Here is a 64,938-nt window from a genome sequence, read left to right as displayed (position 1 = left end):
TGTTTGTTACCATAAAGCATTCTTACAGGGTACCTTGAATCTGCCTACACAGGCCGTTTAGTTTTCTTGTTGATTCAGGTCTCACTTACATGAACCCAGGTCTGCTTCTGAGACTTTTGCTGAGCACAGTGCTCTGCCAGATAGCTTCTGCTTCCTGTTTTGAGTTTTTATTTCCTCAGGAGTGATCTGCCTCTTAAACAAATGCTTGCTCTAGAAGAAAGAAGAAAAAAGAGGAACCCGGCACTCCCGTTAACTATTTTTATTTTTGAGCTAACGCTATCATGTGTGTGTTTGACTGAACACCACAAGCCAGTCTTACTGTTGTGCATTTCAGAAGCAGTTGGGGAAGTCGGGGTTCCAGTATAACAATGGAAAGCAATAGGGGATTTCACCAGCCCTCTTCCAGTTCATTAAAGGGCTGCAAACGAATGTACAGCAGCATCATATTGGCAGTAGTTCTTTGGTTTACTAAAAATCTAAATTTGAAAAAGAAGTTCAATTTTGGAGAAGGAAGCAACAGAAAAGGGAGCCTACTGATAACGAACTCTTTCACAAGTCAGGGTGTGGCAGCTCAGATTCAGCCCAGCCTCTCAGCCTCTCTTTCTCCTACCCTGAGATGTCTTGGCTGTGAACCAGCTGCTCACTGGGCCTTTGCTGCTTGAGCCCAGGTAGCCTTCAAGGCCTCAATTCATGGGTTGGAAAAAAAAAATCAAGGTCCTGGCTATTGACAGGGTTTCTCTGTGTAGCCCTGGCTATCCTGGAACTCACTCTGTAGACCAAGCTGGCCTCAAACTCAGAAACCCACCTGCCTCTGCCTCTCAAGTGCTGGGATTAAAGGCGTGCGCCACCACACCCGGCTGATCCTGGGCTATTCATAGACAAAGGTATTCCAGCTGTAAAATTATACATCGAAAAGCCAGAAACAGAGTTTTGGACTGGGAATATGGCTGTGTTGGTAGAGATTTTCTCGCCTGCACACTTAACTAAGTGTGGAGGAGCAGCAGGGTCTGGGAGATAGAGCAGGGGGATAGGAAAGCGCAAGTTCATTTCTTTTAGGCTATTTAGCAAATACGAGGCCACTTTAGGCTACATCAGAACAGTCCAAGGCCAGAGGGTGAGTTATTCTAGAAAAGTCGCCAGCCGTTGAATCGAGAGGGCTCCTTAGGTCAGCTCCTCATTTGACATTCAGCCAGCATGCGGCAAGCATTCCTGGTGTTCTGCAGAACAGAATGAAAGCACAGCCCAGGAACGTCACTGCGGACTAAGCAGTGCTTCTGAGCCAGACGTAGTTTCGGGAAGCAGAAAAATCTGTTTAGAACAGCAGAGCAATCCTGCCTTCCTCATCTGGAGCTGGGAGAAAGTGCTCTTAAAGAGGATCCTCTCTCAATCTTCTTGGGCGGGAAGGAGACTGTCTTCAAACTCAGGTTTCACCTCAGGCTCCAGGGGATATGGGTGGAAGCATCTGCCCGTTTGAAAGTGCTGATGGGAGGGAGGTGACTTGTAAAAGCTGAGACGGATTGATAGGACTACATGAGATAGGATTAGAACAAATGCTGGCATGTCCCCATGCTCCACACTGTTCTAGGCTTCATCCAATAGGCATGAGAACATTTAATCCTCGAAACAGAGGGAGAGGTGGGTATTATCATTAGCCCCATTTCTCAGCCAGGGAAGCTGAAGCACAGGAAGATAATCAACACTTTCATGATGGCCAACAATAAGCAGTAGACCTGGCCTTAACCTCCTATTCCTGAAAGACTGTGTAGCCTCTGAACCTGTAGAATCCCAATCTCTCTTCTGTGCTGAAATTCCAGTTGGTCCATCAGTCTCTGCACACACAGGCTCCTTCCCACAATTCCAACAGGTCCATCAGTCTCTGCACACACAGGCTCCTTCCCACAATTCCAACAGGTCCATCAGTCTCTGTACACACAGGCTCCTCACAGGAGTTTTTTGTTCATAGCCAGACACAATTTTCATTCCCATAACAACCATGCGATATACTTTCTTCTGTGTTCTTTTTATATTCTACAGCACATACTAACACACAAACAGACCTTGGGAATTTGGAGTCAAGAGCCTCTCAAAAAGGGGAAACCATTCAAGGATGAGTCCCAGGCAGGATGAACTCGGTACATTGGATTTCAGTTAAGAAGCCAATTTGGCTGGAATAGGTGGAAGCCAGGGGACAGGAAGTGGTAAGAGGAAGCCAGGAAGGTAGGTCACAGGGGCCACAGGAAGCTGTGGCCTGGGCAGAGAAATGATTTGTAAAGTTTGGATATTGAAAAATGTGATTCTAGGGCTGGAGAGGTGGCTTCTCAGATAAAGATGCCTGCAGTCAAGACTGGTGACCTGATTTAGACCCGGAGGACCCACAAGGTAGAAGGAGAGAGCCAATTCCTTCGAGTTGTCCCCTGATGGTCACATACCTGGCGTAGCACCTATACACAGAGAAATAAGTAAGTGTAATTAAGACTTTTTAAAAGTGTGACTCTGAGGTAGAATGTCTACCTAGCACACACAAGGCCTTAGTGATGCAACTGTTAACAAATAAACTCTCTGACCACTGCATTGGATTTGAAGATGGCGGTGAGGTTTGCTTACGAGGGGCTATCAGGGATGAATGAAGAAGAAACCAGGACAATTACTAAGCAGCTCAGATGAGTCTGCATCTCCCAGTAATGTTAAAAAGTTAATTTCTGTTTCCAGCTGGTAAGCAAGCATGTCTAATAGGCAAACATTGGGACCAGGGATGATGATAAGGATTCTTCTTTCTTCTTTATCTTCTTCTTTATCTTCTTCTTTATCTTCTTCTTTATCTTCTTCTTTATCTTCTTCTTCTTCTTCTTCTTCTTCTTCTTCTTCTTCTTCTTCTTCTTCTTCTTCTTCTTCTTCTTCTTCTTCTTCTTCTTCTTCTTCTTCTCCTCCTTCTCCTCCTTCTCCTCCTCCTCCTCCCCCCCCCCCCTTCTTCTAATTTTTGAGACAAGGTCTCTCTGTAGCCCTGCCCTGGGACTCACAATGTAGACCAGACTAGCCTAAGAGAGATTTGCTTGCCTCTGCCTCCAGAACGCTGCAATTAAAGGCGTGTGTACTACTACACTGGGCTTTGACCTTAACATTTAAAGTAAGTTGTTTCTCTTACCTGCAAAATGGAGTTAGAATCCACAATAGCTACTGTTTCTCTTTGGTCACAGTTTGGGACCTTCCTCGGAAGCTTCGGGAAAGAGCCACCTCTAAATTTCCTTCGGGTTGTTGACTGATGTCCCCATTTCCATGCTAGTGGTGTTAGGGAACTCCCCTAGCTCCTCAAGCCTGTCTGCATATCCTTGGCAGCCCCTTGACCGGCAAGGCGGCAGCAGACCTCTCTGCCACCGGCCACTAAAATCTCTCCACCTTTCAGGTGTTCAGTGTCCTGCTGATTCTCCTTGGCCACTGAACACAATCGCAGGAGCCTGGCTCATTATGATCAGAGATTCTCACCTAAGTAAGAGCTTTTGGAGGGCCCCAGATCACAGCCTGTCACTGGGGTAAGGAAATGCTTCATCACTGACAGAAGAGACCCACCTTTCCAACAGAAGTTACCACTGGGCTGAATCCCCAGCCTTATGACACAGAATTTTCACTTTTCACTCAGATTTTTTGAAACAAAGTCTCATAGGCAAGGCTGGCCTTTATTACTGATCCTCCTGCCTCCATCTCCTAAGCACCTGGATTATAGGCATAGAAAGCTATGCTTGTCTGTCTAATTCAATTAATAATATTTTTACTAAGCATCTTAGAAAATAAATCGTTGGGGCCCTAGCTATCAAGCAATTTAAAGTTTGGCTATCAGCCAGAAAACCAACAAATTTATTCTCCCTGTCTATCTTCCTTCCCCACTTTCTTTTCTTCCTTCTGCCCCTCCCTTCCTCCCTCCCTCCTTCCCTCCCCCTTCCCTCCTCTTTCCCTCCATCCTTCCTTCCCTCCCTCCCTCCCTCTCCCTCCCTCTTCCTCCTTCCTTCCTTCCTTCCTTCCTTCCTTCCTTCCTTCCTTCCTGTGCTGGGGATCAAACTCAGGGCTTCATTCAAGGCAAGTATGTTTCCAGCTTTCTATATCTCCAGTCCCTCCCTCCCTTCTTTTTACATTTTTTTAATTTAAATTATTTTTTAAAGACAGGACCTTGTTCTGGGTTGTTCTGGAACTCAACCCAGGTTGTTCCTCAAACGTGTGGTAATTTGCCTCATTCCTAGAGTTGGCATTACAGATACTCTCCACCAATTTAGATGCTCAGGTGGTAAAATTAGGTAGGAGTCTAGATCAAGAAGAAGGGCTTCTAGGTTGTTTTAAGTCAACTGGCTTAAAACAGACGCTCTGAGGAAGAGTTACCCTCATGACCATAGAAACCAGCTGCATGACTGGAAGGGGAAGGACATTTTGGGAACTAACTGCTGCAGACACAAAAGCTGGTGCTGGGCTGGTTGTGAAATGCAGGAAATGAGGTCACAAGGAAAGTCTGGGGTGAGAGGATCGTAGGGTGTTTTTCGGGGAGAGATGTGAATGGTTTTGTGATGGGGATTATGACATTAAGTTTTGATGGTAGCAGAAGCATGCAGTGTTACCAATGCCAGTAGCACACATTTAAAATTGGTATAATGGGGGAGGGGAGAGAGTCTGGAGAGACGGCATAGCAGTTAAAAGAGCTTGCTGTTCTTCCAAGAGGGGCTGAGTTCAGTTCCAGCACTCACATAGGGCAGCTCACAACTCCCTTTTTATGAGGCTCAATGCCCTCCTCTGGCTTCCTTGGACACCTTCACACACCTACATACACATATTTTTAAAATCTAAATGGAAAAAGGGGGGGCGGTTAAATGAAAAATGTTTTATGTTATATAATCAGCACAATTTTAAAAAATAAAAAGAAAAGGTAAGTGGTATGTGATCAGAATAGTGATAACAGGAATTGGGATCAAGAGGAGAAAATACAGGGGCTGGAGAGATAGCTCAGTGGTCAGGAGCACTGGCTTCTCTTCCAAAGGACCCAGGTTCAATTCCCAGTACCCATAAGACAGCTCACAACTGTCTCTGACTCTAGTTCCAGGGGATCCAACACCGTTATACCAACACGCAGGCAGACAAAACACCAGTGCACATTAAACAAAAATAAACAAAATTAGACTCATGCCTGCCTGATCTATATAGTGAGTTCCCAGGACAGCCAGAGCTGCATGGTGAGGCCCTGTCTCAAAATATAGAAATAGGGCTGGTGAGATGGCTCAACGGGTAAGAGCACTAAATGTTCTTCCGAAGGTCCTGAGTTCAAATCCCAGCAACCACATGGTGGCTCACAACAATCTGCAATGAAATCTAATGCCTTCTTCTGGTGTGTCAGAAGACAGCTACAGTGTACTTATGTATAATAATAATGAATAAATCTTTGGGCTGGAGCGAGCAGAGTTGACCAAAGCGAGGGAGGCTAACCGGAGCAAGAAGAGGTCCTAAAAAAATTCAATAAAATAAAATAAAAAATAAATAAATAAAACCAGGAGAAAACACTATTGAGTTTCCAGAGTGCCCTTGGGTGTTGGTCAGGCTCAGTTTCATTTCTGACCTCTGGTTCAGAATAGGCTCACTCTGTGAGTGTTCACTGAGTTTCACATTACAATTCTCTGTGTTTTCTCGTTTCTTTTTTGAGACAGGGTTTCTCTGTATAGTCCTGGCTGTCCTGGAACTCACTTTGTAGACCAGGTTGGCCTCGAACTGAGAAATCCACCTGCTTCTGTCTCCCGAGTGCTGGGATTAAAGGCGTGTGCCACCATGCCCGGCTTACACACACACATTTTTAATAATAATAGTAATAATAATTTAAAAAAAACCAAAGCATGCTGGCTATGGTACCTTTAAACCCTGTCTCAAAAAAAAAAGTGTGTGTGTGTGTGTGTGTGTGTGTGTGTGAGAGAGAGAGAGAGAGAGAGAGAGAGAGAGAGAGAGAGTAGATGCCAGCTGAGTCTAGTTAGTGCCTGTATGCACATGGGTATGGGGTTGCTTGGGCAACCTATCAGGGGCTCTAACCCTGAGGGAAACTGCCTTAGAGACTAGCAGACTAGTCAAGAAAACAGGTTTATCTTGGCCTGTGGTTTGACTTCTGGCGAAAGCCTTGTGCTATCTTGGGGCACAGGGGAAGGGAAGAAGAGCTCATGTGGTAGAGATGAAGCAAGAGAGAGCCGAGGAAGTCAAATCCTTGTGATGGATATGTTCTCAGGATTACTAACCTCCTCCAAGAACCAACTCACTCCCACAGGAAGAGCACACACTCCCGTACTGCAGGTCCTATAGCCTACACATCTCTCAAAGGCCCCATGGCTTTCGCATTACTGCTTTGGGAATTGTGGTGCAGCATAGGGCCTTTGACGGTCATATTCCAACAACAGCAGTCACTTTATGTGTGGTGGGGAGAATTGACTTCTGGGGTCTTGCGGCTCGAGCTAGTGCTTGACTCTATCATACTTGGTAATTAGTTCACACAGCGTGAGAATCTGCCCTAAGGGTTTTTCCGTTACACGTTGTCTTCTCCATTTGTGCTTCTAAAGCAGAAAAAGCCACAGTTCTTTATAAACTACAGAATTTTTTTTTGTAAAATTCAAATTTATATTTATTTAGTGTATGCATGTGTGCACTAGAGCACAATTGTCAGTTGTGGAGGTCAGGGGACATCTTGTGGGAGTTAGTACTCTCTTTCTTACTTTGTGGGTCCTGGGTTTTTACTCACCTCATCGTGCTTGGCAGGAGGTATCTTTACAGCAGAGCCATCTTACTGGCCTTAAAAAGTATTTTTTTGTGTTATTATAATAAGAAAAAAGAAAAGAAAAAAGCCGGGCATGGTGGCGCATGCCTTTAATTCCAGCACTCGGGAGGCAGAGGCAGGTGGATTTCTGAGTTCGAGGCCAGCCTGGTCTACAAAGTGAGTTCCAGGACAGCCAGAGCTACACAGAGAAACCCTGTCTCGAAAAACCAAAAAAAAAAAAAAAAAAAAAAAAAAAAAAAAAAAAAAAAGAAAAAAGAAAAAAGAAAAAAAAATTGAAGCTTATCTGGTTGACAGTGGTGGAGACCACAATGGGACCAAAAATGTCACAGGGCAGGGGTGGGGGTGGGATGGGAGTGGGGGTGGGGGGCTGAGTGTAAAGTCATGTTTTCTTCAGAAGTTGACTCCCCTCCTAACCCACCCACTGCTGTACTGACAAGAGTCCCGAACTCTTCTTAAAGACCCCATATCTCAACCCGGTCCCAAGGAGGTTAAAGCAAAGTACTGTGGCTGACATGGCTATGCCACAAATGCAGAACCTGGAGTTCAGTGATTTGTCTGAGGTTGCACAACAGGAAGTACTAAAGCTGGGATTGACACCCGTGCAGTCTGGACCCTGAGTCCACAGCTTCTAGCTCCAGGTCAGACAGAATGGATGGTTAAATGCACACACAAAAGGATGTAGTCAGTTCTCGCTCTGAATTGGTGGGTCTAAACAGGGTGGTGGTGGTGGCGGCGGCGGCGGCGGTGGCAGTGTGTGTGTTCCTCTCCTAGATAGTTTTTGGTAGCATCTGTAGACATGTTTTTGTTTGTCATAACTTGCAGGAGGGGTGCTACCTGCACCAGGTGGCTAGAGCCCAGCAAAGCCTCCTGTAGAGCACAGGACGGCTTTCCCTAAAACAAAGAGTCGCGCACCCCAAATGTCTACGGTGCTGAGGCAGAGAAACTGACCTTCACCTATTCCACAGCTTTCACCCTTGCCCAGCCCCTGCTGCTGCTGTATCTTTTTGTTGTCTGTTTTTTGTGACAGGGTCTTTTTATGTGCTCCGGGACTGTTGTGGAATTTGCTATGTAGTAGTGCGCTGGCCTTGAACTTTTAGAGATCTGCTTGCTTCTGGTTCTGTATAATCTCAGTCTCTCACTCACTAGCCTACTGTTTGTCTTCCCAAAAATACTTATTCTGAAATGGCCCTCTGTGCTAGTACTTCTGGTGAGCCGGGAGGCTGCCACACTCTGATATCACCTTTCCACCTTTGACGTCACTAACCTCTAACCCTGAGATGGTAGCTGAAGCCATAACCAGGATTTTTTTTGGCAGGAATTTTGCTGGGACAGTTTCTATGTGTCTGCAGGAAGCCTGGTGCCAGCCTGCTTCTGGGGACTGTGTTGGTATTTGCTTGGGCCAGGGGTGTTTTCCATTGGCTCAATACATATCATGGCTGCCATGCCATGAGCAGGCACTAGAGTGAAGACAGTTGCCAAGGTCATAGATTCCGTTTCCCTCTCTCTCTCCCTCCCTTCCTTCTTTCCTCCCTCCCTTCTTTTCTTTTCTTTTCTTTTCTTTTCTTTTCTTTTCTTTTCTTTTCTTTTCTCTTTCCCCTCTTCTTTCCTTCTTTTCTTTCTTTCTTTCTTTCTTTCTTTCTTTCTTTCTTTCTTTCTTTCTTTCTTTTCTTTTTCTCTTTCTTTCTTTCTTTCTTTTCTTTCTCTCTTTCTTTCTTTCTTTCTTTCTTTCTTTCTTTCTTTCTTTCTTCCTTCCTTCCTTCCTTCCTTCCTTCCTTCCTTCCTTCCTTCCTTTCTTTCTTTTCTTTCTTTCTTTCTTTCTTTCTTTCTTTCTTTCTTTCTTTCTTTCTTTCTTTCTTTTTGAGACAGGGTTTCATTATATAGCCCAGGCTGGCAATGCCCCTGCCTCAGTCTCCCAGACATCAGGATTTATTGGTGTATTCAACCATACCAAGCTACCTTGTTTTTCTCATTAGAATTTTCAAGTGGGCAGAGGTGGCACACTGCTTTATTCCCACCCAGCACTCTGGAGGTTGAGGCAGTCGGATCTCTGAGTTCAAGGCCAGCCTAGTCCACAGAGAAAGTTCTAGAACATCTAACCCTACGCAGAGAAACCCTGTCCCAGAAAAGAAAAGAATTCTCAAGTTACACCCACTGCCCAAGGGATCATTGAACCTTATATTTATGGGGCACTTAGCTGCTGCTAGGTATGAGGAAACCGAGAAGATGAGCTAGTTCTGGGCAAGACACTTGTAGTGGGTGTGGGGTTGAAATCTGAATCCAGATAACTTGAAAGCAGAGCTCACCTGTGCTCCCAGACCTGGGCTCAGACCTCTCTGACATCTACTTGCAGGTTTCCTGGGCTCCCCGGCCATCACCTTGGCAACCCCCAGCAGCTTCTCCTATTGGGTATCCACTTATAGTGCCTTCTCTTCTGGTCCACTCAACTCAACTATTGCTGAGGGAGGGAAAAGGCTGTCCCAGGCCCTTTGTCTGAACACATCAGGCCACAGGCCAGGATGTCCCTTTCATTATTAAGGCCTAACAGTCAAAGTTTACCATTTATTCTGGGTGAGATAGGAAGTGGCTAAGGACACACTTCTAATGCCCAAGGGGAGGAAATAAAATCCTATTTATCTCAAAACTTGGCTATGTGTGGCACTTAAAGGGGCCTGGTAAATATGTTCAGTGAGCCCATGAATGTGCTTCAGATATTCATGGTGGAAGACCTGAAGGCGTGTTTTATCATAGGGTTTTGACTTGAAGCCCAAGGTTACCTCCGTGTTGTGATCCTAGGCCATGTGGCCATATGCTAAGGTCAGTGATCGCAAATGTTTCCTTCCAAGTGTCCGTTGTTATCTTCATTTTGCTGTCCTTAGAGTCTCTCACAATGATTCAACTCTCCTTGTCTGCAAACATGGCCAGAGATAATACTAAGCTGGCAGATGCGGCTGTGATCTTATTAACCGAGATAGGGAGCAGACCTGCTGTGGGTTGTCAGGCCTAAGACTTGGGAGGAGGAGGGGGAAAGATTCAGGGACGGGGGAAATGGCTCAAAGTGTAACACACTAGTGTGACCATTAGGGAGAAAGACACAGCCGATCTCCTGGATTCACTGGCCAGCAGTCTAGCTTGACCAGTAAGCCCCAGGCCAAATGAGATATCCTGTTTTACAAAACACGGTGGATCTGGGCTCAATGAAGCTTATCTTTAATCCCAGTATTACAGAGGGAGGGGCATGAGGGTGGATCTCTCTGAGTTCAAGGCCTGGCTGGTCTATATATTGTGTTTCAGGGCAGCCAGGGATGCATAGAGACTCTATCTCAAAAAATCAAACCAAAGCACAGAGACAAAACCAAGGGGGATGGCCCTGAGGTTGACGTCTGGCCTCTACACTCATATGCATACATATGTACATGCGTTCGCAGGTGTGTGAGTGTACACACACACACACACAGAGAAATACCAACATAAAAGCCCTGGAAGTTGGCCCTGTTTCGGGTCCTGGTATAGTTGGGCAAGACTACATGAACTCTGTCACAACTCCATCCAACTCATTCACTGAGCACCAGCTTCTGGCACTTGCATATAGAGTATTTTACTTCCTCTCCAGCTCACTGTGACACCCAACATTTGGGACATGATAGGAGGTGGGGGGGATTTTAGCATTCAGGAACCCGACTGCTAAGGTTAGCTTCCGCCACTGAAAGTGTTTTGGGAGCCTGAAAAAAAAATTAAGCTCCTTGATTTTGTCAGATATCCTGTCTGTAAAGCTGGGGTGGCCATACATCTCTGGAGGTTGGGGGTGGGGTGGGTGTTGTGATCATAGGCCAAGGCAGACCAAAAAAAAAAAAAAAAACCCAAAAACAAACGGTCCTTTGTTGTGGGTGGACTACGGGGTAGCATTCGTAGGTCCAGTGCGCTGACAAGCCTGGAGACCAGTTAGTTCGCGCGACTTCTCACTCACTGTCCCTAGAGTCCCCAGACAACTAGGTGCTCAAGCCTAGTTCATTGAAAAGACGCAGCCCCAACCTCTGATCATAGGGCCCTAAAGCTCCGCCCACAGGGCCCTGAAGCCCCGCCCACGCACACTGGAATTCGTAGTCTTTCTGGCTTGCCGGCCTCAGTCTCAGCTTCTATTGGTTTGCTTATACGCCACACTCCGAGGCTGCACAAATCAGGCTGCGCAGGTAGCCCGGGCTCAGCGATCGGTGTTGCAGCAGCTCAATCACAGCGGGGCGGACTCTAGAGGTGGCTGCTCTGAGTCTGCGCGACGCCCGGAATTCCCACGGTTCTGCAGTCACCGCGGCGATCACCCGCCCAGGTAATTCGGGACCCCCGGGAGGACCCGCGCCCCATGAGAGGTGACTTACTGGTTTTTGGCTAGGTTTTTCCATCCCTCGACCCTTTCTGAGTAATATTTCCCTTCTGAAAGCTCCCAGCCGGAGACTTGTTTGTGTCGCGAGTGTGCTTTGCTGGAACGGCCGGTTGCCCTGGAGTGCGAAACTGAGGCAGGAGGAGGAGTCGGTTTACTAAGGTTTCACAGCCAGGCGGCTCTTGGCAGAGTCCAGGGTTTGTTGTTGATGTTTTTAACTTGGAGCAGTACACCAGTGGACAGGGGCGATTCCCGATCTGAACAAAAACACCCCGACAGGAATACCCCAAATATTCCTGGCAAGAGCTAGTGGGTTTCAGGGAGGCTCACATCCTCCTTGATAGTGAAAGCTAGCCTTTGTGGTCCCTGGCCCCTTAGGGTTAGGATTATTTTGTGTTAAGTACAGTAGATCCTAAGGGCTGGAGGATGGAATGTCTGTCACGTGCTCCATTTTATAGATGAAAATGAGTGGTCAGAATTTGAGACTCGCCCTGTGGTCTGCAGCTGTATGCCCTATGGAATATTCTTTACTCTGGGTCTGCAAACCAGATATTTATTGGGCTGGAATAAGGTAAGCTTTTCTTTGCTTTGAGACAGCCTCCTCAAACTCAACATGTAGCCATGGGGTTGGTTTTTGAATTCAGCGACCCTCCTGCCTCAGCTTTCTGAAGGCCGGAATTACAGGGTTGGGGCACCATGCTGTGTTCTTTGCAAAGATTTTTGAGACGAATTTGTTTTGTTGTGGGTAGAGATAGTCCTTTGTGTACAGAGACAACACCCAAACCTCATTTTGGAGGAACTAGGACTTGGTGTGGAGGGGAGAGGGGTGAAGTTGGAGTCATGGAGATAGGAAGTGGCTAGTGGGTCAGAGGAGGGGTGTGCATTACCTGGAGAACAGCAAGGTGAAGTTGTGAACAGCGTTTTTGGATCTGGGATTGTGGAGCCTGTTTGGATTAAGGGATTACATGTGTGGAGTGAATTGATGCAGGCGGATGTCACGTGTATCTCAAATGCCCTTTAGTGGGATGGGGAATTTAGGTGTTGTCCTGAATACCCAGTGAGCTGCTTTTAGTGTAGATTTCTCTTTACCTTACAGGGTTTGTAGGGTAGAAAGTGTTAGAGGAGGCCACACTGAAGACCAGAAGGGCACCACAGTCACCCCCAGGGGAGTTACAGCAGTGGTGGGAAGAGAGAGACTACACCATGCCCAGGACACTGTTTATTGATGGGGACACATTCTTGGACATATGTGTCAGTAGGCGATGTTGCTGTGTGTATGCTGTGTGTGTGTGGCTTTCACAGGAACCTGGATGGTGTAGGGCACTCACTGTGGGGCTGCTAGGTGGGATCAGAGATGGTACAGTGTGCAGGAGAGAAGAGTGAGGCTGCGGCCTGCAGAGCGTTTTCTATTTATAGTAACTGGGAGGACTCTCTGGAGCCACTCACAAACCAGTGGAGGGTCATGTCCTGCACATAATTATGAGGCTGGCAGCACAGTGGCTTGTTGTCCCCAGCATTGCTAGGGACACATGAGTAAAGCATTGGGTGACAGCATTGTGACAGCTCCAGGGATAGTAGTGATGGGACATTCTGGCTTTTGCTCTTCTGGGCCCACCATTGTGTATGTGACGTGAATGCTGTTAACCCAGAAAACCCAAACAAAACAAAACAAAACATGTCCCACTTCACAGTGTTGAAGTGAAAACTCTGCTTCTGGAATTTTCCTGTGACTCTTGGAGAAATGCTCATTGTTGTTCCTGTTATTATTACTGTTGCTGTTGTTGTTGTTGTTATTATACTTATTTTTTTGAGACATGGTCTCTACGTAATCCTGGTTGTCCTGCAACTCACTATATAGACCAGGCTTGACTCAGCTCACAGAAATAGGCTTGCCTCTGCCTCCTGAGTGTTGGGATTAAGGTGTGTACCATATCAGGCTCCATTTTTTTGTTGTTGTTCTTTGTTTGTTTGTGTTTTTATGAGATAGGCTTTTACTCTAGCCCATACTGACCTTGAATTTGCTGTAACTCTCCTCCCTCGGCCTCCTGAATGCTGGGAGTTTAGATTGTGCCAAAAACATTTGGCTCCAGCATTATGATTTTTTTCTGAATTGTTTTACTATTTGTGTGTGTGTGTGTGTGTGTGTGTGTGTGTGCCTGTGTTCCAGCACGTGTATACACCCTATTGCACAAGCCCCTTTGCCCAAGTGTGGAGATGAGAGGAAAGCTCTAGCCCTAGGCTAGCTGGTTCTCAGGTATCGGAATGACACTGAATGATTCTCCTGTCTCCTGTCTTCCGGTCCGATGTGCTGAGACTGCAGATGCTGATTCAGTTTTTTTCACTTGGCTTCTGGGAATCAGCTCATCAGACTTCCTAGGCCAGTTCCTTTAACCACTGGATCATCTCCATGGCCTTCCGGTGTTATTTTTTAAACCGCAGAAAGTTGCTTAGTGGATCAAATTCTGAATCTCAGTTTATGATGAAGTTGTCACGAGCATTGAGGATGTTGGAAATTGGAGGATTAAATGAACATGTGATGAGGCTCACTGATTTTTTTAACCCCCCCCCCCAATAACCCCTCATAGTTAGATACTCAAATTCGGGAATGAAAGTTTGATGCTATCAGATGAAAAGCGAGAAGAAGTTTGTATTGCTACTTGCTGTAGACCAATGGTTCTCAACCTGTGGGTCTCAGTCCCTTTGGGGGTTGCATATCGGATATCCTGCATATCAGAAATTTACATTACAATTCATAACAATAGCAAGATTACAGTGATGAAGTAGCAAAGAAATAATTTTACGGTCTGGGATCATCACAACATGGGGGACTGTATTAGGAAGGCTGAGAGCCTCTGCCTTAGAACAAAGTAGCCACTTGCAAAAGAGTGAATTAAAAAAACCCAGTGTCCTAGCACTGGAGAGACAGAGAGTCTGTGAGTTCAAGGCCAGCCTGGTCTACATAGATTTCATAGGACATTCAGGGATAGGTAGAGAGAGCCTGTCTCAAAAAACCCAAACACCTTCTCCCACCGTGCAGTTCTTGGGAATACCATAGATATTTGTGTATAAAGAGAGGTTTGTTGCAGTGTTTGTGGATTGCTTGTAGTGGAGTTCCAGGACAGCCAGAGCTATACAGAGAAACCCTGCTTCAAAAAAACAAAAAGAAAAACCACAAAAAACCAAAACAAAACCTAGAAACAGCCTAGCACTCTGAGAGGAAGAAAGTGTTGATTGGATGTCTGTAGATCGATTTAAGAGTATAATACACTAATTGGAAAGAAATGCTAATTTAGAATAATGTATTGTGGGTGGCGAAGAATGGGACTGCCAGGCAGAGATTCCATCTGCAATGTTTTGTGGGTGTTGTGGAGGATGAAGCTCTAATATTGTAACAAGATATTAACAGCTGGTAGTTTAGTAATCCTGAAGGTGACTGGGACAGAGCGGTTATGTTTACATCACATCTTTTTTTGCTTTTTAAGACAGGGTTTCCCTGTGTAACCTTGCCTGTCCTGGAATTCACTCTGTAGATCAGGCTGGCCTCAAACTCACAGAGATCCCCCTGCCTCTGCCTTCTAAGTGCTGGGATTAAAGGTGTGAACCACTACCACCTGGCCCTTTTTTCTTTTTTTCTTTTTTCTTCAAGACAAGAGTCTCACTATGTAGCTCTGACTGTCCTGGAACTTACTGTGTAGACCAGGCTGGTTTTGAACTCATATATTGGCCTGCCTGCTTCCAGAGTGCTAGGACTAAAGGTGTCCACCACTACATGGGCCTTAAATTTCTTGAAGTAAAAAAAAAAAAAAAAAAGGTACAGTAATTTCAGTACCAGCCTGGTGATACCTGCCTTTAATCCCAGTACTCTAGAGGCAGGCAGGCCATTCTCTGATTTTGAGGCCAGCCTGGACTACATTGTGAGTTCTAGGATAGCTACAGCTATGACTATGTTGACAGGCCTAAAATCAAACAAAATCAAAATCCAACAAGAGCTTAACTTCAAGGCTAGGTGTGATAGCACACACCTTTAGTTTTAGTGCTCAGAAAGAGGCTGGTGGATATTTTTGAGTTCAGGCCAGTCAGGGTTTTCTTTTTTAAAAAAGTCTTAACTTCAGAATTAACATAGATAGTCATTTTTGGAAAAAGACCACAGACTTAATGGAACCAAGTTTCAAAAAATAATAACCTTGGTTTAAAATAATTCAAATTTGAAATAGGCATCAAAAATACAAGTATTGAGACGCTGTCAGCCTTCTGCTAGACATTGTGCTATTAGATGCCTGAGGCCTCCTACCAACAGTTTTGATTCTGTTTGCTTATGTTAGATGCTTGTAGTTTCTGTGATGGTAAAAGATACATTTTTTTGGTTTTGTTTTGTTTTTTTGTTTTGGTTTGTTTTTTGTTTTTTGTTTTTTTTTTTCAAGACAGGGTTTCTCTGTGTAGCTCTGGCTGTCCTGGAACTCACTTTGTAGACCAGGCTGGCCTAGAACTCAGAAATCTGCCTGCCTCTCCCTCCCCACCCCACCCCCACCCCCCGAGTGCTGGGATTAAAGACGTGCGCTACCACGCCCGGCTGTTTTTGTTTTTTTTAAAGGTGATGTTATCACTGTATACATCTTAAAAAATGAGCATGTGTTAAGAGTTTTGCTTAACTTATTGATAAAATTTATTGGTGTTATAACTAGTTCAACGAGTACTCCAAAGTACAGCCATGACTGTAGACTGGAAATATTGGGGTGTGATATGTGGGTGGGGGTGGATTGGGGGCAAAAGAAAGTCTGTGTAGCCACCTTTGATGGTTTGTATATGCTTGGCCCAGTGAGTGGCATTAGGAGGTGTGGCCCTGTTGGAGTAGGTTTGTCACTCTGGGTGTGGGCTTTAATACCCTTGGAACTGCCTGGAAGCCAGTGTTCTCCTAGCAGCCTTCAGATGAAGATGTAGAACTCTCATCTCTTCTTGCACCATGCCAGCCTGGACGATACCATGCTCCTGCCTTGATGATAAACCTGTAAGCCAGCCACAAGTAAAGGTTGTTCTAATAAGCGTTGCCTTGGTCCTGGTGTCTGTTCACAGCAGAAAAACCCTAATTAAGACACCACCCTTTGTTAGAATCATTTGCATGTCTACACGTGTTATTTGCATAACTCTTATCCACAGGAAATAGGTAGACAGAGATTTTGATGGAACGATAACTTTGTGGCCCTAGAAAGGTTATGCACTCTATAGTCTAGAACTGGCTCATTGCCCATCTCATCATCTCTTGTTGATAAGCTCATCTGGTGAGACATTTTCATTTGAGATAGGATCTAGTTACCTTCGTCTTCAGCAGGAAAGCCAAAAGACATGAGACTGAGAACTTCATACTGTAGTCCTGCTAGAATGGGAGCGGTGGCCCCTGTGTCGCAGAGGAGCCTATTTACCAGAGAGATTAAGGCCGAGGATGAAGCTCAGACATAGAGCATTGCCTAGCACTTAGGAGACCCTCAGTTTAATCCCAACACCTCAAATCATGTGGCAAACATTGGCTAGCACTTGGGGAGGTGGAGGCAGGAGGTTCTGGGATTTCTTTTGCATGCACTTGAGGAGGGGGGCAGTAGGGAGGGTGATTCAAGATAGGGCTTCTCTCTCTGTGTAGCTCTGACTGTCCTGGAACTCACTCTGTAGACCAAGCTGGCCTCGAAATCTGCCTTGCCTCCGGAGTACTGGCTAAGGATCTGGAATTCTAAGTCATTCTTAGCTAGGTAGTCACTTTGAGGCCAGCCTGGGCTACCTGAGACTGTCTCAAAATAGAGCAGAATACAATACATTAATATAAAACAGAAAGCTAACGCAGCAAGAGAAAATTCGATTAAGGAAAGAGCCTTAGCTGGCCAGAAGTAGCTATGCACACTGAGAATCCTAGTAGTTTGGAGTTGGAGCAGGTGGACTGTGAGTTCCAGGTCAGTCTGCTATATAATGAGACCCTGTGTCAACAAAGCAATAAGACAAGAGGACAGTCCATACCACGTCTTTGTTCCTCTGACATGTTGTTAGCTGGTTACAGGATGCCTTTACTTTAACCCCCAAAGAACAGAGTATGATGAAGACTTGCCTATTTGGAAAGTTCTTCAGAGATGTTGTCATCTAACTAACTAGCTTCTTGGTGTGGCTTTGGCTTGCTGCACCTGACCCAGTGGTAGCTGGAAATGAGAGGTCGGTCACACCTGTGGTGATGGAGGTGTCATACCTGGCTTTGAACTTGACCGGGTGACTTAGTTGGCCCCATGACCTTGCCTGTTACCTATATGCTTTGTGGTGACAGTTTGGAATGTTCCCTTTGTCCCACTGTCCCTGGTTGAATTAAGCCCATTTGATGATCTTTTTCTCTGATGTCAAGTGAAGTCCTTACGTTGATCTTCTGGCCTAGCTTGTAGATGAACAGTGTCAAGGTGGCAATGGCAAGCGATAGGACGAACCTTTGGCAGTTGGGGAAGTTCATGAGGTTTGTCATGTGACTTAGGGAGTGTGGTTAAAGGTCTCTATGGTAGGGGCACAGAAGAGCTCCCGCTAGTACCTTGAACTAGCATGTGAGAGGGGTCATGGGTGTCCTGGGAGAAGGGCTGAAGATCCACTCTGGGTTTGGGCCCCAAACTGGAATTGTCAGCTTCTGGTCATGGGACCCACCAGGATTTCCCAAGAGTGGTCTAGGTGATGTAGTGTGACAGGCACAGCTTGCTCAGCCAGATTAATGTCACTGGTCTGCAAGTTTCACCCCTTCTCCCAGTCTTGGTTTCCTCCCTGTCTGAAGGGAGCGATGTTGTGTTCCCAGGGGTCGTCTGTGAACTCATGGAGCTATGTTGTGTTCCCAGGGGTCGTCTGTGAACTCATCAGCTGTGAGGATGAGTGAGTAAAGGGATCAGGGCAGATCTGTCTGCTACTCCTGCCTAGCAGTACTGTGACAACGTGTATGAGAGGAACGAAAGGTAAATCAGATACAGTGAGCCCGGCCGAGGGCTGTATGGCTGCTGCAGGGCTGGCCAATCGAGGCAGCAGCTAAGCGAGGCCGCTAGACTGGCTGTGTCTGTTTTGCTGCTCACAGTCAGGTTGGAACATTGTTTCCAGAATAGTCATCTGGGCATCCTTGGTACTGCTTCCAATTGCTCAAATCCCCTAAGGGAAGCCGCATCATTTGCATAGAGCCTAGGCTTATCCTCCTGTAACTTGTAAGCCCTCGTTGGATGACTTGAATACCTAGAATTTTTACAGGTGCTAAGTTAGTTGTCATCCTGCTGTGCTCTGGAGGTAGTGCCAAGAACAAAAAATTCAGCATAGATGCAACCCCCACGCGCATGCGTGTGTGTACCCATATTCATGTGAATGCAGGTGCCTGTGGAGGCCATGAGGCAACTTCTGGTGTTTATCCTTCCCATTTGATTAAGACAGAGTCTCTGTAGTTCACTGCTGAATAGGCCAGGGTCTCGATCTACCCATGAGCTTCTGCAGATTCTCCTCTTTCTCCCCTCTCACTGTAGGAGTGCAGGGATTGCAGGTGAGCTCGACCACACCCATGGGTTTGACAGTGCGTTCTGCTGATTCAAACTCAGGTCCTCCTGTATGTGTGGCAGGAGACTGACCCCGAGCTGCCTCCCCAACCCAAGCTTGGTAAAATCTGTGCATCTGGAAACGTTGGACCTTGAAAGCCACGTGTTATTAATTTATTTCTCTTCCTCCTAAATATGAGGAGAAAGATCACATACCAATGCCACCTATAGGATGAGTCACTCAAATGTCACTCAAGCCAAACTCAGCAGAGACTGATGTATAAACCAGGAACCAGTTTGTTGATTTTAATGGGAGATCATTACAGCTATTCAGGATGCCCTTGGGACCTGGAGCTCATTCTGTTTCCTAAGAGCAAAGTCTATAATCTGGCCCACAGGTCAAACTTGTTACGTATTGTTGTTTGTTTGTTTGTTTTTAATAGATAAAGTTTATTCTAACAGCCATATTCATTTGTTTCCATATTGTCTGTGGCTGCTTTCATGATAAATTGGCAGGGTCAAATGACTATGTTGGAGATGGCCTGGGCTGCAAAGTCAAAAATATTTACTGTTTGGCCTTTATAGAAAAACATTGCTGGGGGCTGGTGAGATGGCTCAGCGGGTAAGAACACTGACTGCTCTTCTGCAGGTCCTGAGTTCAAATCCCAGCAACCACATGGTGGCTCACAACCACCCGTAATAAGATCTGACACTTCTGGCATGTCAGAAGACCGATACAGTGTACTTATGTATAATAATAAATCTTTGGGCTGGAGCCAGCAGAGGTCCTAAAAATTCAATTCCCAATAACCCCATGAAGGCTCCCAACCATCCTGTACAGCTACAGTGTATTCACGTACATAAAATGAATAAATAAATAAATCTTTAAAAAAAAGAAAAAAGAAAAACATTGCTGACTGGATTTTGGGGAATTCTTTCAGGCAGGTGAATGTGTTCAGGGTGAGGAAGCCCACTGGGGGTTATGTGCACCTTCTGGTAGGGCTCATGGAGAGCTCTGGGGACATTTGTTTCTGTTCTTGCTTGCCCTGTGTCTGAATATGCCTCATGGGGGCCCTAATCAGGCCTTTGGGACTGTGGAGGAGTCTCCTGGGTGCATATTAACAGATCAGCAGGTCCTTGCATTGAAACTACCTCAGCCGCTCACTAACCTCAGCCGTTATATATCATACTTCCCCACACCCTGGTGACTGACCACAGATCTGTGAGCATTTACTATAGTTATTCCTGTAGGACTGTTGCAGTAAAACAAAAGAAATGGGAATTCAAGCTGGGTATGGTGGCAAGTGATGCAATCTCAACACTCAGGATACTAAAGTATGAGGCGGGGTGGGGGTGAGGGAGAGGAGGAGGAGGAGGAAGGGGAAGAAGAAGAGGAGGAAGAGGAGGAGGAGGGAGAGAGGAGGAAGAAGAGGAGTTGGAGAGAGGAGGAAGGGGAAGAAGAGGAGGAAGAGGAAGAGGAGGAGGACGAGGAAAAAAGGAACCTTAATTTGCACTGACTGAGGATTTGATTCTTGAGTTTGAGACATTTGCAATGGCCAAGCAGCTCAATCCCAAGTGCCAGGATGCTGGGCTTAGGGCCAAGGAGGATGGGAGCCCATAGGACTTATGCTGACATCTCTGCATCCAAGTGTAGTCTGAGCAGCATCTTTGTACCCAGGAGTGCTTTAGAGATGCAGTCTGTACCTAAGGAGAGCCTCATGTGACCAGATGCATGATGCAGCCTCATTGGAGACATCAGCTTAGGTGCCCTGGCTTCTTTCCCGTCTCCCTCTCACTGGAGGGTTAGGCCAGAGGATGGGGTTCCTCATCTTAGAGATAGACCATGCCTTAGCTGCTGTTTGTTTTCATGGGAGCAGAAACCAGGCAGAGCCAGCCCTACAGCCTCCTTCCTGCTGAGTCCTCAGTACCTCTTATCACAGGGTCACAGGCCTGGGTGAGTCATTTCAGAATACCAGAGTCAGGATACAGAGAGAGGCTAATGACACAATGTATGGTGGCCAGCATATGGCCTTATTACTACCTTGTGTGGTAGAAAGGGTTTTCAAGGTTTGGCATTAGCAGGTTTGCGAGCACATGCCTGCAGCCCCGGGTACTTTGGAAGCTGAGGCGGGAAGATTGCTTCCAGGTGTTGGAGGCAAGCCTGGGAAACACATTTCAAGACATTTGTCTCAAAACAAACAAAACAAGTTTTGACATTAAACTATAATATGGGCTGGGTACTTTCTTAAGCATAAAGTTGTCTGGCAGTGGTGGCACGCACCTTTAATCCCAGCACTTGGGAGGCAGAGGCAGGCGGATTTCTGAGTTCAAGGCCAGCCTGGTCTACAGAGTGAGTTCCAGGACATCCAGGGCTACACAGACAAACCCCGTCTCGAGGGGAAAAAAAAAGCATAAAGACTTGAGATGTGGAACTATGGGGGCAGAAACTAATAGGCTAGGAATCCAGAATACACAGGGCCCGGTCTTTGGCCAAGAATAAGTCACTAGAAACAATGGATTTGTCACTTCATACCTTCGTCTGCCCTTCCTCCCTTTTTTTATTCTTTTTTAGATTTATTTATTTATTTATTTAATGTATGTGAGTACACGGCTCTCCTCAGACACACCAGAAGAGGGCATCAGATCCTATTACAGATGGTTGTGAGCCACCATGTGGTTGCTGGGAATTGAACTCAGGACCTCTGGAAGAACAGTCAGTGCTCTTAACCTCTGAGCCATCTCTCCAGCCCCTCTTTTTTTTTTTTTTTTTAAAGATGAAATATTATTTGTTTGTTTTGGGTTTTTGAGACAGGGTTTCTCTGTGTAGCCTTGGCTGTCCTGGAACTCTGCTCCTTAGACCCGGCTGGCCTTTACTCATAGAGATCCGCCCGCTTCTGCTTCCCAGGTGCTGGGATTAAGGGTGCGCACCACCAATGCTTGGTGAAATATTTATTTTCATTATTAGGTATTTATGTGTGTATGTGTGTGTGTGTGTGGGGGGGGTGTATGTGCACATGAGTGCAGTGCCTGTGGAGCTTTGACCCCACTCCCTTCCAGCTGTATGGCGTTAAGGGCGATTGAGAGCCACCCAACATGGATGCTGGGAACTGGGCTCAGGCCCTCTGTAAAAGCAGTACCCACTCTTAACTTTCCTCCTTTTTAAAACACATGAAAGTGTTTGCTCCACCTGGTACACAGACACATGCACTTGGTAAGTGCCAGACAAAGACAGGAAGTAAAGTTTGACTGTAGCTTATCCAGGTGGCTCACACTAAGGCTTAAATTGCCATCTCCATTGGTGACACAGAAACACGGCTCTCACTGTGTGGGGAATATGATTTTATTCTGGAGCCAAATATGAATGACATGGCCTAGGGAACACATACAAAAGTGGTTGCATGTGGTTTTCATTAGGGACAAAATCAAAAAACGTCTTAAATCCGAGTATTTTCCTTTGTAGTGGTAGTGGGAACCCTAGACAGCAAAGAGGGCATCGCTGTTATTGGTTCAGATGCTAACTGATGTCATTCTTGGCTTTTGGATTGGTGGACTGTAGTAGTTTGCTAAGGGCTACATTGTAAGGTTTAGATAGTCACAGGATGTTAGATTAGACACAGGGAAGAACAATGAATGGCTTTCAAAGGGCTAAAAATATCTCAAGGTATTTGGCTCTAGTCTGCAACATTTTAACTCCATAATCTTGAAGCCAGAAGCCCAATCTTCATTCCGCCTTGTAGAATCTTTAACTCTTTCCCCCTCCCTCCCCCCTTTCCCTCTCTCCCCTCCCTGTGCCCCTTCTGGGGAACTTGAGTTTACACTCTTGTTCATGTACTGAATATTTACACTTATACTATAAGTAATTGGAACTGGTGAGATAGCTCAGTGGATGAAGATACTTACTGCTAAGACAGCCAATTTGAGTTTAAAGTGGGAGAGAACCAACTCCCTAAAGTTGCCCCCTGTGTGGCGGTACATACCCCACCTGCTATGAATAACTTTAAAAATGTAAGTACAGGCTAGGAAGATGGCTCAGTGGATAAGAGCACTGGCTGCTCTTCTAGAGGTTCTGAGTTCAATTCTCAGCATCCACATGGTGGCTCACAACCATCTAAAACAGTATCTGATGCCCTCTTTTGCATGCAGGCATACATGTAGACAGAGCACTCATACATAAATAAATAAGTTTTAAAAAAATATAAAAGATGTAAATACATTGTACAGTAATAAGTATTTATTATAATAAAAAGGGGTAGTTTAGGACATTGTTCTGATCTATCCATTACCCAACAAAAAGCTCCTGTTTTATTTATATGTCTGCTTTGTACATTTTCCCACAAACAGCTAGGAATGTGTGTTCTTGCACAAACAGGTCGGGGATTGGTGGGATGCTATCTGCATTCTGAGTTGAAAAGTTCTAAGTGCTTTCTGACTATTGGTTGGCAGTTAGGTAGGGTTAGGAGGTAGGGACAGGACTGCCCACCCACCAGCAGTGACCAAAGGTCTTAGAGGCTTTTTGTTTTTTGGCTTTTTATCTTAGTTGTTACCCTCAGCACATTCCTCTGGGCTAAGTGGCCAATCCTCTTGAGACCAGGTGATGTTCTCGACCCTTTTTAAACTGGCTGTGTCTTTCCATCCAGTCTTCTGTAGCGGACACCGGGTGCAGAATGACCTGGAGAGTGGCTGTGCTTCTCAGCCTGGTGCTGGGAGCTGGTGCTGTTCCTGTCGGTGTGGACGATCCCGAGGATGGAGGCAAGCACTGGGTGGTGATTGTGGCGGGCTCCAATGGCTGGTATAATTACCGACACCAGGTAAGAAACCCAAGCGTTCTTGTCACTGGCTTGGTGCCTACAAAATGGCCATGCCATTTTGGAAGACAGTTTTGCTTTAGTTTCATATGGGATTTCCTCACCTTTCCCCAATGGTGGCCTTTAGAACCAGGCATTAATCCCTTTTTGGGTCTGCACTGTATCACTTGCCTGCCTGTCACAACTCAAAAATCAAAATGCATTTAGATATCACTGCATATTTTGGGGGCTCGAGATTACCAGGTGAGAGCTCTTAGGCTAATACCTTCATGTTATAGAAAGGACTCACAGGTCTAGAGAGAGGAGGTGATTTAACTGAGGCCATTGACAAGAGGCAAGCAGTGTGGAAGCTCTGGGGAATGGACTCCTGGCCTCTCTGCCCTCCATGCCTCTGTCCCTTTACACCACCTTCTCCCTCCTGGTGTTTCCTGCAAATCAGCTTGTGGAAGTGAGAAAGAAAGGCATAGTTGACAGTCCAGCTTCCTGCTGGGAGGAAGGGGTAGCCTTGGGGAAGCATTAATCCTGTGGAAGGTGGAACAGCAAATCTTTTTTTTTTTTTTTTTTTTTTTTTTTTTTTTTTTTTTGGTTTTTCGAGACAGGGTTTCTCTGTATAGCTCTGGCTGTCCTGGAACTCACTTTGTAGACCAGGCTGGCCTCGAACTCAGAAATCCACCTGCCTCTGCCTCCTGAGTGCTGGGATTAAAGGCGTGCGCCACCACGCCCGGCAGGAACAGCAAATCTTGCAATCCAAAGATCCCACCCCAAGGCATGGCCCCCAAAAGGAATGAAAACATGCCTCTGTAAAATCTCCCGCCAGTATCCGCCTCAGGAGCATGATTTGGCCACGGGAAGGATGGAGCAATTACGGGAAGGATGGAGCAATTACGTGTGCTTCATTATGGACAAACTGTAAGCACGTGCTAAGTGAAAGAAGCCAGTCACAAAGACCAAACAGCTAATAAATCCACTAAATGACACTTCAGATTAGGAAAGTCTACAGGGAAGTGGGGGCTGGGCACAGGAGAGTCTGAGGAGTTGACTGCTCGTGGAATTAGATCCTGTTTCGGGTAGTGAGAATGTTCTAGAACTAGAAAGTGGTCGTGGTTTAGCGGAGCACTGTATTTAAAAGGCTGACATCCATGTGAATGATAACACTGTCATTTAAAAAGTTGATTTAGGAGCCGGGCGTGGTGGCGCACACCTTTGATCCTAGCACTCGGGAGGCAGAGGCAGGCGGATTTCTGAGTTCGAGGCCAGCCTGGTCTACAAAGTGAGTTCCAGGACAGCCAGGGCTGCACAGAGAAACCCTGTCTCGAAAAACCAGAAAAGTTGATTTAGCCGTGCATGGTGGCACACACTTTTAGTCCTAGCACTTGGAGGCAGAGTCAGGCAGATCTCTGAGTTTGATGCCAGCTTGGTCTATGGACCAGAGCTAGCTAAAAGGTTGATTTTTCATGCCAGGTACCTAGATTATCACAGGATCATATTGCAGGCTCTCCTTAGAGCATTGAGAGCCTTTACTCCTTACCATTGGGCAGTGTGGAGCTGAACCTGTTCTTAATCTCTCTTTATCCACCAGCACTTGGATGGAGGTCTGGGGAGGCCAGCAGTTTGCCCAGTGTGGTGGAGCTGTAAGCAGCACAAGGAGGGGGTGGGGTAGGATCCAGACCCAGCCAGCTGGCTTGAGAGCCACCTAATCCAGTAAGAGCAGCGTGAGTCATGGAAACATTTCTAGCAGCCACATTTGAAAAAGCTTAAAATATGTAGGAGGGGCCACGGAGAGAGTCTGTTCAGTTAAATGCCCGCTGTGCACGAGGACCTGAGGTCAACTCCTAGGGAAACACCAAGGAACAATGCTGTATGCTGGAATCCCAGTTCTGTATATGGAGGTGGAAATAGCTGGCTCCCTGGACTCCCTGGCCAGCCAGCCTAGTCTACCTGATAAGCTCCAGGCCAGTGAGAGACCATCTCGAAGGTGGAGTATTGAGGGCCAGGCTGGAGAGGGAGGGAGGCCAGTGGTTAACAGCACTTGCTATTCTTTTGGAGGACCTGGGTTTGGGTCTCAGCTTCCATATCAAGCAGCTCATAGCCTTCTCTAACTCCAGCTCCAGGGGACCTGATTCCCACTCCGGACTTGGGAAACTGCATACACACATGCAGACATACATATACACAAATAAGAATAAAGTGGACAGCACCTGTCTTACCTACTGTTCTGTTGCTGTGAAGAGACATGATCAAAGCAACTCTTATAAAAGAAAGCATTTAATTGGGGACTTATTATGTCAGCGTGGTCTGGATGCAGCAGGTAGAGAATTGCTGGGCCTGGTGTGGGCTTTTGAAATCTGGAAGCCCACCTCCAGTGACACACATCCTCCAAGAAGGCTGTACCCCCTAATCTGTCCAATTAGGTCACCACCTGGGAACCAGGCTTGCAAATATACAAGACTAATGGGGGCCATTCTCATGTAAACCTCCACAGCACCCAAGAAGTAAACACCCCAAATTGTTCTTTTGCCTCCACATTCACACATACATACACACACACACACACACACACACACACACACACACCTATATACAATATAAACACATACATGCACTTATACACAATATAAATACACATCCTTATACACCATATAAACACAAACAATATAAACACACATTTATACACAACATAAACACATACACATCCCTATACAAAATGTAAACACACACACACACACACTTATCTACAATATAAACACATACCTATTCACAAATATATAAACTCAGAAAATTATTTGGGAAATTAATTTTGACATCTTGTTTAAACCAGAAGTCCAAATTGAATATCAATTCATCATGTAATTAATATTGAAATTACCACGGAGATAGCCTGTATCCTTTTTTTTTTTTTTTTTTGGTTTTTGAGACAGGGTTTCTCTGTATAGCTCTGGCTGTCCTGGAACTCACTTTGTAGACCAGGCTGGCCTCGAACTCAGAAATCCGCCTGCCTCTGCCTCCCAAGTGCTGGGATTAAAGGCGTGCGCCACCACGCCCGGCCGCCTGTATCCTTTAACAAAAAGTTTCATTACAGTTATTTATGTATGCATGGATGTGTGTATATGTGTGGGTACAAGCCTATTACGACACGTATGTTGAGGTCAGATGATAAACTTGCAGGTGTTGATTCTCTCAATCTGCCATGTGGGTCTCAGGGGTCAATCTCAGGCTGTCAGACTTGGCAGCAAGGACCGTTATCAGTAGAGCCACCTTGCTGGCCCCTATATCCTTTTTAGTATGTGCATGATCCCAGGGTGTGTCAGTTTAGATTATCCATGGTACAGGTTGTCTGGCTGCTGAACAGCCAGTGACCAGCTGTTGGGAGGTTGGCACAAATGGAGCTGTGTCCCTGTGAGGGTCCGGGTGCTTGGCTTCCATGTCATCAAGGGTTGGCTTCGGTGAAGTTCTGACTCATCTTGAGTGGCCTCTGTGTGCTGGTCCAGAAAGGAAATTTGGCCTGATTACGAGCTGTTATCATGACTATTGCTTTTCCTTTGAGTGAAAAGATAAGTTAAGCCCCGAGACCATAGGCAGCAAGTATGCTGGCTCATCAGCCACTTGGTTTTTATATAACCAACATCGGAAAATACAGTGGCTAAACATTACCTGGAGGTTAAATCATTCACGGACTCTCCCTTGATCCTGTGCAGGTTTTAACTGGATGTATTTATAGGGGCATGAGGTTCCTCAGGACTGATAGATCTGGCAGGCCTCAAACCCAAAATATCCTCCTGCCTCTGCCGAGACTAAAGCTGTGCGAGCGCCACCAGGCCCGGCATCTCCTCAGTGTTTTAAATAGCATGTGTGGAGAGTCCTAGGATGGCCAGTTAAACTCAGGCCATTTGACTCAAACCCATGTTTTCAGTTTTGAGGTCCTGTCTCCAGTCAAGTACTGGTTGTCACGGAATGGTTACCACAGCTCCAGGTTTTTAGGGTCACGGGGCATGCAAATAACGAGGAAAGGACCACCGAAGTCAGAAATAAACTAAAAGCAACTTTATTCACTGTGAGGGGGGGAGTGGTGGTGGCTGGCGCTTTTAACTGGATAGGGTCTCAGTCAGTCTAGGGAGATGACACAATGACCTTGAAAGGGTGTGAGCAGTCTCCTTTTGAAGCATAAATCCATGGGCAGAGGATAATAAAGAAGGAATTTGTAAGCTGAGGGTTAGTTCTGCAGCCCAGGATGTGGTGAATAGCAGGACGGTGGTACAGGCTTAATGCCAGGGGCCAGCCTCAGCTTGGTCTGGGTGTCTGAGAGTGGCAAAAACAAACGACTCAAGTCAAATCCTGTGTCCAAGCTGGCGGCCTATGTTCTGCTCCAGATGGCTGCCTAGATAGCTCTCTGTAGACAGTTCTTGGCTTTGTAGTTTGCTCAAGACAGCTTTTCAGATCCCCCTCCCTCTGTGTGTGTGTGTGTGTGTGTGTGTGTGAGAGAGAGAGAGAGAGAGAGAGAGAGATCTGCTCTAGATAGCTTTTTCTTCTATTCTAAAAAACTCTGGTTGAGACAGCTAGGTTTCTGCTTGAGACAGCTTTCTCTCTGCTAGTAAAAATTCTAAAAGCTCTCTGGATAGCTGATAGGTCTTCTGATCAAGTCAAAAATCCTGTTAGAAAAATTCTAAAAGTAATTCTTGGGTTTTCCAATCAAAGTCAGAAAGCCAGAAAAGAAATCATAAAGAGCTGGGGTCGCTCTTCAGAAAGCCTTCTTTGGATAGGTGCTAGACAGCATTCTACAAGAGCTGTGTCAGCTCTCTAGTAATTCTTGGGATTTCAGAAATTCTGTCAGAAAAAATTCTAAAAGAGCTGAGTTTGCTCTTCATGGATTTTCTTGACTAAAATCAGAAATCCTGTTAGAAAAAAAAATTCTTGAAGAGAGCTGTTTGCTCTCCAGAGATCTTCAGACAGTTCAGCTCTGGCAAAAAAAACCAAAACCAAAACCAAAACCAAAAAAACCCCATCAGTTTCTGCTGGCTCATCTCATGCAGACCAAAGCCCACATTTTATTTACATACCAATTCAGTTATTCCAGGTTCCCTCAGGACCCTCTCATGAATAAGCATTCTATGACTCTAGCCTCTTGACTGTTTGTTTGTTTGTTTGTTTGTTTTGAGACAGGGTTTCTCTGTGTAGCCCTGGCTGTCCTGGAACTCACTCTATAGACCAGGCTGGCCTTGAACTCAGAAATCCGCCTGCCTCTGCCTCCCAAGTGCTGGGATTAAAGGCGTGCACCACCACTGCCCGGCTAGCCTCTTGACTCTTAAGAAGAGACAGCAAACATAAGCACAGACAGTAAGATGCTGGGTGGGACCCTGCCCGGGAATCACCATTTTAACCCTGCTTGGACCTAAATTTGTTCTATCCCAGGCTGACCTTGAACTCAGGAATCTGTATGCCCTTGTATCTGCCTGTCTTTGTATCTTTCTGGCAAGCTGGCTCATAGTGTAATTGCCTCTGCTCCTTTAGATCTGTGAAGCTCCTTATACAGTTCATATTGCATCCTTACGTTTTTGCATAGTTCAGAAGTTATATATTTTGAAGCTTATGTTTTTAGAGTCCTTTTCCACAGCCTTAAGCGCTGTCCTGGAGGTCCCAGCGTTTACCATTTGGCTGAGACATTAGCCACACCTTTGCCTCCCAGACTCATGCTGTCTCTGATTAGCATGGAGTCATTAATGTTAACCGGGAGGACATTCCTCAGAGGACTGAAAATACGAATATTATTATAAAAACAGGCCATCTCGCGTGGAGGCCTAAGCTGTCCCAAGGGCAGGAACCATGTTATTCTGTCTCTACCAAGTTCACACTGGACCCAGTCCTATCTCAACCTTTATGGGGCCCATGCAGACCGGGAGGTTTTAGGACAACTGAAAAAGAATGTAAGGCTTAAGGACTTGCAGTTCCATGGGCGCCGCAGACAGATGCCAGGAATTACTCTAGGCCCTTCACAGGTGTCACAACCAGACAAAAATTCTGTAGAGAGAGAGATCATGTGTGCTAGCTATTTATTTGCCAGTCTCTCAGGTGTGAGCCTTTTCCTGGGAGTCAGTGGGGGCCTTTGCATCACATGCTTAGGTTAGCATCAGTTCCTGGAGAGCGGAGGAATCTCTGGGTCTGACTCAGAGACGCTCCCAGCAGATTACGCAAGAGTGTCACATGGTTCAGAGAGACTGGGATGGACATGGTGGGGAGAGCCTGAGCTGTGATAGGACAAGTTTACAAAGCTTCATTTTCTTCATGTTGACTGAACCAGGCAAACTGAAATTTGATGGAGGCCGGTGTGCTAATGCACTCCTTTAATCCCATTACTGGAGAGGCAGAGGCAGGTGGATCTCTATGAGTTTGAGGCTAGCCTAGTCTACAGAGTGATTTCTAGGCTAGTTGGAGTTACATAGTGAGACTGTGTAATACACAGATTTTTTTTTTTTGCTGGACTAATAACAGTTTTCTGATAGAAAAGTTGAGTTGGCTCCTATATACGAATCGGGGCGGGGCAACCCAACCCTGGGAACTCCTGCTTACTCTGCCCCCATTCTCACACACAGGGCACCACCATTGCTGTGTGCCTCCAGGCCAGTCAGCAAACTTTTCCAGGAAGAGCTAGGTAATAAATATTTGTATATTTGGAGTCCAGGAAGGCAAAATGGAGGCGGGTGGGGACAGGAGCTAGGCTGCAGGGAGTCAGGGAGGCGGAATAGCAGGTTGTGGAAGCAGCAGCCAGTGCGGGCTGGACAGTCTGTCCTCTAGACAGTCTCCACTTAGGCTAGTGTCTTGAAGTTAGTCGGTTTCAAAGGTGCAAAGGTCCGCTGCTTGGGCTTGAAACAAAACATCCTTTGAAGAGAGCACGCCAGAGAGGGCTAGGGAGTGCTGGGTGGGGCTGGGATGGGGATGCTGGGCCCAACAGTGATGAAGGTGGGTGTGTTTGGGGGTAGCTGGAATGTTTGTAGGGTCCTAGGTCTTGCTCAGAGCCCCTGGTGTGATTGCTGTTCCCTACTAAACCTGCTGTGTAAGGGGAACCAATGACATCAGCTCCCTTTAAACCTCAGCCTTTTCCTTTGGACTTGGGCCAGGCACTGCAGAACCCCAGCTCAGCTCCTCCCCAATACTGCACTTGGGTGGAAAGAGCTTGGGAAGCAGGATGCTGAGGTTGCAGGGTGCAGGTCAGGAGGGGAGGAGCTCATGTACCTATGAGGGAAGCATTCCCGGTTGGAAAGCCTTTCCCTGATACCAAATACAGAGCGCCAGCTGTGTTTAGCCTTCTGGACAAGCTCCCTGTCGCATGCTTACAGCCAGCCGGTAGTGATGGGTGAGGTCCACTGTACATGAGACATTGTGGGGGAGAGCTGCCAGTATCAGGCCACAGGATTCCTCACTGAGCCCGGCCCACTCTCAGTGCCAGCTTTGAGATCAGCTGAGTCACAGCAGTCTCTGCTCTCTGCAGAGGCTGTGGCCTGCATCGAGGTCATGCTTAACTCAGCATCACCTCCTGTGGCCTTTCTGAGGGGAAACCATCCATTGTGCTGTTTCTACTGAGCTCACTAAACTCCACTGTATTTCACATTAACTCAATGCAGACCTCTTTGAAGTTACTAATGTATGTGGAGGTATCCGAGGACTTCTGAGGACCCTGCCTGCACATAGCCCCCAGCTTCACTTGGAAACGACTGGATGTAGAGGTGGGGGTATGGGGCAGGAGCCTGGGTTTAAACCCTGATGGAATGAGCATCTCTCCAGGGTCTCTGGGAGCTCTGGCATGCACCAACACAGGACATATCTCTGTGCCTCTTAAAGCCTTGACTAAGGCACCATTTCTGTGCCATTCCATCCCATTTCAGACACACAACTCTGGGTATTTTAGTAATTTATGTAGTTGTGCAAACCGTCCCATGAACCAGCACCAGAACAACAACATCACCCTGTGTACTCTGTGTGGTCTGTCTTGTTATGTCACAGATGAACATGTCTGTGTCCTTGCACAGCATCATAATGTTTTGAATAGCAACAAATTCACAAGGTGCTACTGTAGCTGGTTGCCAGATAATCCCATCCACCTTGGTAATCTGGCTGAGGTGACTTCAGGTTCTTTTATTCCAATCTTGACTACTCATGTTAACTTTTTTTTTTTTTTTTTTTTTTTTTTTTGACACTGGGTGTCTGGCTGTCTTGGACCTCTGTAGGCTGCCTTGAGTTTAGGGACTCATTTGTCTCTTTAATCCCAAGCAGGATAATGAACCCAAAGCCAGCTGAAAGGAAGAAGCTGCTGTTGGGGCCTAGAGAGAGGCTCCAGGGACAGTTGGGAGTCCTTAATGCATACGCTGAGTATCAGATGCTGCATGCTACGTTGGGATGGGGCTGTTGCGTTGGTGTCTGGTGTGGCCTTCTCATAGGGACGAGGCATTAGGAACTTGGGGAGGTGTTATTCATATACCACAGTTGATGTTGGATGGTTCTCATTATTTTACAGAAATGAAGATTTAAGTATCTTCACAGTTCACACACATATGGCTGTGTTCCACACCAGGATGAGTTGGTGAAGGGCAGACTTTAGAATGTGACTCTGGTTCCGTAAGAATGATTGCTTAGGCATGATATCTGCCTTAGGTTATGGAAATACTGGATAGAGTTTCCAAACAATGCAATTCTCTGTGACTGTATAGGTGCTGACTGATGACAGTTTTGTTTTGTTTCTGTTTAGTTTTTTAGCCCTTTGCATTCTCTTTAGGCTTCGGTAAATTTAGCGATCTCTCTCTCTCTGCCCTTGCATGAGGACCATCAAGATCTGTAGTGAGAATGCTTGGCTTTCTGTCCCTGAGCTGTTCTCTCTGCAACTGTGAGATGAGGGTTGACACCTGAGGACTGAAGACCAATGAGATAAGGTGCCTAGCGAGCAGGGCAGGGCAGATTGAAGGTGGATACACTTGGTTTCACACTTAGCTGTCCTTCTGTCTGGCAGCTCCTGTGTGCTGGCATGTAGTCGGAGCAGATGGATGCTGAAAACAAGTATTTGCCATCATGCAGGTCCATCTGAACACAGGTCCATCTGAACGGGCATCTGCAGGCAACAGTCTGGCATGCTGGGTGCTTTAGTTTCTTACTCAGCTCATGTGCTGTCTGGGGTGCTCTGTGCTGTGGCTGCATATATGACGTGATGTCAGTGCTGGCCATACACACCCGTCTGTATTCCTGGAATGACACTGTTAGCAGAAAGTTAGGCAGTGTGTTCCCCCTCTGACCTGAATCGATGTTCTGCAGAGTGTGGTGTGCATCCCCCGAAACAAGGAATACGTGGTCCAAGAACTGCAGCAGGGATGTTTTCTGTTCCCCTGGGTTGCCTTCTTTTGCTTCAGATTATGACAATAGCCTTTTGTTGTTGTTGTTTTAATATAGACAGGATTACATGTTGCCTAGACTGGTTTCAAACTCAGTACGTAGCTAAGGACGACTTTGAGCTTCTTGCCTGCCTTAATCTCCCCAGACCTGGTTACAAATGCAAGTAAGCCCCACCACACCCACTTGTGTAGTGGTGTGCTTGAACTCCACTTTGAGCATGCCAGACGAGCACTCTACCAACTGAGCTACATTTCTAGTAATAACAATATTTTTAGCATTATTAATAAAATAATAACATTATAATATACAACATATACTAATAAGAAATACTATTATTATTATTACTGCTAACTAGTATCATCATGTAAACAGCACGTTTCTCATTTTAATTCCTGAATTGTGCTTTATTTTACTTTTTTGAGATAGTTTCAGGAACCCAGGCAGGCCTTAGACTTGCTATATGGTGCAGCCTGGTCTTGAATGTCTGTTTCTCCTGCTTATACGGGCAGAAGCCTGGCTCCTGTGACCCCAGGGTTGGCCTTCACTCACGTGTCTGAACAGTGACTGTTAGTGTATCAGAAGCTGTGGACCCACTGCTTCATCCTTCTGGGGCAGTCTGTTTGAGACCTGAATCTGTGATTTTGCTTGAATTCAGAGCTTTGTTTGTGTGCTCTGAAATAGGAAAACAAGTTGCTTAGGACTTCAAGGACTCTTGTTAACCTGTAGGTGTGAGTGTGTGTGTGTGTGTGTGTGTGTGCGCGCGTGTATGTGTATGCGTATGTGTGCCTATGTGCATGCACACCTAGGTATATGGATAATAAAGGTGGGGAATCTTTAAAAATTGAAGTTAAAAAAAATAAAAACGAATGTTTTAAAAGGGGAATGAATGAATCCCAGCGAGTCTTCTTATAAGATAGAACGTGCCCCCAGATGGTCCTCTTCCCCGGTGGTAGCTAGAAAGCTGATGGAGTCATTCCTTCTAGGCAGACGCATGCCACGCCTACCAGATCATCCACCGGAACGGGATTCCTGACGAGCAGATCATAGTGATGATGTATGACGACATTGCCAACTCTGAAGAGTAAGTGGGGTGCGCTTTGAACTTGGCTGTGAATCCGAATTTAGAAATACTGCCACATTAAGGCTTTCTGTGCTGCCTAGGGCAGTGGCTCAATTTGGGAACAGGAGTAGCCCGTGGTGAAAAGCCACAGGGCTGTCACCTGTTGAGCACACATGTCTTAGGGTGCGCTAGGTGGGGTGGCAGGAAAGAGGAGATGAGAGGAGGGGGTGCTCTGAGAGGCTGGAAGCAGGGCCTTCCTGCTGTGGAGTGCTGTGCTCTGGAGTTGGCAGCCTGTCCTGTGTGTAAGCTCTGAGCTGAGGTGCCTGCCTGTAGAAGGTTCTAGTCTACAGGAAGCCTTCCTTTCTGGCTTGTGTTTAATGTTATATATGATTCTCTTGAACGCTTTCTCAAGTTTTCTGGAACTGAGAATGACGGGTGTGGCTCTAAACCAAGAAATTCCTGGCTCCCCAGCTCTTCTCAGAGGAGCCCACCCTGTAGTGAGATCGCACCTGGGCTCTGGCAGAGTCCCTCCTGATAGTGGCGCCTGAGCCTTGGATTCAGTTTTGCTTCATGTCCAGCTGTTTCCTGAAAGCAGTGTTGACGTGCCTGGTCTTACCCCAAGATTCTCTGGTTCCTTAGGAGGTGGCAGGACACCTGCACTTTGGTTCCTCTCCTGGGTTTTAAGATCTCCATTCCTCCCAGCTCCCACTGGGAACGCTTGGGTTCTGTTCCTGAGATCCCCAGCTGCCCAGACCACGTGCATTGGTGCCTGACTAATCGACAGGAAGACAGGCAGTGGCTTCAAGAACAGACTTGCTATTTGTTCACGTAATGGCGAGTTTTGGAGGGAGACACATTTTTTGTTGTAACTTTGTCCTTTAACTTTCAGAAACCCTACTCCAGGTGTTGTGATCAACCGACCTAATGGCACAGATGTATACAAGGGAGTCCTGAAGGACTACACTGGAGAGGTGAGGGCGTTCTCACCTGAAGCCAGCAACTTTCATTGATATATCCCCACCCCATATTTATGCTTGAGAAATGAGTGGGGAGAGATTGTATTGGGGACACGGTGCTGGGGCTGGAGCCAGGGCTTTGTATCATCTAGTCTAGTCAAGTGTTCTACCACAGAGCCATATCCTCAACCTTAGTTTTTCATTTTGATTTTTCAGATATAGAATCTTTTTCTTTTCTTTTTTTTTTTTCTGGTACAAACTAGCCTTGAACTCCTGGACTCATGCAATCTTGCCTCTTCCCCAGCAAGGGGACCATAGGTTCGTGCTACTGTTTCTAATTCCATTAGAGCTTCGGAAGGCAACAGAGAAAAGGAAAAACCAGGGACAGTGTTCAAAGGGTTAAGTCTACTGATGTGTGGACTCTAGTCTTCGTATGTATCGAGCATGATAGTATATTTTATTTCCTTCAGGGACAACCTGTGCTTTTTCATGAAAATCAGTTTTCTGAGCCCCACACCTAGCAGAGAGTACATCAGGATTTTTCCTGAAGATACATTTTGAAAATTAATTAATACTCTAATACATTCCTTCCCAAAGTGGCTAATTTCCTCCCAGTTTATTGATACTGTGCATTTATGTTTTTTTGTTTTTTGTTTTGGTTTTTCGAGACAGGGTTTCTCTGTGTAGCCCTGGCTGTCCTGGAACTCACTTTGTAGACCAGGCTGGCCTCGAACTCAGAAATCTGCCTGCCTCTGCCTCCCAAGTGCTGGGATTAAAGGCGTGAGCCACCACGCTCGGCCCCAGGAGTCTCATAATCAGATCTCCTGCATATCAGATACCTACAATTACACTTCATAACAGTAGCAACACTACAACTATGTTATGGTTGGGGTCATCACAACATGAGGAACTTTATTTTTGTGTCATAGCATTAGAATGGTTGAGAACCACTGGTCTATAAGGACATGTGATAGAATTGGGGGTGATATCTCCCCCCCTTCCTTTTTTTTTTTTGCATTGCTTTTGATAATCAAGTGTCCTTGGAACTCAGGCTCTGAGGTAGCAGGCTGGAGGTAAACTGAGGCACTAACCCTCTGCCCTATCCCAGAGGGAGTTCTCTCTTCCTGTGCTGGTAGACTCTTTGGAGGGGGACTGTCCCTTATTCCATAGTGGTGAAGAAGAAGGAATGGAAAGCTCGCTGAGTTGCCACCTACCCCAAACAAGAGGGGACTTTGACAGTTCACAGGCTCTGGGTCCCCAAGGAAGGTGGGCTTGTCCTTGGGTGGGAATGTTGGCTCTTGAGCTCAAAGCTGGGAGCCCCGAGCATGTCACATTAACAACTAACTGCCTCTGGCTTTGACTCCCCATTTCTCATAGGATGTGACTCCAGAGAATTTCCTCGCCGTGCTGAGAGGCGACGCAGAAGCTGTGAAGGGCAAAGGGTCTGGAAAAGTCTTGAAGAGGTACCCTCTGTTTCATAGGTCTATTATATTCCTAGAGCTGTCGCCTCACTCAGAGAATTTAAACAGGCATTGCTGTTCTCACCTGTCTCCTTGGAGACGTTAGAGCGGGCAGCATTGTCCTGACCCAGGACAGGTCTCATGGGGCTGGTGCTGTGGTTTGACTGTTTCTGTGCCTCGTACGCCTGTGAGCCAGAGTCCCTTGTGAGTTTTATGTCCCCTCATGACTTACTGGACATCCCACTAAGCTACAACCCTAGCCAGCCTGCCCTTTCCCCACTGCCTGTCTGCCTCTCCCTTGTACAACCCCCAAGGTCTATTTTTTTCACACAAGGTGTCACTAAATTATCCGGGCTGCTCTTGAACTTGTAGTTTGCCTCAGCCTTTGGAGTTAGCTGGAATTATAATCATATGTTACCACATCTGACCTCACTAAACTCAGTGTTTCCTTACGTAACGCTTTTATGAGGCGTTAGAGCTCCACGTTCATGCGTGTTTCTATTTCTGTGTTTTTGAGACAGGGTCTCTCTCACTATAGTCCTGGTTGGCTCAGAACTTCCTATATAGATCAGGCTGGCCTCACTCAAAGAGATCCACCTGCCTTTGCCTCCCAAATACCGGGATTAAAGGCATGAGCTACCACGTCCTGCTCAGATTTCTCAACTTTTTTTAAAAATTTTTATTATGTATTTTCCTCATTTACATTTCCAATGCTATCCCAAAAGTCCCCCATACCCTCCCCCCCACTCCCCTACCCACCCACTCCCACTTTTTGGCCCTGGTGTTCCCCTGTACTGGGGCATATAAAGTTTGCATGTCCAATGGGCCTCTCTTTCCAGTGATGGCCGACTAGGCCATCATTTGATACATATGTAGCTAGAGTCAAGAGCTCCGAGGTACTGGTTAGTTCATAATGTTGTTGCGCCTACAGGGTTGCAGACCCCTTTAGCTCCTTGGGTATTTTCTCTAGCTCCTTAGGGGCCCTGTGATCCATCCAATAGCTGATTGTGAGCATCCACTTATGTGTTTGCTAGGCCCCGGCATAGTCTCACAAGAGACAGCTATATCAGGGTCCTTTCAGCAAAATCTTGCTAGTGTATGCAATGGTGTCAGTGTTTGGAGGCTGATTATGGGATGGATCCCTGGATATGACAGATTTCTCAACTTTTTGATGAAGGCATTTCTTCAGAGATGTGGACAGGGGAACAGGAGTGGGGAGATGTGGCTCCCTGGCTCACCCGCTCTGTGCTCTCTTGACAGTGGTCCCCGAGATCATGTCTTCATTTACTTCACCGACCACGGAGCCACCGGGATCCTGGTGTTTCCTAATGATGATGTGAGTTCTGCTTACGGTCTCAATTGTACATCTGGGTCGTCGCCATTGCTGTTTGATCCTGGAGGCTGAGTGTAGCAGGGCCTTGTGTGTGTGTTAGCCAAGTGCTATACACTGAGCTATGCCCCCAGCCATGTTTCCTAACATTAAAAATTGATTTTTACATTTTATTTTGTACACGTGTGTACATTCACACACGTGCTACGTCACACATGTGGAGGTCGGAGGACAATTTTCGGGAGTTGGCTTTCCTCTTCCATCCTGCAGTCCCTAGGGATTGAACTCAGGTCCTTAGGCTTTGGCAGCAAGGGCTCTTACCTGCTGAGCCATCTCATTGCCCCCTTCGTGACCTTTTAAAGATAAAAAGGGTAGTTTTATTTATCTTTAAAATTTAAAGGAAAATAGAAAACATGGCCTGTGTGCTGACATTAAACCTAGCGCGTGTTTTCTGACACTTCTCTAGGGTCGGTATCAATGCTGTGGTAGAGTCAGGGACAGGGTTGTAGCTGTTTCTCTCCATGCCACAATGTTAGCCAGAGAGTACAGGGTGCACAGACAGTACACCAAAGTCTCTGGATGCCCAGGACAAAGCTGTGCATGGAGAAGTGTCATCTCTTGTCTTTCAGTGTGGGACGGAGTGGCCAAGATGACATCTAGATTTTACTGCCCGCCATGGTTACTTTTACTGACTGGGAAGGGGACTTTATGAGGTGTTAGTACTTTCTGAATGTCCACATTCCTACCTTTCAGCTTCATGTCAAGGACCTGAATAAGACTATTCGCTACATGTATGAACACAAAATGTACCAGAAGGTAACATCATCAGTTCTTGAGCCCCTGGGGGGGGGGGGGAGGAGCCTGGGTTGCAGAGCAAAGACCACACCCGCATAGCTGGCCCTTCGACAGGTTGCTGGGCTTTCTGGATAGGCTTCCCCCTGGTCAGCCTTGACCAGTGGTGTCCCAGGATTCACTGTACCTCTTAGAGAACTTGTCACAACATAGTGTGGGCCTCGCCCCAAGCTTGGACCCAGCAGGTGTTGGGAGAGGCTGTGAATGAACTGCTACGGGTACGGGGAGCACACGTGAGGTCCGCTGTCTCACAGTCTGCCCAAGTTTGGGATAATTGGGGAAGAACATCGACGACCTTATGCTGTTCGCTTTGGCACTCTCCTCTCTGTACCCTCGGCAGCAACTGTATAGGACAGATGGAGTGTATGTGATGGTAGTGCAGAGGGATGGCTGCCTCGTGGCATGGCTCTCTGGAGCGCTGCTCACTATCAGACAGCAGAACCAGTCTCTTCAGCGGTGTACGGCTCCAGTCTTCCTGTGCTTTCTGCTAACTCAGATCATTTTCTTCCATAAGTGAAGAAACAGGATTGCTTTTTGTCAAATGGCTTTCCACAGCCCTTGGCCATAGCCTCTGTATAGCAACAGTGACTCCCCAAATCCAAGGTGCAGGATAGTGGGCAGGGATGGAAAGAGTGACAGCCCCCAGTGGCAGGCGCTGAGGGCTGGGAGCTCACCTGTCCCGGATGCCTTGCAGATGGTGTTCTACATTGAAGCTTGTGAGTCTGGCTCCATGATGAACCACCTGCCCGACGACATCAACGGTAGGTATCGAACAGGCTGAGGTTGGTTGTCATTGGATATTGCCCGTTTGATGCCAAGCGTTCCACCTGTGCAGGGCCACTCAGGGCTGCTTGATATCTAGGTGGAGGTCATGCCTGTGGTCGGCTCTGGTTTCTACTCCACAAGTATTCATAAGGAATAAAGACCCGTAGGGGCTGGGAGACCTGGCTTTAGTGGAGCCAAGCTGCTCTTGTAGAAGACCTGGGTTTGGTTCCCAACTGCTACATAGAGGCACATAACCACCTGTAACTCCGGTTTCAGGGCAAGCAACCGATGTCCTCTTCTGGCCTCCTGGGGTTCAGTACACAAACAGGCAAACACAGAAAAATAAAATAACACGCCCCCTCCAAAAAAAAAAAAAACCTAAACAACAAAAACAAAACAAGCAACCCAACAGTGTATCAAGGAGAGTCTAGATACAAGCCACAATGGCTGCCCACACTGGACCAGGTCTGTTCCTTTGTTACGTGTTGGTACCCACTCTCTCTGATCTCAGGCAGGTAGGTGGCCTGGATCTTGAACCTGGGGATAATGATAATGCCCGCACAGAAGTTCCATCTTAAGTGCAGACACTGTAGAGGCCCTGCCCTGCTGAGTGGTTTTCACGAGACAGAATCTCATGTGGTCCAGGCTGATCTCAAACTTGCTATGTAACTGAGGATGAGTTTGAACTCTGATTTCCCTCCACCTCCCGAGTGCAGGCATGCCCTGCCACGCTTGAGTTTAACTGTTTTGCAGGGCCACACAGCTGCTCATCAATCAGTCTGCTGCTCTCCTGGCCCCAGTCTCCAGTGTTTTCTAAATAACTGTTACACCTCCCTCGAAACCAATACTGGGCCCGTGTTCTTCACGTTTCCCCATTTGCCTGTGATCGTCTGTGTTCTAAGGACACTAGCACACGCGTGTTCGCTCATAGCTGCGATAAGAGCCTTTTATGTGTCTGTTTCCTTCCACGTCTGAGAGGAGCTACTGTTCTTTCTTTCTTTCCTCTTTTTTTTTTCGAATTTTTAATTTATTTTATGTATATGAGTACACCATAGTTTATTCAGACAGACCAGAAGAGAGCATCAGATCCTATGTAGATGGTTGTGAGCCACCATGTGGTTGCTGGGAACTGAACTAAGACCTCTCGAAGAGCAGTCAGTGCTCAGACATCTCTCTAGCCCAGAGTTTGTCTTCTTTCTTTCTCTTTCTTTCTTTCTTTCTTTCTTTCTTTCTTTCTTTCTTTCTTTCTTTCTTTCTTTCTTTCTTTCTCTCTCTCTCTCTCTCTTTCTCTCTCTCTCTCCCTCCCTCCCTCCCTCCCTCCCTCCCTCCCTCCCTCCCTCCCTTCCTCTCTCTCTCTCTCTCTCTCTCTCTCTCTCTCTCTCTCTCTCTCTTTCTTTCTCAACTTATTCACTTTGCATCCTGCTGATTGCCCCTCCGGGTCACCCACTCCCACAATCCACTCCCCAGAGTTTTTGTTCTAATGGACAGGACCATACTCTCCCTGTGCTGAGTACAGTAGCAGCTTTGATGTCACCAGGGGGAAAAGGAGGGACCCCAGTTTCAAGAGTAGTCCGAGGCCAGGAGCAAAACATGACTCAAAGATACCTTTAATCCACTGTAGTTTATGCAACTACTGCGGCCAACCCCAAGGAGTCATCTTATGCCTGCTACTATGACGAGGAGAGGAGCACTTACCTGGGTGACTGGTACAGCGTCAACTGGATGGAAGACTCCGATGTGGTAAGGCCCTTGCCAGGGCCAGCCAGCCTGCTACGGTATAGCCCTCAGGCTCTGGTCTTCCCAAGGAAGACCTTGGCTGGGGTTATCCAGCCTGCTATAGTGTAGCCTTCAGGCTCTGACTTATGTGGGTTTTTTTCTTGCAGGAGGACCTGACCAAAGAGACCCTTCACAAGCAGTATCACCTGGTCAAGTCCCACACCAACACCAGCCATGTCATGCAGTATGGGAACAAAGTGAGTGGGGCCTCGCTCTCTTGCTCCCCAGTCCTGGAGGCCCAGACAGACTCATTACAAACTTTGTCTCTTGATGAAGAGAAACAGGATCCTGGTGGGGAATGGTCTCAGACTGGCTCTGCCTCATATAGATAGCCACTCTGTCCCAGGGTCTCAGGCTTAGGAGCCAGACCTACTAAGTTTGCACTTCCAAACCTGGAGCTCTCTGAACCTGTGTCCGACCTCATTTGTCCGAACCCACACATGCAGGGTAACCAGGCACCCCAGAGAAGGTGGTGTGTGGTAGGCACTGAGCAAGAGCTGGTCACACGGCCAGAGGCTACGGAGACCAAAAGCATACGTTCTGTTTTAAAGGCTGTCCACTGAACGCTGCACCATGCCTTCTCTAAAGATCTGTCCCAGGCCAAACTGCAGGTCATTAGTTTTCCTATTTGGCTAGAAGTTGTACCAATGTACAACTTTGTAAGCTTGAGCTTTTGGTGGGAAGGCTCTGGGATATGCAGTTTAGCTGAAAAACCTTGAAAGGGAACTCCCAGTTTGCCATTTCTCAGGCTTAAAAGAGCTTGCCCGCTGAGATCTATCTATTCTTGGCTGCAAGCTCAGGCATTCTAGGAGAAAACTGAGATCAGAAAGCCTGGCTCTCTTTAACATGTCCTGCAGCTCATGGCCCGGGTGGGTCTGAGCCCTTTAGCTTGTCAGCAGTGTGATAGCCACAGCATATGAGAAGTGTACGTAGGTTGGGTGTAGGAGAGAACAGGGCGTGGTGAAAGCCAGACGGGTGACTTAGGGAATGTCCACTCCGCTGTGTGGCTCTGTCTTCGGGTTCCTATTCTTAGTACAGGTGCTGGTCTATTTCTAGTCTGTCTGCCTGTCTCTGTCTTTCTGTCTGTTTGTCTCTGCGTGCGTGAGTGATGGTTCTTTTGGAACTTGCTGTTTTTTATATTTGTGTTTTGATTTTAATTTCAGAGTTTTGCATCATGCTTGCTTTGAGAACACGAATGCTTAACTCGTCGTTTTCTCCCCGCAGTTGGGTCTGCCTTGACTTGTGCAAGCAGAACCCAGCCTGGCACTTGTACACATTTTGTTAGAGCCTGAGGCCCAGTGTCAGCCCAGCCTGTGGCCCCAGCTCTGCCAAGTCTCACGGGACCCAGATTTCAGCAGCACCCTGGACAGATGCTTGAAACCTTGCTGCTGGTCCTTGGGGCCAGACAGGGGAGCAGGGGTGTGCACATCCAGGGTTGTGGAAGTTAAAACAAATTGCACAACTGTGGATCTGCAGTGGGTTTTGCTTGTGAAGGAGCTCTTTGCTGCAAAGCACTCTGGGTATTTCTGAAGTTCTTCAGTGGTGGATTTCAGCCACACATATGCGTCATCTTGCCTCCTGCCTCAGTTGATCACGTGCTTTTGGGTGACTGGGGCCCTTCAGAGTGTTTAAAGTTAGGAGGGAACCATGACTCTCTCGGAGAGGCTGAGCCAGGGTATGCTTGACACACCTAGTTTCTCAGCAAACGTGTTGACTTTGTATTCTCTCTCCCCTCTTCCTTCTTCAGTCTATCTCTACCATGAAAGTGATGCAGTTTCAGGGAATGAAGCACAGAGCCAGTTCCCCCATCTCTCTGCCTCCAGTCACACACCTTGACCTCACCCCCAGCCCTGACGTGCCCCTGACCATCCTGAAGAGGAAGCTGCTGAGAACCAACGACATGAAGGAATCCCAGGATCTCATTGGGCAGATCCAGCAACTTCTGGATGTAAGTAGTGGCTTACTAAAAGGACTCTCCAGGCCATTCTAGATAAAGGTGTGTATGTGTGTCCGTCCTGGTATAAACACAACCAGCAACCTGAACTCGGGGTGCTTCCTCTCCAGATCCAGAAAGGAGCAAGGCCTCTGTGCTCTTGGAAAGCAGAGCAAAGGGCAGAGTAGTAGCTGTCTTCACTCTTCATCCTGACTTTGACCTCTTTAACTTTGACCTCTTTTACGTTGACCTACTTAACTTTGACCTCTTTAGCAGTAGGAAGGAAAGGCTTAGAGGCCTGGCTTCCTGGAGTCCTGTTGAGAAGCCCTGGCTTATGGGTGGTCCCTTTGAGGCATCCTGTCTTACTGCTTCTTGGCTTACTAGTCACTACTCCATTTTTTGTTTTTTTCCTTCAGTGTAAAAAATCATTCCCTTGTCTCAGGCAGGTTGTGGTGGCGCATGCCTTTAATCCCAGGAGTTGGGAGGCAGAGGCAGGTAGATCTCTTGAGTTTGAGGCCAACCTGGTTGACAGAGTTCCATGACAGCCAGAGCTACACAGAGAGACACCCCCCCCCCCCCCCAGTCTCACATCCTGTTGACTCAGTGGTCCCAGCCTGTAGCCCTTCCTGAAGTTGACGTCTCTGTGCCTCACAGCTGCTGAGGTCTGCAGTTGGTGGACTTGGCAGGGGGGTCCTCCTGGTCATAGCTGTGTAGTCTCTCATCTGTGCCTGTGTGTTCCAACAAAGCCAGTCTGTGGTCATACTTGTCCCCCGTCAACACGGGACGCTGGGGGATACGTGAAGATTAAAAGTGAAACAAACAAACACCTTTTGATCTATTTTACTTTTCCAAGTAGAGACCCATGTATCTCAGGCTGGCCATCTCCAGCTTGCTGCTTAGCCGAGGGTGGCCTTGAACTTCTGATCCTCCTTCCTCCACTTCGGAGTGCTGGTGTTTTATGTTCCCTGAGTACGTGGTTCTTAGGATTAGGAATTAAAGCCAGGGTTTCACCAATGCTAGGCAAGCACTCTACCATCTGTGCTGCATCTGCAGCAGCCATGAATGTGTTTTAAATGCCTATCTTTTCTCATTCATTCATTCATTCATTCATTCATTTATTTTGAAACTTGTCACCCCAGAATGTTGACAACCTGAGTAGCCAGGCTGTTTTTAACTGGTGTCAAACACAGTGACAATAACTGTCCTTTTTCTTTCTAACCTCTGGCCTCTTGAGTCCCGCTGTTTATTGTTCCCTGGGAGGTTTTGTCTGTGTTGGGTTATTGTTATGGTGTCTCAAGAGTTAAAATGATTCAGACACTGTGTCCAATGCCTCCAAGTCCCAGCCCTTGGGAGGTGGGGGCAGCGAGATCAGGAGTTCCTTAGCTGCTATATTGAATTAGAGGTCAACCTGGGTTACATGAGGCCATGTCTCAGAACAAGTAACAGCTCCGTGAAAAGAGCCTTTTGTCTTTATCCTCTGGGTAGACACGGAAACCGAACCAGAGTTTTCTTGCATTGGCCTCTGAGCCATTGTGTATGTTGTAGAATTTCTCTGGCTTTGGCAGTAAAATCTGAAAACTATCTCCAAGCCTGCGCACTTACTGATTCAACAGTTTCCCGCTAACTGCCGTATTGTTACACCTTTATGTAAAATAAACCAAGAAAAAAAAATCAAGATAAAAACAACATTGAACTCATGCAGCACAGTAGCATTGCTTCACGTCCACAGACGTCTGCGCCCAGTGTGACAGGGAACAGCTGATGTTTACTCTGTGGCCCTGGGGTTTTTGCTGAAGCATGGGAAGCCATTACGGGGTCCGCAGGGCTCTAGGGACCCCCGTGTTTGGGACCACACGTGGCTCTATCACACAGTTGCTGGCGAGTGTGAACAGTTCATCCATGCAGAAGATGAACACTGGGTTGGTCAGAGACTTTATGGAACGTTTGGGTTCAGCAGAGCTTTCTTTATGTTGCTATTTCATCATCTGGGAGGAAAAAGGGGGGGGAGGCAGCCTGTGCTCTCTGTGTACTCACCCTGGTTTCCTGAGCATTCAGAGGTGCCCAGGAGCAGGCAGGGACAGATGAGGATAGCGGTGTGCTGAGGCAGGTCTCAGTCAGGCACAGGCTAACCTCCAGGTGTCACGCGTCAGTTCTGCTGTGACGGTAGGAGATCTAGAAGGTCTGGCCTTTTCAGTGTCACAGAAACCAAACGCATACCTAGCATCTCTCTTGAATGCATTTATTAAGTTGTTTTAATTCACGGTGGGTTGAGGGCAATGTCAGGATAGTTCTCTGAAGATGCTGTGTACTATAGAGCCCGGGGAGAGTACTTTAAGCTAGAATCGTTTTGAAATGCTGTCTTTTTTTTTTTTTTTTCCCTAGGCCAGGCACGTCATTGAGAAGTCTGTGCACAAGATTGTTTCCCTGCTGGCGGGATTTGGGGAAACTGCTGAGAGACATCTGTCAGAGAGGACCGTGCTCACAGCACATGACTGCTACCAGGAGGCCGTGACCCACTTCCGCACACACTGCTTTAACTGGCACTCTGTCACGGTGAGCCCAGCGGGTCCTCAGGTCTCCTGCATCTGAGATGGTAGTGCTAAACTCAGGTGTACTGGCTTGTATGGAAAGATTCTCTCTGGACCATAGTCATGTGTCTTGTCTACCAGAGTCATAGGTGACAACTCCCATTACTGTTGCCTTTGAAGGGTGCTTGCTTCTCATGATGATGTGACCCCCATAACCCTCGCATCATCCTCACATCTCCAGACATTGGCTTCTTTCTTCCTCCTGATGTCTTCTGTCCATTCCCCAAGATTTATCATTGTTGGAGCACACGCTAGTCTACGGAGAAGGGAGAACTATGTTTTGGCCAATTGTAGAGTCAGTCAGCTAGTCGGTCCCTAAAACGTCCTGTGGTCACAATGGGATGCTTGACTCCTCCTGGAGCAAGGTGGGCAGACTGTGGCCCGTAGACCAAACCCTGGCAGAGCCTGGCTTTGAACCTTTGTAGTCCAGTTTGGCATTTGTGCGTCATGCTTCCCTCCTCAGCTGGGTTCCCAGAATCAGCTGAAGCTGGACAGAGTTTCAGCAGCCCCAGCAGCCCTGAGGTTGTGTGCGAATGTTTGTCTCTCCTCGGGAGAGCATGTGAACGCCTATAGATCGCCGAAAGAAGATGGCAGACCTGTGACCCAAACGGACCTCCAACTCCTGGCTCAAATGGCTTTGTCTCTGTGATGACTGCATGGTGAGGTGCTCATGTGTGGGTCTCTGTTTTCTTGCAGTACGAGCATGCCTTGCGGTACTTGTATGTGCTGGCCAACCTCTGTGAGGCACCATATCCGATTGACAGGTAAAGCAGTGCTTGGCTGGCACTGGGAAGATGGGCATCATTCCAGATGTACTGGGGAGGGCACCACTGGCCCGAGGAGACTGTAGTTCCTGAGGCCACTCATTGGTGGAATGGGAGGGCGGGTTCCCAGTGGTGATGGCTAGGGACTTTGTCCGGCATGACTCCTCCCATGTCTTGTTTTCTGCAGGGTTGGCTTAACTCATCTGATTCATCTTCCTGTTTCTTGCAGGATAGAGATGGCCATGGACAAAGTGTGCCTTAGTCACTACTGAACAGCTCGCTTCCCGATGAGTGAGCACAGTCCACTGGAATATGAACCAACCAGCGACTGAAAGGGCGGAGCCAGAGGCAGCACCCAAGCCCCGCCCCCAGGAATACCGCCGGCCCACCCCAGGGCTTGCTTTTTGAAGATACCTGCTTACTAAGATGCTGCCGGTTTGGGTGGGTAAAGCTCTCTGGAAGAAGGAACTTTGCTTCTTAGGAGTTTGGTTTTTTTTTTTTTTTTTTTGTTTTTGTTTGTTTTGTTGTCCATTAGCTTTCAAGAGCAAATTCCCCGTGGCTTCTCTAGCCAGGGAAGGAATCGTCTGAGAAATTCAAAGCTGAAACCTCTTGCCGTGTCTTCACAGTGATTTCACTGAAGAGGAGGGTGGAAAGCAAGCCCCTATGGGAGAATTATTTTTAGAATTATATAATTTTTGATTGCTTTTATATTTTATTCTGTAATAATGGATGTCTTAAAACCAATAAGTGAAGTGAGACATTTGTTTCTGGACTCTGGCTTTGTGGTTTGTGTTTTACCCTCATGGTGGGCTGACCCTTCCCTGCTCCAAGTTCTGTGAGCTTGCAGCCCCCCCCACTCCCCCTCCCCCTCGCCCACCCCTGTTCCTTTTGCCCTAGAATGCCTGACTGTTTAGCTCTTCACCCTGGTCAGTTTCAGGGGCCTTTTTCTTCCTTAAGTTTCACTCCGCCTCTTCATCTTCCTACCTGTTCTGATTGGAATATGAAGTATCCCCTACAGGCTTGGATGCTGAGTGTTTGGTCCCTAGCTGGCAGCACTGGTTTGGGAAGATCTGGAAACTCTAGGATGTGGGGCCTAGCTAGAGGAAGTAGGTCCCGGGGGTTGTACTTTAGAGGCCATGCTTGATCCCTAGACTCCACCCATTGCTCCGTTTCTTGCCACTGAGAGGGGTGGAACTTTTCCCTGCCATACAGGACACTCAATTTTGCCCAAGCAACTATGCACTGAACCCTCAGGCTATGAAGCAGTGTCTTAGTAAGTCCTCCCCTACTAAGTCTTTTCACCATGCTGAGACAGCCCGACTAACCCAGAAACGCCTTCAGAAGCAGCTGTTCCCGGCCCTGTGTGGCCATGCATCTCATAGTCAGATGCAAGGCAAGGCAAGGCGGGGCCACGCCCCTCTGTGTCTCTGGCACAGTACATCCAAGGTGTAGTTGTTAAGAGATGTGAAATCAGGGCTCTGTATCCATGCAGGGCAATACTATAAACAGCAGTAAAAAGGGATGGAGTACCTGTATAGGGCGTAGCATTATTAAGCCAATTGAAGCCAAGTGCTAAAACCATGTCGTAGATAGCTTTATGTGACATGTGCTGAACAGGCAAATCCACACAGAGAGACACTTATCGGTGCTAGCGACTAAGGAAATAAATGGGAGTGAGAGCGGCTGGGTGTAAGCCTGCTCCCTCAGCCCCCTCTTACAGGATCTCGCTATGTTGCAAGGCAGGCCTGGAACTCAGGAATCCTGCCTCAGCGTCCCAGCTAGCCAGACACAGGTGTGCCCCTCATGCCTGGTTCAGTTTGCTCCCAGGGATGCTGGAGGGTCAGGAAGCTGAGGATTGTGACTGCTCAGTATTTCAGGCACAGGGAGCCCCAGACCAAATGGGTTTGAGTTGTGTGGGTCTAGTCGGGAGCACGTTTGCTTTGGGAGATTTGTTTGAAAAACACAGATGAACCGTATAACCTAGAAATACTTTTAAAAATTAAATATAAGCCCTGGAGATAAGTCTGTTTTACCATGACTATGTTACATACAGACCTATAATGAAAAGGTAAAGTTCATACACACACACACACACACACACACACACACACACATATACAAACCTGGAACCATGAACAATAAAGAGACATGTAAACAAAGTAAGAATGTTGCATCCTAGCTGCAGAAACCTGCCTGCAGAAACAGCTCTTTTGCTATCAGTCTTCCGCTGGTTTCATGCCTAGGGAGGAGTGATTTCTTACACATTTCACCCCTTTCACCAATTTTAACACATAGAACCTAGGCTCACTCCACTGAGCCTAGGTTAAGAGTGCTGGGTGTTCTAGAGGACCCAGGGTCGATTTCCAAGCAGTTACATGGTGGCTCACAACTGTGTTTAACTCCAGTTCCAGGGAACCAATGCTCTTGTCTGTCCTCCACAGGCACCATACACATATGTGGTGGATAGACATACATCTAGGCAAAACAGTCACGTAAGAAACCATTAAAAAACAAAACAAAACGAAAAACCCCAAACCCCTAAGCGTATGCTATTGACTATTAGTGATAAGGCCAACAGCCAGCTGTTACTAGTTATGTATTTCGAGGGTGTCACATGTTATATGCTGTGGAGGTGGGGTGATGGCTCATGGTTAAGAGCTCAAACTGCACTTGCAGAGGACCTGGAGTTGGGTTCCTCACACCTGGGATGGCTCACAACCCTGTAGCTTCAGCTCCAGAGGCTTCTGAGGCCCTCTTCTGGTCTCCATAGGTACTGCATGCACCTGTTCATACCCCTGACACACATGAACATAATTAAAAGTAAAATAAGCCACGGAATTCCATGCAGATTTTCAGCTGCCCAGGAGGTTAGATTATATGTTTTAACTAGGATAATTAAGCAGCATGTGAGTTAAGTCTCACGTTGTAAAAGACAGGCATGAATGGTATGTATGAAACTGAGGCAGGAGGATTGCTGAGTCTAGGAGTTCAGAGGTAGCTGGGGCAGCATTGCAAGGCCATGTCTTAAAGCTGTGAAGAGAGAGAGAGTCGTATAGCTAGATGGGCATTGGGATGGGCATGGAGAAAGCAAAGATGAAAGGCAGCATTAGGGCTGATGGTACAGCTCGCTTGGGCATGCAGCCCTGGGCTCCATCACCATACAAACTGGCCATGATGGTGCACACCTGTAATCCCAACAGCCCTAGAAGGATCTAGATCAGCGGTTTTCAATGAGGTGGTGAGTGACCCTTTTCCGGGGGCTGCTTAAGACCATTGCAAAACAGCTTATGAACATTGTGATTCATAACAGTAGCAAAATTACTGTTCTGAAGTAGCAATGAAAACTATTTTATGGTGGTGGTGGTGGTGAGTCACCAGAACATGAGTTAAGGATCGTGGCATTAGGAAGGTTTAGAATCACTGCTCTGTATACTCAAGGCTATCCTTGGTTACATAATGAGCTTGAGGGCTTACTCGTGGGAACCTGTCTTTAAAAAAAAAAAAAAGAGGGCATTAATGGTCTGGAGAGATAGTTCAGTGGTTAAGAGCACTGACTGCTTTTCCAGGTCATGAGTTCAAGTCCAAGCAACCACATGGTGGCTCACAACCATCTATAATGAGATCTGACTCCTTCTTCTGGGATATCTGAAGATAACTACAGTGTACATATATATAATAAATAAATAATTTTTTAAAAAGTGCATTAATTAAACCTGATTGGTCTGACCAGCTGTCTTGTACATGACTCCACTTCCTGGAGGTGGGCTTTGAAGGATGCATATGAGAGCTAACCAGGCGAAGGTCAAGAGGATTGGAATTCCCAAGAGCAAACGGTAGGAGAGGTGGTTCTAGAAGTCGTCTAGAGCCTGGGATGCTGGGAACCAAGGGTGGTGGCGAATCAACAGGTCCCAGACTGGCGAGCAGAACTCTGGCCCCTTCAGAGAAGTTAGCTTTTGCAAAAGGGCTTTTATTACCCCCCCCCCCCCAACCGCATCTCGTCAACACTGATGACCTGTGGTGTTTCCATCACAGAACGGGCCTTTAATGACCCTCCCACCCCCAATCTTATGGCATTGGTTGAACTTGTCCATGTGTCCCTGGAGCTGGCTTGGTTGCTTCCAGTGGAGCTCAGGAGCCCCGTTGTACTAGGCACTCTGGTAGCTGAAGGCAAATTCTGAGGCAGGGGTGCGGTGCAGGGCTGTCTCTTCAAAATAATACTCTTAGATCTTGGGTTGTGGTGGAACATCTCAGCTCCATCCCCGAGGCTCAGGGAGCAGCTGGGGCCAGGAACCCCTTCATTAGCCAGTCCTGGGGAAAGTGAGCTCTTCTCAGGAAAGACTAAAGATGGGGCTAGGAGGTGAGACAGGACCAGGAGAATTGCCTGAGGAACCCGGTGTGAGCAGGGTTGGGCTTGTTTGCTACAGCTGGCAAGAGCCTCTTCCACCTGAGCCTTGGTTTCCCTTACATCCAACTAAGAACTTGGTGCCTCAGGCTATGACTCTACCTGATTGGCTTAGGCATGCTCAGTGGGCGTTACACCGGTGTGACTGACACAGGCACCTACGATGGCAGGGATGTGTGGTTAAGGAGAGCAGCCAATGAGAGCCCAGTCCCAATCCCTCTATCCCCCTCTCAGGAGATCCTGTCACCACAGCTTATAGGAAGTTGGGCTCCCTCACTACTATACAGGGCTGACTTGAATCATCCTTGCCGCTGTCCTGGGGCCGGTACACGAAGTGGAAGTCTCGTTTGGGCTCGCTCCGGAGCAGATAACCCTTGATGCGGTGCGGCAGAGCCTCGTCGGCCAGCTGGAAGCAGCGCCCGTCCACCAGCACGAAGAGCCGGTAGTCTTGGGGCTGTGACACCTCAAACTTCTCAGCGCACTGTGCACACAGTGCCTGGGCTGCTGTGTCTGCCCGTGACGCCAGTGTCCGTGACTGCTGCTCGGGCTTCAGGTAGGACACACAGATAAAGTCCTGCAGGCAAGATGGAGGAGGTGTGAGGTTACCAATAGCATTCTGGGTCACCCTCATCCCAACATTGGGAGCTAGGGCCAGCGGACAGGAGCATGGTGACATTGGACCTCAAGCTATTGTGAAGCTGAGAGTTAGGGCAACTGTGTCCTTTTCTTACTCTGCCACTGAGGCTGGTGGGTAACTCTTCCTTCTCTGGGTCTCCCCTCCCCACTGGACTTATTTAGGGTGATTGAATCAGGTTTCAAATACCGATTTAATTCTTGTGTGTATGCATGGTGTATGTATGCATATGCCCCAAATTCCCATGTGGAGGTCCCAGGACAACTCTGCAGTTGCTTCCTTCCTTCTACCTTTACAAAGATTCCAGGGATTGAACTCACATTGTTAAATTTGCCTGTCAAGCACCATTCCTAGCCGCGTCATCAATTCCCAGCTGATTCAATCATTTTTGAGTCATGGCAATGACGGAGTCCCATCCCCTGTCCTTAGCCAGTCTGCAGGCTCTTCACTATTCTCCCTTGCCATCATGGGTCAATCATGCATTCATTTGGTATCTCCCCACACCTCGGGTGCATTGCTGGAAGGCAGGATAAAGCTGCGGGTATAGATTATCATCCTAGCGCCTCACAGTTCATACACGTGGAGCCGATTGGCCTCTGAGAGCAGGGGTTGTCTCTGTGGTTTAGAGGCAGGATATGAAGAGGCTGGAGGGAAGCTGGGGGTGAGGAGCTGAGGAAGGGGTAAGTTTAGGATGTGAGGTGATGCCTATGGCGGTGGTGGGGAAGTATATGCAGCACGGGTCCACAGACTCCCTGCCCTTCCTAGCTTTGAGTGTGGTTCTGTTTGTTGTGTGACCCTGACCACTGTTGCTTCAGCTGTAGACCGAGGACGAGAGCCACACACTGCCACCAAGCCAGTGTGAAATAATGTGTGTGTGGCTGCCTTACCATGGATGGAGTGGCAATATCTGTGGCTGGCTCACAGCCACAACCAGGAAGACGCTAATGGCTACGTTAAAAGGTGGTATGCACTTACAGAGAGCCAGGGTCTGGGCCTCACCGTAGGCTTCTGTTTCTTCCCAGAAGGGAAAAGTGGGACAGGGGTGCTGTTGGGTGTGTATGTGTGGTGGGTTGGTACTCCCTCACGCCAATGCATACCAGCTTGGGCCAGTCTATGGTGTGCATCTCCTAGTTCCCAGTTCAGCGATGCAAGCACAGATTTACCTTGTTGGGAGGGAGTCTTTATACCAGGGAAAGTGGCAGAAGCTGAGGCCGCAGCTTTCTTTTCCTTTCCCACTGGTTCTAAGGTGCTGTTGAATCCAGGAAGGAGTAGAGATGCTAAGTTGGCAGCTATGAGCATGGGCAGGGATGCAGGACTCAGTTGGCTGATATGGATGGGAAATGGAGCTCCTGAGGCGGCCCGAGACTGCAGGACAACTTTAGTCACCATCGCTTCCAAAATGAGGATGGCTAGAATCAACTCTTAGTTCAAAGCTGGGTCGAGAATTCAGACCTCCTGCCTCCCAGAGGCCGGACTCCATTTTCTACACAGAGTCTATATAACTCTGAAGAGCTCTGGAGGGCTGTCTGGCCTCTTGGCCCAACTCCCTCTATTTTCTGCCTATTGCCGTCCTGTTCTGTCCCAGACCCTGGGTTTCAGGCCTCTGAGACATGAACCATGAGCATTGCCCTCCCCGTATGAGAGTTTCTCATATAGAGGATTTACAACAGCCCATGACGATTGCTGTAATGGGGAAGCCTTGGCCAGCAGCACCGAGAAGAATGGTGTGTGTGTGTGTGTGTGCGTAGCAGGGAGATGATCTGGGCTGTTAGGGGACATATGGGTGAATCGATCTGATGCAGCCTGGGATATGTGGAATGTCTTGTTCCTCCCATACCACTTGGCCTATTGGGTTATAGCACCTGCCTGGTGGCACTTCTAAGCCTACCCAGGACCTGCAGAGCTAGGCAGATTGGCAGGTAGAACTTTGGATTCCTCTGTGCAAGACGCACTGCTCACCCTGAGGATAGCGGGCCAAAGCAGCCAAGCATAGCGTACAGTACCTACACAGTTTGTAGCCCCAGACACTTAGTCCCCAGCATCACCTGCACAGAGGAGCGGGAGGCCCGCGCCTTGTTGAGCGTGCGCCTGCGTTCCCAGCGATGGATGGAGTCCTGCACCTCCACGCTCAGCTGTCGGGTCACTGTGATCTTGTCATAGTTTTTAATGTGCTCCAGGGCTCCGTAGGTGGTGGTCAGATAGTAGGAACCTGTGGGGTCAAGGACACTGGCTGACCGAGAAAGGTCTGGATCCACCACATTGGGAGGGGAGCTGGTCTCAAAGTGCGCGGCTCTGCCCATTGCTTCCAACATGCCCCTCCCTTCATGGACACCAGGGGGCGTCCACGCTCTACAACCTGCTTCAAAGGCTTTACTTCACCGCACGGGGGCTTCAGCCGTTGGCACTGTATAGAAACAGCTTAGCTCACATCTTTCCTTAGCCCCCTTCAAGAAGGTATTGTGTGGAATACTCCATATATTACATATATAATTATATATGATTATTTTAATATTATAACAAATTAGAAATGTTATTTATAATTACATATAATTATATGATTATATAATATAAAAATACAGAAAATATATATAAAATTATTTTTAGACAGGGTCTCACTACTTAGCCCTGGCCTGAAATTCATAATAAAGACCAGGATAGCCTTAAACTCATAGAGATCACCAGCCTCTGCCTTCTGAGTGCTGAGATTAAAGGTATGGTTGGTTTATCATACCTGGCTAAGGATACTTATCCAATGTGGCCAGATTGGGAAGAGGACAAGAAACCCAGCAATTCCTACAAGTCTGTCATCCAAGCTTGGTACTCTTACAATGATATTTGAAATGTAAAATGCGATTTTTAAGTGTTTTAAAATATATAGGATACGTAAGAAACCGAGAGACATGGATGCCTGGGTGTGTGTGGAGGAGGCGCTGGGAGCCCACCTTCTCACTGTAGTACACACTGTTTTAACCGGAAGAGCACCGTGAGTGTATTACCTATCATAAAAACAATTTCCAAGGATGCACAGGAAATTTTAGTTATCACATGAAGTTTTTAGGGATTAAAATAGTAAAATGTTTGATGCTATGCAGCCATAATCTCAGCAGCACTCAGGAGGCAGAGGCAGAGGCAGGCAGATTTCTGTGAGCTGGACGTCAACTTAGTCTATGTAGCAAATGCAAGGCCAGAAACAGCTACAAAGCGAGATCCTGTCCATTAAAAAAAAGTATTACATTTAAATTTTTATTTTGTGTGCACATGTGTACATGTATTTTTGGGCACACTCAACTTGCAGAAGTCAGTTTCCCTTCTACCACAAGAGTCCCAGGAATTGAAATGAGGTCCCTAGACTTGGTGGCAACTGCCTGCCTTTACCCACTAAAATATTGGCCCACCAAAATCTCTTCTTTAAAAATAATCTTAACCTTTAAGGTTTCCCTGAAGTAATTGAGGCTTTAAGGTACTTGAAGCTGGAGCAGCCATGGAATTTTAAATTCAAAGACAATGCTTTGCTGGGATGTTTATCTGGCCATCGACTTGTTAGGACTTCAGAACCTTTCTGACATCTTTCACTTTTTAAAATTTTGGTAGCTTTTATTTTTAAATTTATTTGTTTTATGTATATGAGCATGTGTCTTCAGACACTCCAGAAGAGGGCATCGGATCCCATTACAGATGGTTGTGAGCCACCATGTGGTTTCTGGGAATTGAACTCAGGACCCCTGGAAGAGCAGTCAGTGCTCTTAACCGCTGCGCCATCTCTGCAGCCTGAGAGATCCTTCACTTTGAATGCAGTGGTTCTCAACTTTCCTAACTCTGTGATCCTTTAATACAGTTCCTCATGTTGTACTGACCAACCCCCTCCCCAGTCATAGAATTATTTTCCTCACTTCTTTATAACTATAATTTTGTTACTTCTGCAAACCATAATGTAAATATGTAGTATATCTAATATGCAACCAACCCCCAAAAAGGTCACAACCCACAGGTTGATAACTGCTGCTTTCTTTAAAGGGAAGAAACTGAATCATAGAAGAAGAGGGTGACATGGCCAGGATCACACGGTACCGCCCCCCTGCCCTTAGCATCCTGCTTTCTTCCAGTCCCTCACTTTCCTGATATTCTCTAGCCTGCTTTTCCTGGCTATTAAAGCCAAGCTAATGATCTTGGACATGAGGCTGATTCTGCCTGTGACCCACCCCAATTCATCTTCCCATCCTAACTATGGGAGATCCACTGGTATTTGAACTGGCCCTGGATGAAAATGCTCGCATCCAGACTCCTTAAGCTTGGCTGAGCAGGCACAGCCCTGAGTCCTACCCCTGTGGCAGGGAGAGCAGGGCAAGGTTAGGGATGCTCTGATTCTGAGTCCTGGAGATGAATGAGCATATCGAAAAGTCACTTGCTTTTCTATATCATGTGTGTAAGGGGCGGGGCTTAGTCACGCTTGGGTCACACAACTATATGAGGGCAGATAATAGTTCTGGGGGCTTCTGGTTCTCTCTGAGGCAATAGGGAGTAACTCCAAGCCCTGTTGGAGGCTCTCATAGCCCTTCAAGTCCTATACATCCCATATGGCCCTTCTAGCCCTCTTTGATGGAGACCATGTAGTACCGACTATGAGCACTAGGTGACAGGCGACACCACTATGAGTTTTGCAGACATTTCCCATGTGGTGGATTGCTTGGTAAATCCATTGGTGAGATTAGCTGGGCACAGGTTAGGGAGGGCACATGGGCAAAAGGTCTATGAAGACACTTGTGGGAGATGTTTGGATTCTTGGTTGGCTCTAGCCAGGTGATTTCCCTGAGATGGGGTGGGTATAAGAAGGGCCTCCAAGCTGCTTTCAGGAAGGCCCTCATCTCTCCTGCCACAAATGCCTGCTGGGAAAAATCACAGGAACCAGCTATCAGATCTGGGATAAATCATACTCCATCCCAGGCAGGAGGGGTCACACGAATGCATAGGAGACAGTGTTTCCATAGGTGGAGAGAGATCCAGTGCAGACACGGGCACAGTGCCTTGTTTCCCAGGACTTGGGTAGATACTGTCTCAGGGTGGGTGTCACACTTTCAGCAGTGCTGGCTAGAGATCCCTGTCAATTTCTTTGGTGTCTGGGTGCTTCCAGGGGCATGGTGAAACCCAAGAAAAGCTTTGAGGAGACGGAGGTCCCAAATGTGAGAGTGAGGTATTTGTTGATTCTCACGAGACTCCCAGACTTCTGGCATGGATGGTTCAATGAGTGCATGGGCTGGTGGATGGAGATATGGGGGATGGGCAGATAGATGACAGAGTGTGTATGGATGAGTTGAAGAGTGAGTAGGTAAGTTTATGGATGGATGGACTGGTGAGGAAATGAATGGGTGGATGGGTGAACAGATGGATGGGCTGGCCAATGGAGGATGGATGGAGAGATGGGTAGATAGATAAATGAATTGGTGGGTAGATAGGTAGATAGGCTGATATAGATGTGGATGGGTGGATGGATGGATGGATGGATGGATAGATGGATGGAAAAGTGGGTAGATGGGTGAGTAGGTAGGTAGATGAATGAATAGGGAGTTGATGGGTAGATGTGTGGGTAGGCATGTGGATGGACAGATGGATGTACAAGTAGATGGATGGTGGGTAGAAGAAAAGCTTGCTTCTTCTGAATCCCCGGACTTCACAGGAAAACCAGGTGCTCCAGTTGCAGGTAACATTGTAACTAAAGAGGAAAAGGAGGTAGCTCCAGGTGCCACAGCCACAGCTCAGAGCTACAGGCGACAGCAAAGCTCTCCGCTTTCCCTGTTCCCCTGAGCTTAGAAGAGCTCACCGAAGCACTTATGTGTCAGGCTTGCCACCTCCAGAGGTGGCAGATGCAAACGCATGCAAAGGGGAACAGCCACTCAAGAACCACAAAGCCCTAAGGGGACGCTTGTGCCTGGGAGACTGACTCCATTCTTCGAGGGTGGAAGCCCATAGGACATGTCATGGTTCCTCAGAGTCCATCTCGGGGCTTCTGTACCTCAAGTGATTCTTAGTGGAGGGGTGGCTGAGGCCCTAGCGGAGGAAGTGGTGGGTGGAGGGACGGGGAAGGGAAACTGAGACAGGCCGCAGCAAATCACACCCTTTCTTCATTCAACCAGGGAGCACAGAGCCCTCAATGCCTCAGTGACTTCTTCCTACGGACACAAGTCCTGGCCAGGGCTGAGTCCCAGGAGCCACCTTATCTAAGAACGGATCTCTACTTGCCACACTCCATGGAGACAATGTCTGCCATTTTTGCATCGCCTGTTAAACCACTAACTTCTGCTGGGCCTCCAGGAAGAATACCATTCCTCCTCTTCTTTGTTTTTAATTAATATATTTAGTTTTACTGGTTTATTTTTGAATCAGGGTCTCACTCTGCATCCCTGGCTGGTCTAGAACTTAACTGTGTGGAACATGCTGGCCTCGAACTCACAGAGACCCACCTACTTCTGCTGTCTGAGTGCTGTAATTAAAGGTGTGTGCCACTATGACCAGCTCTTCTTTATCTGTTGGCACCTGCTCACCCTTCAGTGCTCACCCGAGGCATCACCTCCTCCAGAGGCTCTCCCCGCCTGCACTGTCAGGGTAGCATGCTCCCAGCCTCTTTGACTTTCCTACCATCCCAGTTTTGCCACGTTTCTTTGCAACCTGACTGTCTTCCTGGTCAACGAGCTATTTGGGCAGGGCTTGTGTGCATGTCCCTAGGGCCTAACCAAGAAGTCCTTGCCAGGCCACCTGGGTTGCTGGGAGATGATGGTGGGTCTAGGGGTGGCAAGCTCACCCTCTCCTAACTGCAGGGCGGGGTCCATGAGCTCCATCATGTACTCCACGTTGAGGAGCATCTCAGTGAGGTTGCTGCGGGCCAGCACGTACATGAGCACAGGCAGGAAGTCGTCGGCCCCGTAGGGCTTCCCTGCAAGGAGAAGAGGATGAAGGCTGTGAGCGCCAGCTCCCTGTGAGCCACTCAGGCACCCGAGGTTACCCTGGAAGAGAAAGGCTCTGCAGGGTTCAACAGTCAGGACCCTAACAACTCCTAGGGTGGCTCAGTATGGGGAGACAAGAAGGAACTGAGAAAGAGCACTGGGCTGGGGTAACAAAATTCTGGGTCCTTGCTCTTTCCTGGTTCTTCCCCTGAGGCTACCCTGGGCTGCTTGCTGGGTCATCTAGTTCTCATCACACTTAGTTCACAGGCCGATGACTGCTGCATGGGCATCTGCAGTGAAAACTGAGATCCAACTCTGTGCCCAAGATCCACCTCTGCCCCTGAGATCCACCTCTGCCCCTGAATCCATCTCTGGCCCTGAGATCTGTCACTGCCCCCCAAGATCTACTCCAACCCAAAATCTACTACTATCCCTGAGATCCACCTCTGCCCCTGAATCCATCTCTGTCCCTGAGATCTGTCACTGTCTGCCCCCCCGCCCCCCCGGCCCTGAGATCCATTCTGACTCAAGATCTACTACTGTGCCTGAGGTCTATCATTGCTTGAGAACATCACTCTCCTTGAGATCCATCTCTGCCCCCAAGATCTCCCCCTGCCCAAGATCAATCACTACCCCAGAGACTACCACTGTGCCTGAGATCCACCACTGCCAGTGGTCTAACCTGAGCCCCTTGTGTATATGCAGCTGACTGCGAGAAGAGATGCTTCACAATAGAATTTCCAAGCGGAAGGCGGAAACAGAAACTGACCTGCAGTGCTGGCCAATTCCTATGAGGTAATCACTTTCACGGTGACCAAGTTCAAACTGCAGACCTGAACAGGGACTTGGGAGGAGATGTGTAACTAGCTCCCTTGAACTGGTATGAGCTATCTCCTCCAGCGCACCAACAGCCTTACACATCACAGGTTCAACCTCACCATGGGCAGGTCAAGGCTCAGAGCCGGGAGGCCTGTGCTCAGAGTTCTGGGCTGGTCACCTGTGGGACCAGATCCATGTCTTTCCCCCTGATGCTGGCTTACAGACCAACACCAGCTCTGAGCACACTTGGAACATATCAGCTCCTAGCTGACTCTTCCAGCTGTACAACAGGCAGCACTCCCTGGGGAGATGAGTACAGCTTTGAAATGCTTCTCCTGTGATCTGAACACCTCGTTTGCATGGACCAGAGCTCGTGCCCAGCCAGGGTCAGCCTCTGTTTCCTGGTTTGAGCTTCTGTTTCTCCCAGTTCCATCTGTTCACCACCTGCGGCACACAATGCCAAGAGTTGGCAGAGACCTTCTACATACATATCTTATGGGCTGGGGAACTTTGGAGAGAGTGAATTCTTTTCTTTTCCAGAGTTAGGCTTTCTCTGTGTAGCCCTGGCTGTCCTGGCACTCATTATGTAGACCAGGCTAGCCTCAAAACTTAGAGAGATCCACCTGCCTCTGTCTCCTGAGTTCTGAGATTAAAGATGCATGCCAACCTCTGCCTAGCAAAGAGAGAATTCTTATTCAGAGAGAGATAGGCCAAAGAGTGCTCATCTGGGGGCCCTGAACACTGGAATAGGACATTAGGAAGACCCTAGCTAGGCCATTCTAGTTCTGCATGATCAGCCCTCTCCTCAGGCCATGACAAGCCTCAGTTTCTTCATCTGAATACTGGGAGATAATAATCAACTCAGTCTGTTATCAGGACTGATGTGTGTCAAATAAAGCATAGCCACTTGGGAGGCGTCATCATAAAGCGGCAGGTAGGAAATGTTGTTCAGTGTAGGGAGACACACCTTGGAGGTAGACGGCATTGTTTCATGGGTTGGGTCCTGAACTGTGTATGGTACAGAAAGCTAGCTGAGCACAGGATCCACGTGTTCCATCCCCTCTCTGCTCTTGACCCTGGCTATGAGGCTTCAGGTTGCAGTCTGCTTTGATGTTACTGCCCTGCAACAATGGACTGTAACCTGGAGTTGTAAGCTGAAGCAAATCTTCCCTCTCTTGGACACTGAGGGTCTTGCCCTCCTCTAAATGCCTTCCTAGCTCATGGAGACATCAGATGGGTGTAGGTTCACGTTTCCACTCTACATGGCAACGCACAGGACATTAAAGCTACATAAGCATGGGAACTCTCAGTAATAAACACAGGTGACTTTAGTCATTAGGATTCTGTTTAGCATAGATCTCTTTAAAACCTTCTAATGTCATAGGTCATCCTCAAGAGTCCTCCTCCCATCCAGTTCTCCAGCCACTGTCCCTGCCTGAACCATCAGTGGATTCTTGGGTCACGTGCCTCTGTGAGGAAGCAGATAATGAGGGAAGTTGCTCTTTATTACCAAGCTCTTGGCTCTACAGCCAACCTTCTAGCACTATGAATCCAGCCATTGGTCCAAGCAAGCTGCAAGTTCAGGCACAGCTAAAGGCATGGAGGGCAGTCCTTCAGCATTCTAAGCCCTTTCCATGTCTTCTGCATTTATATTGGTTTATTATTATATTATATTGGTCTTTCCTTCCTCCCTGAGGGGGCTTTGATCTATTTTTTCCACTACAGGAATCTTTTAGGCATCTCGTGCCTAGCTCTGTATGTTCCAGAGGTGGTATGACTTCTCTGTCAGATATATAGAGAATACGAATTGAAAAGACGAACTGCTCTAGGTTCTGTAAACTCTGTAGCGCCCTATAGCTCCCAGGTACGATGGATGCTTATCCAAGGCCCATATCTTATGGGCTGGGGAACTTCTCCTTAACTTCCCAGCCTACCTGACTCAGGACCCTCAAACTTGCTCTCACTGCACTCCCCAAACCTGGTGCTTGTGCTAGATGGTGGCCTGGCCCAGAGAGTGTGGCATAGGTTTGGCACAATGTGGCTTTAGGTTTGTATTTTGGCTGGGTCTAGACAGGTGTGACAGCATTTACCTCTTAGGAGAGGATGGTGTGACCAGTTATATTTGCTCCTGTGACTTCAAGTGTGGCCCTTTTCCTACTGTCTCAGCTGACCCCACTCACATCCAGGCTGCTGTATTCTCCTTTAAATGGGCCACTTAATCTGTGCATGCATTTCTCTCTCCTGTGTGGTGATGACAGGAGAGGCGGTGTGGTGGTCTTCATGTTCAGAGGGGAGACCTGGGGGCCTAGGATAGGTAGAGGTCTAGGTGGTCTAAGGCCCAAGTTGCCTAAAGTCTAGGGTTCTTGAAGCCTAGGAAGCCAGAGGTCTATGGAGCCTGAGGTCTAGGAGCAGTGTTGGGCAAGCGTGGTTTGGTCCTGTTGAACACGCTCAAGGTTGTTGGCTCAACACAGTCTGCAGCTGTGCCTTGCTGAAGGATTCCCAGTGGCTCTCAGGCCTTCAGCACAGGGATGTTGGTCTGTGCTTCAGTCACAAGGCTACGGCCAGATAGCATGAGATGCTGGGAACATGGAATGGAGTGGGGTAGGTTAGAGAATGGGGAAGTCTAGTCTTGAAACCACTAGTGTCAAGTCTGAAGTGAATCTGAGTCAACTGAGATGCAGCTAAGAATGTGTCATCCAGGGGCTAAAGAGATCGATGTTCAGCAGTTTAGAGCACTGACTGCTCTTCCAAAGGACCAGGGTTCAATTCCTAGCACCCACATGGCAGGTCACAACTGTCTGTAATTCAAGGGATCCAACCCTCTCATACAGACATACATGCAGGCAAAACACCAATGGACATAAAATAAAAGTAAATAATAAAAAAACAACAACACTCCCATGTAACTGTAATAGCTGTTAGCTGTCAACTCAATAGAATCTACAGCTACCTGGGATATGGACCTCTGGGCATGCCAATCACAGGAACTGATTACATTAACTGAGGAGACTCAGCTTAATTTGAGTGAGACCGGGCTGTAAAAATGGCAGAAAGTAAGCTGAACGCTAGCTAGCTGAACACTGAAACATTTATTGCTGTTTTTTTTGACCTTGCAAAGCAATGTGACCAGCTGCCTTAAGCTCCTGCTGCCTACATGTCCCGGCTGAGATGGGTCGAACCTTGAACTCTAAGCCTAAACAACCTCATTTTCTCTCAGGTTGCATTGGTCAGCGTATTTGATCAAAGCAATGAGAAAGTAGCCAAGTCAGCAACTATGAGGAAAGTGCGACAGACTTGAGAAGCTGTGGCCTAGGTGGCAAAGATGGAGGCAGGAAGAAAACCTGCATTCTCTCATGTGTCAGCTTCAAGGGCTGGAGAGACGGCTCAGCAGTTAAGAGTGCACACTGCTTTTGCAGGGGACCCTATTTTGCTTCTCAGCACCGGCATCAGGCAGCTCATGAATGCCTGTAGCGCTAGCTTCAGGAGGCCCAATGTCCCTGGACTCTGAGGGGACCTACTCTCAACAGGCACATACTTAGCACACAGATACAGGCACACATGCAATTAAAATGATATAGATATTAAAAAAATGAGTGTAGTCCAAGAAAGACCCTTGAATCACAGCACATTAAAGGAAGCTACACATAGTAATGACTGTAAGATGTGGAATTCCTAAGCCTTTCAGCATCCTCAAGGACATTTGTAGATCAGCGATGACCTGTGATTCAGGTAGAGATGCTAGATCTGGAGATGTTTACACCGGGACACATCCACAGCCGCCATGAGAGAGCTCTGCAGCCTGGCACTTCCAGGTCTTACAATAGAGACTCAGGACAGCACCAACTGGAAACGATCCAGATATAGACCTTGTGTGATTTAGGGAGGAAGTGTGTGTGTTCGGGGTTGTGTGTGTGTTGGGGGGGGAGTAGGGGAAGGCACTTGACAATTGCTGAGATAAGTTAACTCACAGGGTACCCAGGAGTCCTTGTTTCAGTGAACCATTTACACTTAAAGGTTTCAAGTTTGAAATCAGTTTCAGATGACAGGTTAAAAAAATGCACTGGGCTGGGGAGATGGCTCAGTTGGCAAAGTGACTGCGGTACCAAGTCAGAACCTCTGGAAAAAGCTGAGCATGGTGTGTGTGTGTGTGTGTGTGTGTGTGTGTGTGTGTGTTGTCAGTCCCAGGAAACTGGTCTGGTGGGGCTGTTGGAGGTAAGGCTGGCCTGAGGTGCAGGTATCTGTGCTCCACCTGGAGAGCCATCAGGTGCCTCACAGAACCCCACCTGGAATCTACAATGTGGTTCTGAGATAGGAGAGTAGAGTAGGAAAGGAGGGCTCGGAGGCATCAAGACTGACATATCAAGAAGCCAATGGCTGAGGGAGGATGGAAACCCCTCTCACGTGGGCTACAAGTAATACATGGGACCACAAAGGAGAAAACCCCAGCGATCTTCAAGTGCTGGGGAAGGTGGTGCTAGGTAAGTGACCCACAAAAGCCTGGGATACTCAGAGCCCAGGGCCTGCAGCCTCAGACCTTTCTAGCTCTCTGGCCTATTCCCATTCTTAGGTTGTTGCCTGTGCCCCTTTCTTAATAAACTGTCTCCATTTCTATTACTACCCACATGTCTCGGTTCAAGGCTTTGTTCAAGTGGATAAGGACCTGGAAGCCTCAGTGGTTGTTCCGTGGTTGTCCATGCCCATAACAGTACAACCTCCTCATTCCAAGGACAGGGTGGGTAGACAGTGACCTCTGAACCCCACCATCAGAACACATAGATTTGGGAACTTACAACGCATAAGAATGGGAAAACTGATGTTGATGGTTAGGTACCTCACAGCCCCTGGCTAAACCCATAGCTTTTAAGGGTCTGTCTAGGGCTGGGCAGTGGTGGCACATGCCTTTAATCCCAGCACTTGGGAGGCAGGGGCAGGTGGATTTCTGAGTTCGAGGCCAGCCTGGTCTACAGAGTGAGTTTCAGAATAGCCAGGGCCACACAGAGAAACCCTGTCTCAAAAAACCAAAAAAAAAGATAAAAAGAAAAAAGAAAAAAAAAAAAAAGGATCTGTCTAACCCAGGCACAGCACTCACATGGTACCCACATGGAATCCCCACAGATTTATCATCTAAATTAGGGCACAGAAGTGGGAGTTTAAACACAGAAGTGGGATGGTGTGTGTGGGTGATCTGCTTCCTCTCAAATGAAGATGCTCTGGGTGGGGTAATCCTAGATGGAGTTATAGCCTTGGTCAAAGGGAACTCACTGCCTCCTGATAAGATGCCCCCCTGACTTCTAGTCCCAGACCAGACCTTGGCCTGAGATTCTGGCCTGGACTGCCTGACATGTCTGGTCCCCTGTCTCTGTTCTTCCATTATTCCTGCTGAAGAACTGGCTACCTGTCTCCCTCCCCTCCTGCCCCCCTAATATTGTTTTCTTCATTCTAGCCAGCCTCCCCCTCCCCACTCCCCATCCCTGCTGTCAGGGCAAGCTTTCAGTAGCCTGAATTCATGGTTAAGAATGCTCACAGTGATCCGGCCTGATCAGCGCCGGGGTAGCTAGAGCGCAGGATCGCCTGACACCCGCCAGCTACCCACGACCCCCGCCACAGGATTTTGGGACTGCTGGTGAGTGGAACACAGGTTCTGCTCCAGTCCAATCACACGGGACCTGAGACTGCTCTGGTTGGGGAGAGAGAAATCCGGCCTACATAGGGCCACAAGCCTCTTCCGGTCAGAAAAGCACCGGGGCAGCTAGGGCGCAGGGTCGGCTGACACTCGCCAGCTACCCACAACACCCGCCACAGGATCTTAAGACTTCTGGT

The 64,938-nt window shown here is 47.6% G+C and overlaps 2 protein-coding genes across 3 annotated transcripts in view; one reads left to right on the top strand and one right to left on the bottom strand.

Annotated features, from left to right (window-relative positions):
• The first annotated feature begins 10,905 nt into the window (after nt 1-10,905).
• Nucleotides 10,906-47,100, top strand: Lgmn (legumain). 2 transcript variants are annotated; one of them, XM_021178946.3, is made up of 14 exons: nt 10,906-11,102; nt 23,308-23,478; nt 33,828-33,925; nt 34,794-34,875; nt 36,238-36,323; nt 37,581-37,656; nt 38,404-38,466; nt 39,197-39,263; nt 40,889-41,007; nt 41,151-41,240; nt 42,791-42,991; nt 45,359-45,529; nt 46,261-46,328; nt 46,558-47,100. In XM_021178946.3, exons 2-14 carry the CDS (start codon nt 23,335-23,337, stop codon nt 46,598-46,600), a joined length of 1,308 nt encoding a protein of 435 aa, XP_021034605.1. In that variant the 5' UTR covers nt 10,906-11,102; nt 23,308-23,334; the 3' UTR covers nt 46,601-47,100. The 2 variants fall into 2 exon arrangements, with proteins under 2 accessions (XP_021034605.1, XP_085686752.1); XM_085830626.1 differs by lacking the exon at nt 10,906-11,102 and adding an exon at nt 11,706-11,724.
• Nucleotides 47,101-50,321: 3,221 nt separating this feature from the next.
• Nucleotides 50,322-64,938, bottom strand: part of Rin3 (Ras and Rab interactor 3) — a 114,019-nt gene continuing 99,402 nt past the window's right edge. The window contains exons 8-10 of the mRNA XM_021179321.3: nt 58,158-58,289; nt 53,410-53,573; nt 50,322-51,304 (exon numbers count right to left, since the gene is read on the bottom strand). Of these exons, the coding sequence (XP_021034980.1) occupies nt 50,984-51,304; nt 53,410-53,573; nt 58,158-58,289 (617 nt within the window). The 3' untranslated portion in view covers nt 50,322-50,983. The remainder of the gene's footprint in view (nt 51,305-53,409; nt 53,574-58,157; nt 58,290-64,938) is intronic.

The sequence above is a fragment of the Mus caroli genome, unplaced genomic scaffold (genome assembly GCF_978045245.1).
Source record: "Mus caroli unplaced genomic scaffold, Mus_caroli_1 scaffold_14, whole genome shotgun sequence".
Lineage (NCBI taxonomy): Eukaryota > Metazoa > Chordata > Mammalia > Rodentia > Muridae > Mus > Mus caroli.
Note: the sequence above shows the minus strand (reverse complement) of the source record. Positions and strands in the feature narration are given on the sequence as shown.

Excerpts from the sequence above, each read along its gene's own strand:
- Lgmn (XM_021178946.3), top strand. The coding sequence starts at position 23,335 with ATGACCTGGAGAGTGGCTGTGCTTCTCAGCCTGGTGCTGGGAGCTGGT. Across the intron at positions 23,479-33,827 it reads GGTATAATTACCGACACCAG|GCAGACGCATGCCACGCCTA; the intron begins GTAAGAAACCCA and ends CATTCCTTCTAG. Across the intron at positions 41,241-42,790 it reads TCATGCAGTATGGGAACAAA|TCTATCTCTACCATGAAAGT; the intron begins GTGAGTGGGGCC and ends TTCCTTCTTCAG.